This window comes from Tursiops truncatus, chromosome 13 (genome assembly GCF_011762595.2).
Source record: "Tursiops truncatus isolate mTurTru1 chromosome 13, mTurTru1.mat.Y, whole genome shotgun sequence".
NCBI lineage: Eukaryota > Metazoa > Chordata > Mammalia > Artiodactyla > Delphinidae > Tursiops > Tursiops truncatus.
In genome coordinates, this window is record NC_047046.1 from 8,951,100 (window position 1) to 9,022,727 (window position 71,628).

At 47.3% G+C, this 71,628-nt stretch overlaps 1 long non-coding RNA gene across 2 annotated transcripts; it reads left to right on the forward strand.

Moving 5' to 3' along the window:
• Window positions 1-10,955: 10,955 nt before the first annotated feature.
• Window positions 10,956-44,836, forward strand: LOC141276138 (uncharacterized). Of its 2 annotated transcripts, none has more exons than XR_012325116.1 (3): window positions 10,956-11,301; window positions 17,481-17,549; window positions 44,604-44,836. It is a non-coding gene; the product is annotated as an uncharacterized lncRNA (long non-coding RNA). The 2 variants fall into 2 exon arrangements; XR_012325115.1 differs by lacking the exon at window positions 44,604-44,836 and adding an exon at window positions 40,285-40,425 and having other exon boundaries at window positions 10,960-11,301.
• The last annotated feature ends 26,792 nt before the right edge of the window (window positions 44,837-71,628 follow it).

The window sequence follows — 71,628 nt, forward strand, 5'->3', positions numbered from 1 at the left end:
GCTGGCAGAGAGAGAGCAGCTGTGGCCATCAGTAGAGAAACAGCCTTCCTCAGCAATCCAACAGAGAAGGAGCTAGGGGGATAAATACTCGACCTCTCTCTCTTCCCTCTTGATCTCCTGTTGACACTTGCCATTGGCCAAACCAACCAAAAGCCAGAGGAAAAGGGAGACCATTGTTGCGGTCCTGAGGCAGCACAAAATAAGCTGGAGAAAGGTTAAGAAGGGTGAACCTGACAGGGAAATGGAAGATACTAGAACACCTCCTGAATGCTTACTATACACCAAGTATTTTCTCATTTAATTCTCACAACACCCTATGAGGAAGGTGCTACCATTATCCCCATTTCCAGGATGGGAAAATTGAGGCTCAGAGAGATAAAGTGGGAGAGCTAAGGTTTGGAGAGAGGTCCATCCAACTTTGTGGAGGAAGGGGACTGTTTCTGGGAAAGATCTTTTTCTTTAATTAAAGAATACAAGATTCTTTTTAGCATAATCATACCCCCTTCCTTACTGCTTGAGACTGTGACATGAGGACCTGATATCTGGAGCTGTGGAAGCTATCTTGTGACCATCAGGGGAGACATCACCAGCACATTGAGTAGAGCAAGCCAGAAAGAACAGAGGAGTCTGAGTTCTTGTTGACATTGAGTCCCTAAACAAAGCCCAGAACCTCCTACCTTCCAGCTTCCTGGTAATTAACAATAAATACTCATCTTTTAAACCATTGTTGGTTGAGTTTACTTGTAGCTAGAAGCATTCCTTATACACCATTACACATACATTGCTTGAATTTTTAATAATGAGTATTATCTTACAGAAAAACACAAAATCAAATAATAAATAATTGTTTAACCACTCCCCTCATCCAACTCCACCAAACTGGTCATGGGATTTTTTTTTCCTTCACGACAAAACCCAGATGCACATGATTTTTTAAGGCTGAATTCACAGACCTATTTTATTACATTTTTATACAAGTTTTTTTTTTCATTATGCACATTTAGGTGGCAGAACAGCTCAAGCGTACGCATACTCATATTCCCTGTTGCTGAGGATGCTGTTTGCAGCTCTCACAGGGCGCAACAGTGTGATTGCTGCATTTCCTGTGAGAGTCCCTTATAAGCCTGCTCTCTCTCCGCGCCATCAGCTCTGAGTCTGTTCAGGGAAACTTTCAGAGTTCCCAGATGCAACCACAGAACCCAAGACCTGGGTGGATCTCACGGCATTTCCCTAGAACTTTCAGCATCTTCCTTCTATGACAAGAGAGTTTTGTTCTAAATTTCCATCTTGCTCCTTTCTCTTTGAATACAGACTCAGGAGATTCTAGAACCTTAAGGGTTTGGGCACATTTACTCCTCCTGCAAAGATTTACAGTGGTGAGATTCCCTGATTACACTCACTCACCCATTGCTTTGGCTCGAGTGAGCCTCCGCTTTCTCATCTGGAAAATGGGAGTGATGCTAGGACTTATCTCAAAGGATTGTGAGGGGAAGAGTTAAAACATGTGGAGGACTGGCATAGAGTAGAGACTCTCTTATGAGTAACAAAAGTAGTATCATTGTTTTCTTTTTGAGAGTCAATAAAAGTTCTTGATGCATCCATCCACATACAGCCACCTTCCCCAGTGGTGGCTGTCCTTATCATGGAGGAATCTAGGTCATCAAAATGTCTCAACTTTGGATGAGTGTCTATTTTATGAATTCATCCATAGCACTGATTAGCCAAGGAAGCTGATGGGAGTTAAGAGCTTGGACATTAAGATCAGAGAGAACTGATTCAAAGGGTTCAAATCTCACCTTCACTTCACAGCTGTGTGATCTTGGGCAAGTCACTTTGCCTCTATGGGCCTCTCAGCTTCCTCATTTGGAAAATGGGACTAATAATGTCTGCCTCACAGACTGGTCTGAAAATTAAATGAGGTTAGACATGAAAAGCTCTGAGCACAGGGCACTTGAGAGCATCTGCCATATCTCTTTATAGCTGTCTTTTTTTTTTTTTTCTCTTGGCATGCATGGAAATAACCACGGAGAGATGGATGCAAAGTTCTGTGGTCTACGTGCTAGTCTGTTTCCAGAGACAGATGGATAGAGGAAGAAAGTGCAAAGAGGTTATTGATTGAGTTGGAATTTTATTTTCTTAAATAAAAGTGATCTCAAATTTATAGAAAAGGTAGAAGGGATTCATCATTAATATTTTAATACTGCTTCTAGATTCCAAACTCTCTGTAGGCTGAGACCCAGCTAATGAACTTTAGTATCCTGCACAGGGCCTGGCACTCAGCAGGTGCCCAGTCAATGCTAATTGCTCTAAATTCATCCCTGTACTAGTCAGCTCAGGCTACCATAACAAAACACCATAGCCTGGGGGGCTTAAACAACAATTTATTTTCTCACAGTTCTGGGGGCTGGAAGTCCAAGATTAGGGTGCCATCATGGTTGGGATCTGGTGAGGTCTCTCTTCCAGGTTTACAGATGGCCACCTCTTGTGATGTCCTAACATGGAAAGGAGAGGGAGAGGGGGAGAGGGAGAGGGAGAGGGGGAGAGGGAGGGGGACGGGGAGAGGGAGGGGGACAGGGAGAGGGACACGGAGGGAGGGAGAGAGGGAGACTGTTGGGGTGTGCGGGGTGTGCATACTCTCAGTGTCTCTTCTTATAAAGGCATTAATACCATCATGGGGGCCCCACCCTCATGACCTTGTCTAAACCTAGTTACCTCCCAAAGGCACCATTCCAAATACCATTACCTTAGGAATTAGGGCTTCAACATATGAATTGGGGGGTGGGGAAGGGCACAATTCAGTCCATAGCACTCCTCCAAGATTTTGTGTTTCAACTGCAAGGTAGACAAAACCTCAAGGTGAGAAAAGTGCACAAGAATCCTTGGATAAAGAGGACAAGGAATGAAAGAGTGAGCATTATAGGAACCACAGGCTTACCCACCTTCTTGGCTCTCACTGGTGGTTGGTGTAATGGCTAAGTGTTCAGGAGCTAGAGTTCATGGCTTGGATCCACTGCTGTGACACCTTGGGCAAGTGTCTTACCCTCTCTGGGTGTAGGTTTCTCTATCAGTAGGAAACAATGCTGTATTTGCCTGCATACCATTTCCCTTTCTTATTACAGCAGCATCTTGGTTTTCCTTTGGCCAGCTTATGGCTTGTGGCTTTACCCCGTCATCACTACCCTGCCCCAGCTGTAGAACTGGGCATGCAATCTGGGCCTGGTCTAACAGAGTCAGGGTGATTGGCTCAGGGGTCCAGATCTGATCTGGACCAGTGAGAGTTTTCCCCAGGATTTCCGGTGGAACCTTTGGAAAGAGGCTCTCTCTTTTCCCTAGGGATGTTAAACTGCGAGGACAGACACCTGGGCTGCTAGAAGCCATCTTGGCCACCCTGGGGAGAAGCCTGTCTGAAATTGAAGGCAACAGAAGAAATCAGAGTCCAGAAAAGGAAAATGATAATGTCTAAAATTCAACCTCAGAGGCTCTTGATCCAGCTGTATTCGAAGCCCATCACACCATTAAACTTTCCAGTTAAATAAGCTAATAAATTATTTTTGGCTTAAGCCAATTTGAGAGATGTTTCCCTCCCTTGCAACCAGAAGCATGTGACTAATTCAAATGCATTAGCTGGAACTATCTCAATGTTTGCAACCTGTGCTGATGTCATCTGATTCTCTTGGGTTTGGGAAGATATGCATCACACTCTCTTGCAAAGTTGAAGAGAATTACAACTTGTCTCAATTTTCACAGAAGATTAACCAAGAACGGATACCTCTTTTGATCCTCACAGCATCCTTGTGAGGTAGCTGGCAGCTATCGTTATATTCTGTGGTAGACACTGTCGGCTGCTGTTCCAGCATCCTTTTCCACCTTCCTTCTCCCGTTTTGTTCAGGTTCCCCAGCCCCCTCCCCACGAAGCCACTTGTTTCTGGGAAAGCTGAGCCCACTCCCCAGTCAGGGTAAGCCCTCCCCCTTCTCAGCTGATTCAAGAATGAGCATGTGACTCAATTCTGGCCAGTGGGATGTGAGGAGAAATCCGCTGGGCGGGGCTTCTGGGGGAAGTCTCCCGAGACCTCTGAGAGAACTTCCTGTGAACTTCGTCCTGTGGAATCTCTGGCGCCATCTTGCTTTGCCCTGAGGAGAAAGCCTCGAGGACTGCAGAGCAGAGGATTGGAAAATGCCTGCATCCGGACTTGAACCGCAAATTACCAGAATTACCCGTTTTGAGATCTGCTCCACCTCAGGACTCCCCGGTATGTGAGATAATAATTATCTATTTCTTTCAAACAATTTTGAGTCAAGATTTCTGTTACCCTCAAAAGCACTTGAGTAATCCACTCATTTTATAGATGAAAGAAATAATTTCAGAGAGAGGAAGTGGCTTTCTCTGATATATTGTCAAGATTATTTTGGTTGCAGGTGACCGAGATTTAACTCGAACAGCCTAAGAAAAGAAAAAGGAATTTACAGACTCAAGTAAATTCAGAGTACAGGGGTGGATAAATGTCCCTCAACTGGTGAATGGATAAACTGAGGTACATTCGTACAATGTATTTATTCCTCAGCAATAAAAAGGAACAAATCACTGATAGACTAACAACACAGGTGAATCTCAAATGCATTATGCTAGGTGAGAAAAGGCAGACTCAAAAGGCCACATACTGTGTGATTTCATTTATATGACATTCTGGAAAGGACAGAACTTTACAGACAGAAAACAGATCATTGGTTGCTGTGCGTGGAGTTGGGGGCGGAGTGAGGGAGCAGATTATGAAGGAGAATGAGGGATTTGGGGCTGGGGATAGAACTGGTCTGGATCTTGATTGTGGTGCTGTTTAAATAACTGTTTGTCAGAACTCACAGAAACACACAGAAAAAAGGGTGAATTTTACTGTATGTATATTATATAAATAAATATATATATATATATTTAAATTAGGATTCATAATAGGATGCAGAGTTAACCGCGTAATGGGTACAGAGTTTCTGTTTGGGGTGATGAAAATTTTGGAAAAAGATGGTGATGATGGTTGCACAACATTGTGACTGTAATTAATGCCACTGAATTGTACATTTAGAAATGGCTGAAATGACATTTTAGGTTAAATATATTTTACCACAATTGTTTTTAAAGTGAAAAAAAAAGAGTCTGGGGGTAGATTTCAGGCATGACTGGATCCTGGTTTCTGTTCATCTCCAGGCTCTCTTTTCACCCATCTTGGCTTTACTTCCATCAGGCTCTCCCCAGGTGGTACAGAGACGGCCTTGGGCAATTCCAGGTGCACCTCGTCTCAGCTCAGCAACATGAGCAGGAGGGAAGTGAGTCTTTCCCGATAGTTCCCGAAAAGCTCACAGTTGAGTCTCACTGGCTTGCTTTTAGGACAGGAGCTTGCCCTTGAACCAATCACTGGGGCCAAGGGGTTAGAGTGATCTAATTGGCCAGTCTGGGTCACATGCCCACTCCCAGAGCTGGGGGAGTAACCCCACCCCAACCCTTTGGAGGGAGAGTTGGGAGGGATGGATTCAAAGAAAACGGAGGAGCTTGCCAGCAGCGCCCACACCCAAGTTAAATGTTGAATGGCCCAGCCCCAATTCTCTGCCCGACACTTAGGCAGGCTGTGCCATTCTGTCCTTACTTCTCTCCAGCAAAGCCCACGTAGGTACAACATACACTCATCATTCCATCCCTGGGTTTGCATAAAAACCCACGTCCACGAAGTAGCAACTGCAATGTTTTTCAATCACACAGCAAAGATATTTAAAAATATCACCCATATGTGTTTTAAATACAGGCAAATAGCTGGCAAGGCAGCCAGCTTCACACCCGCGTGCCATTCTGAGTTATAATCTTCTCGCTTCCAACTCTCAAAATCACACGTTGAAGGCCAGACAAGCCCAGAACACTGCTAAGGCTTTGCGTCTACCCAGAATCTTCCCAACCGCTCAGCCTAGATTTCTTTTCTGGTAGAGGAAACATCTATGATCCTGGGAAGGAATTTAAGGGCCCTTGGGCTTGATCTTAATTGTTTGCCCTCCTCTGAGAACACAGAAATGGAATCAAGAAGTTTTTAGTGAAGTTTAGGAAGTTTCCCGAACTCTTTCATGAAACCATCCTCATAGTTGAGCTCACACTAGCTCTCTCACTTCCCCCTCCTGCCTGCCCATAGTGTCATCTATCCAATATTAAAGTCTTTAAAATCCAGCCTTGCATATATGCCATCTTATAACTTGAGACTCCCCACGTTTTCTCACCTTCCAGATTTATACTTTCCTTTAATATCCAAACTAATACCCTTCTGCTATACATATCAGATAATTCCAAATTAAAGTGGCTAAAATTATAATAGGTTTTCTTTATCTTATACAGGAAGTGCAGAGGTAGGCAAGTCCAAGTTTGGTGTGATCAGTGGCTATGTGACATCACTTCTCTACCCTGCCATTCTTTGTGTGGCCTTTACCTGCAGCCTGCTTCCCATCATGACCCTAAAATGGCTGCCACTGCACCAGCTATCACACCTAGGCTCAGAGATATCTACAGAAGCACTTAAGCAGATCTCGCCTCACATCTCATTGGCTAGAACTTAGCCACATGCCCACTCCTAGGCTAATCACCAGCAAGGGCAATGGGAGGAGGAGCACCAAGAAGAATATGAAGAAGAGGGAGGAGGAGGAAGGGAAGGGGCAGGTCATGGGGGAGATTTCTGAGAAATCTTCAGGAGCTCTTATAATCTCCTCTTTATAATCTCTCTTGGGATTGGTGCACATTTCACTCTTGTTCTCTCTAAACCCTCCCGCCCCTGCCCTGGTGGTTCCCTGCTTTGCCACAGCGCTACATGGGCTTGACTAAGGTGCTTTAAGTCTCATTAATCTTGTTCCAAAACCTCTGGAATGTGAAAGTTTTTATTTTCAAGTTTGTAGCAAACTCATTTGGCTGCAAAATCTGCCCAGGACTGGTGCAATGTATAGACTTAAAAAAAAAAACCCCAAAACCCAACACTTGATGTGAACAGTCATATATTTTCTGTAGAAGTATTAGCGTGCTGGGCCACACGGTGCTGCCCAGGCTCTGCATGTAATATAAGGTATGTGGTAGTCTAAACATCTGAGAGATTTTGAATTCCCAAATACATCTGGTCCCAAGGAATTTGGATAAAGTAGGTTATGCAGTTTGTTGATTATTATTACCAGCTCCATTTTATAGATGAGGAAAATGAAACTCAGTTTCAGTAGCTTGCCCAAATTTACATAGTGAGTGTGGCCTGGATTTAAATTCAGGATGTCTAATGTCAAAGCCAAGGCCATCACACAACACAACCCTTTGTTCCTTCCCATGCACAGACACAATTTTTTCTGTATCCATGTACCATATATTATTATTTACTTAATATTCTTCTCTGGGCTGGCTCACTTTTTACTTAAATAAATGTTTTTGTAAAAGGAAACTTTCTATCACTGCTCTAAATGGAAAACTGGCATCTTTTGCCATAAACAGAAAATAGCTACATATAAATAAATACATTTAGAGTAAAGTAATGAATTAAATTCTTGCCTGCCAGAGGATCTGAGCCTGAGAGCTGAGATTTTTCCAGGGACAGAAGCATTATAGACATGATAGCGACTAAGTGGAGCTTGTTTTTTGGAGCAATCAGAAAGATTGAGGGACAGTTAAAAGAGGGTGGGCTTCCTCCCCATGGGATTTGAAGTTGTAGAATGTTCCGTGTATGCTCTAGAAACATCTGGAAGCTCATAGATCACACTTTGGGAAGTACAGAGTTGTGCACAGCTGGGCAGCTGCCCAGCTCACAACCTCCCCATGGTGTCCTTGCATGTGCTATCTGCCTGATGCCCATGAATAACAGACCTCACCCTCTGTGACCCAGGCTTGGCGAATCAGCCTCTTGCCTTTCATCTTTGGCCTTGACCCCATAAGGATATGCTTCCAGAGCTACTAGGGCCATGGTTTTAGACTTGTGGACAGAGTAAAAGGAGCAAAATCAAGCTGACATCTAGACAGAAGCAGATGGAAAGCAGCAAAAGAAAGTCTAGGCTGTGCTGAGGGCCTGGCCTGGGGTGTATCCAGCCAAACTCTTGACCTTTTTTTTTTTTTTAGAAGATGTTGGGGGTAGGAGTTTATTAATTAATTAATTAATTAATTTTGCTGTGTTGGATCTTAGTTTCTGTGCGAGGGCTTTCTCTAGTTGTGGCAAGCAGGGGCCACTCTTCATCGCGGTGCGTGGGCCTCTCACTATCGCGGCCTCTCTTGTTGCAGAGTACAGGCTCCAGACACGCAGGCTCAGTAGTTGTGGCTCACGGGCCTAGTTGCTCCACGGCATGTGGGATCTTCCCAGACCAGGGCTCGAACCTGTGTCCCCTGCATTAGCAGGCAGACTCTCAACCACTGCGCCACCAGGGAAGCCCCAACTCCTGACCTTTTGAGATATGGGAGCCAACAAATTCATTCTTTTGCTTAAGTTCATCCAACTGAAATAGCCATGACTGGTTCACAGTGACAATATGGTCTGGTCAACAAGCACCAAACTTGAGGACGCCACAAGGATTTACAAAGGAAGTGTGTGATGGTCAGTTTGATGTGTCTGCTTGGCTAGATGGTAGTGCACAATTATTCAGACACTAATCTGGGTGATGCTGTGAAGATATTTTGTTGATGTGATTGAAGTCTATAATCGGTTGACTTTAAGTCAGAGAGACTATTCTATGTAATCTTTGTGGGCCTGATTCAGTCAGTTTGAAAGGCCTTAAGAGCAGAGCTGAGACTTCCTTGAAGACCCGGAAATTCCTCCTGTACAGAGCAGCTTTACCCTAGAGTCCTGGCCTGCCCTTCCTGATGGCCTGCTCTACAGATATCAGACTTGGCTAGTCAGCCCCACAATTACAAAGACCAATTCCTTGCAATAAATCTCTTAGTGTACATCTCTTGGTTCTGTTTCTGTGGCAGATACCTGAATGATACAGTAGGAAAGGAAAGAACTTGTGTGGAAGGATATGCATCTTTAAACCATGTTGATAAGTACATGTAACTGTCTTATGTTCCTTTAATTCTTTGCTACACTAGTAGGGTTTAATAGTCAAGCCCTTTCTGCTCGTCATGGAAAAATAGAACTAGTTTTTGGTGGATTTGACCATCCCAGTCCCTTGTGGAAGAAGAAGGGAGAAGGGGAGATTGTAGAGGAGATCAAGCGTGAGATATCTGGGTGGAGGAAAAGACAAAATGTCTTGGATGAAAGGGGGAAAGTGGGTTTCCTTTCCCTCCATACCACCCCACCTTGGAGTAGGAAGAGATGTTCTTGGGCAGTGGGACAAAGGAAGAAGAAGGGTCTGTGGGTGTTGAGAACAGAGGGGAATCTGAACCCCATTTCCTTACACCGCTGCAAGACCCCAGAGGTGGAGCAGTTCATGGTGTGTCTAGGCCATGGGTATCCCAGCCAAGGGTTCCTGCATTCAGAGCCCATTCCTTGTATTCACAGGGCCTTTGTCTAGGGTGTGCTGGTGGGCAGGGACTGCACCTCTTTTCAGCACAGATACCACCATATGCATGTATGTTGACTACAAAGACGAGCAATCACCAGGAGAGTAGCTGCTTCTCCCTTGCCCTCAACACTCATATTTTGGGGCACCTCACGGGGCACCTTGCTTTAAGAAACCTGACATATGCTCTTCCCAAATAAAATTTGTCTTCAAGAAAAAGCCAAACCTGACATATGGAGATTGGAACTTACCCAAATGATCAGTAGTCATCTTCAACAATCATTGCATGCCCACACTGCACCAGGTCCATTTGCTACGATTTCAGACCCTATTGGTGGCCCTGCAAGGAAAGGAGATTCAGGAAAACGAAGCATTCCCAGGGCCACATGCTGGGTGTCACACAGCAAATTTAGCCCTTGCTTTTTTCATGAAAGCAAACAACCTTCTGTTCCACTCAGTGTTTTAAAATTCATTTTGATCTATTTCAGATATGAGAAATAATATTAGAGCATCTGTATACCTACCACCTGGTTTTAAAAAAGAAAAGATTACCAGCTAAAGCCCCTACCTCCCCCTCTCCAATCTCAGTCCTTCCCTCTCCCCCCTTAAAGGTACTCTGTATCTTGAACTTGGTGTTGATCATCCCAGGGAGTTTACACTTTATTGAAACATATTAATGTAGAATAGTGTTACCTGCCCTTAAAATTCACATAAATAGTATCATACTGTTTGTGTTCTTTGGGAACTTGCTTTCTTTACTCAGCATTACTGTTTGTGAGAATCCTCCATGTTGAATAGTGTGATTCTGAATCATTTATTTCCCCCATTTACAGAGTTCCATTGTGTGAATCCACTACAATTTATTTATCCAGTCTACTGTTGATGGGCATTTGGGTTTTTACTTCTTGCCTATTTTTTTATCATTATGAACAATCATTTATAAAGATGCAGATCATTTATATCCTGCCCAATGCCTTTGGACAGGAGTTCCTGGTGAATATATCCCTAGGAGTAGATTGCTGGGGCATGCGGCCTGTGTATCTTCTACTTAACTAGACTTTGCCAGATTGTTTTCTAAGGTGCTTGTACCAATTACACCCCCACCAGCAGTGCATGAGAGATCCATTTGTTCCACATTCTCGTCAACACTTAGTATTATCAGGCTTTGACATTTTAGCCAATCTGATGAGGGTGAAATGGTACCCCATTTGGGGTTTAATTTGAATTTTGCTAGTTACTAGGGAGGCTGAGCAGCTTTTCAGGTATTTATTAGCCATTCGAGTGTCCTCTTCTGTGAAATACCTGTCTGGGGCTGTCACATGGAGTTTTAGAAAGGGATCTCTTTAGGCAGGGCCACTCTTGGGATATTTTATTTTTTATTTTTTAATTTTTGAAGCACCAACTTGCCAAACAAGTTGACGTTCAAGACTCTAACAAAGAAGAGAAACAGGGTGAGGGGTGGGGGCGGGGCTGAGGCAAAGGAAGTGGGACTCTTCTCTGTTTCTCTCAGTGATGCCCCTTAGGAGTCAGCATTGAATGATGAACCTTAGGACAGCTCATATTTCTGCAGGTCTCGTAATTGTCACCATTTGGACCTTCATGCCTCCACTCTTGAATTGAGCAGGGAGCAGCACTCCCCTTTACAGGTGTGAAAAACAAGGCCTCCAAGGTGCTAGGTGACTTGCCTAAGGCCACATGGCATCATGACTCAAGCTGACTGGAGTGCAAGACCTGCTGGCACCCCAGCACCCAGAACCAGTGGTGAAGGCCACTAGGAAGGCTGGCGAGAGCACCATGGAACCTCACCTGTGGGCTAAGGTGGGTCCTGTCAGGGCAGTTGGATGCTCTAAGCAGGGACTCAGTGGGAACCAAGGCCTGATTTCAGGGAGCTCATAGTCTTAGGTCAGGAGGTCACAGCAGGCTGAGAGCACAAAGCCCCAAGGCATCCAGGCTGGGAGACTGTGGGGGAAAATCCAGGTTGGTGAAACCAAGCACTGGCTCAGGAAGGGGTGCAGGGTCCAGCCTGCTGGTGAGGTAGCACTGGATGCACTTGCTGCAGCAACAAATAGGCCCCGGTGCACAGTGGCTCAGCATGAGAGCCATGTGTTTCATAGCTATGGGACAATCCTTGGCAGGTGTTCCTGGATGGTCGAGGCTGTCCTCCACATGTGATCCAGGAAGCCAGCCTCCTCCCTACCCTTGAGTCTTGCATCCTCCTCCTGGGACCAGTGAGTGGGCCGGGCATGTTCCTTTCCTGGCAAAGGCAACAGTGCAAGGGATGTATGTCTTGAGATGTGGTCTCAGAACTGGCACGCCAACACTTCCAGCTCATTCTTTTGGCCAAAGCAAGTCATGTGGCCAAACCCAAGCTCCAGTGGCAGGGACATATGCCCCACTCACAGTGGGATGGACACTGCTAAGCCACATGGCACTGTGTATGAATAGAGGGAAAGGTGAAGAATTGGGGTCAGTGACACCATCAACAATAGGTAGATATTATCCCTCCTATTTTCTAGAGGAGGATGCTAATATCCAGAGAGGTTAAGCACCTGGATTTGAGCCACACAGCCAGACAGCCACAGATTCAGGATTCAAGCCCAATGGCTCTTGAACCCCCAAGTCCTGGTTCCTGCCAACACCATGTCACATCAAAACATAACTCTGCTACTGCTGGCATCATCAGGCAGCCATTTCCTGGTGACTGACTTTTAAATAAAATGTGGAGCGCACAATTTCCTGTACCTAATCTCTTTTACATTTGTCTCTTGTCTGGGCCACCATCTGTCCCTCCACTCTGCAGTGATGCTTCAGCAGTGGGGCAAGGCCTTGCCAGCCAGCTTCCGTCCACCTTCATTGCCACTTAGCAACCTACCGCAGATGCAAGGTTCCTGACACAGGATCCCATGATTAACAGATGCTGTTTAGTTAGCTTTATTTCCGTCGTGTTTATGGCCTCCCTGAGATTATCTTAATCCCGTAGCCCTCCAGAATATACATAATGCATTTGTGGCCATTTGCCTCCCTGGGGATTGGGAGGAAGAATGGGACTGTCAGTGACTCTCTCTTAGTCCCTCTAAGGCCAGACTTCATCTTGTAGAGAAGTTTCCAGGCTTAAGAGAGGCTGGGAGGTCAGAGGTGATAGGACAGCTCAGCAGGAGTAGGGAATATGAGAAATCCAGGGGAGTCTGCCTGGATTTTAATCCACTCACTGACTCTGTGACCCTAGGCAAGTTACATCATCTCTGTGCCTCAGTGTCCTCACCTGTAAAATGGGAATAATAATAATGCCTACTTCATGGAGTTGTTATGATGTTAAATGAGTTAATTCTTAGTCCCTACAACAGTGCCTTGCACACAGGGATTAAGTTATAATTAATTATAATTATATAGCTATTATATTGGGCTTCTGAGGCTCATCTTTTGCCCACCCCTCTAAGCATCACTTATTTTTCCCAAACATCAACACTGCTAATAGCAGTCTACATTTATGGAGTGCTTAGTGATGTCAGGCTCTTTGCATGCACTATCTCATTTAATTCTCACAACACCAAGAGGTCCCCATTGTACAGATGGGGAAACTGAGGTTCAGAGAGGTGGAGTGCCTTGCCCCACATCTAAAAGGTGGCAGAGCCAGGATTTGAATCAGAATTTGGACTGGGGTCCCTCTGACTCCAGCCCTGCTTCTTGTTGCCCCTAAATTATACCTGTATTCGGTCTGAGAGGAATGGAGATGGAGAGTAACTGACTCTACTTCCACTATGTCATTGCTTCTTCCAACCACCTCACTGGGGGCTTTACCACACTTCACAGTTGATGAAGCAGGTTCGGGAGGTGGAAGTGACTTGCCCAAGGACACGTGTAGGAATGGGACAGCCAGGAGTTGCTGCTCCATTTGAACTCATGTCTGACTTCAGACTCGATTTAGGCATCTGACCCTGAGATAGCAATTGATTCTGTGTCTGCAAGTGGCAGCGTAGTGATTCAGATCCCTGCCTCTGGACCCAATGCTCTTTCCTCTGCCTTTGTCCAAAGAAATTGCTGCCCAGAGAAGGAGAGAGGAGGAGAGAAAGGAGCTTTAAGGGGCAGGGCGTACCCCAAAGTCTAGCTTTGGGCTCACTCACTTATTGCCATCCAGCTTGGGTGCTGCCCAGAGTCATACTCTGGTCCCAGGGGGGCTCAGGCTTGGAGCTGGGGTTGGCGGATACACCAAGTGTCCACCAGGTGGGGCTTTTGCTAAAGGCCGTGCTCCCGGAGGTCCCAGGAGAGGCCTCGCTGCCCCACCCTGGAAAGTACAACTGGGCACACACACCACTGTACAATATACTCACCCACATGCAGCCTGTGCAAACCTGTGTGTGAGCACACAGGTGTGTTCCAGAGAATCTGTTTCTGGCTTGTGTGCAAATGTGCATGAATAGATGTGTGCACTGGCATGCAGGTGTGTATGTGTGTGCATGTACATGTGCAAATATGTACGTGTGTGTGTGCAAAAGCGGGTGTGGCACATGTGTGGTAGGTTAGACCTGAGGTCCTCAGGCTCATTTTAAAGTCTCTTTCCTAGACTGGAGGTGGGAGGCTGGGACAGATGACCTCTCAGGGTCCCCAATGCCTGGCACATTTGCCAAAGATCCTGATGGACACCAAGGATTTGCAGCAAGAAGGGTCAGGAAGAAGGGTAGGAGGGCTAGATTTATTTCCTGGGTCAGGAAGTGTTTGAATTGGGGGGACTTTGCTGCCCCAGATGCTGAGTCTTTAGTCCACAGAGGTTTCTGGGGTTGGAGGAATGGGGACCCAACCTTCAAAGGAGAGCTTCTAGAGCCTACATTCTGGACTCCCAGACCTCTGGAGAGTGTGGCTGGAGGCTGTGGGTACAAGGGAGACTCAGTTCTGGGATCCAACCTTGACTCAGCCCCTCACCCGCTGGGAAATGAATTCAAAGCCCCTCAGAGGAGTTAGAGGCAGCTGAGAAAGGGAAGCGGGTGGCATTCAGGGTTAAGAACTTAAGCCCCAGCATCAAACAGAACTGGATTTGACCCCCAGCTTTGTTGCTTACATGCTAGGTGACCTTGGGCAAGTCACTTGCCCTCTCTGAGCCCCCATTTCCTCAGCTATTAAAGGGAGGAAATGGCCATACTTACCTCCAAGTGCTGTTATGAGGAGGAAATTAGATAATGGGCAGAGCGAGCCGGGCTTGTGGAAAGCAGGTCATAAACGGCAACATTATCATTTTTTTTCGGTGCTGTGGGGCCAAGTGGATCATCTTTTGGTTCGTGGGAGCCAAGAGCTAGGACATCAGAAGCTCCAAGGAGGCTGAGGGAGTGGTATCTCAGGGACTGGCTGCCAGGGTGGCAAACACAGCCCCTCTTGGCTCTGATTTGTCTGAATGGCATCTTCCAGAAGGACCTTCATTCACTTCCCTCCTGCCCTGAACTTAGGCAGCAGGAAAAGCTAGAGCTAGGGTCAAGGCTTTTGCAGCAAGGCTACGAAAAGGTGCAGGTTTTCCCACCCAGCCTCCAAACCATGCTCAGCCATTGTCCTGTTGAATGAACTTGGGTGAGCTGTTCTGTCTCTTTGAGCCTCAGTTTGCTCATCTGTAAAATGGCACAGCCATGATAGATTGTGAGATTTGACTAGAATGTTAGTGAGGCCCCCAGTGCATAGTAGGCACCATTATGACAATGACGATGACAATGTCATGATTGGACAGGGGCAAAAAGGAAAGTGTAAGCATTCACATCTCCCCATCTTACCTAAGGAGAAAAAGAATTCTTTCTTTCTTTTTGGCTACTGGATGGTACTTTGCTGACTAGAGGAAATGTGAGAACCTCAGATTTGAAGAAGGAGGAGAAACTAGAGCAGGAGGGGGGACGGATATGGAGGAAGAGGGAGAAAGAGCTGGGGAAGATAGAAGCTGAGAGTGAGCGATGTGTGAGAGAAGACGGATGAGCTGTTTGAGAGGAGAGAGATTAAAAACAGAAATTGGAGCGGTTGCTTTAATGAAGGGAACTTTGGGGAAAGAAAGAAGCAAAAAAGGATTTTAAGGCATTAAGCTCTCCATGCCCCACCCCTTAAGAAAGCCAGCAGTAATAGTCTATACTCTTCATTGAAGCTTTAAGGGTCCAGTTTTGTGGAGTTTTATTTGGGTGGGGGTGGGGGTGGGCATGCTGAAGGGCTTTGTTGCTCTCCTCTGGACACGGGGAAGACCCTTGAGAGTTCATAGACCTGGGAGCCAAGAGAGGAATGGGTGCCCTAGTGGGCATGAAGCCAAGTGGGGACACTTGAGCCAGATGTATGGGATTTGGGAAAGGTGGAGAGCCAAACGGGTGCCCTCAATTCTGTGGTGGTTGTTTTGGGGGACTTAGATCACTGTCCAATTTGCACACTCTGCTGCTAAAGTAGGGGTGCAGAATTGGAAGGCAGATTTCTGCCCTGGAGCCAGCTTCTCAGGGGCTCAGGGAAGCTGTGTGCCTGAAGAAGAGCCTGTGCCAGTGGGGAGCAGTGTTCTAGAAATTCTAATTAGCTAATGTTTCTAAATCTCCTGGAAGCTGCCAGGTGCCAAGTGGTGTTTCATTCTGGGGATATTCAAAGAAAGTTCAGTCCTGGTTCTGGCCATAGATCCAGCTCTGAAAGGGACCCTGGGCTATTTCATGACCAGAGCTATTGGGATGCTTAAAAAAAACAAACAAAAAAAAACCCAGACATGGCATAGTAAAGTCAGCTTAATAAGGATATATTTTCCAGTTCAAATGTTCTGTGCTTTTAGAAAAAAAGGAACGTGTTGAGTTTCTTTCTTTAAATTCATAGAGTTGCAGCCACCTCCACCTGGAGTTGATCTTTTTGTATAGTGTGAGGTAGGGATCTAATTCTGTTTTTTCCCATCTGGATAGCCAGTTGGCCCAGCACCATATTGAAAATGAAGTCTCTCCTTTACCCACTAGTTTACAATGCCAGTTCTGCCATCTCTTTGTGTAAGTTCATTCAATATTGGTGTGAGTCTGTGTCTAAGCTTTTAATTTTGTCCCCTGAGTCTCTTTGTCAGTCATTCTGCTCACTGTCTTTATTATTGAAGTTTTATAATAAGTCTTGATATATGATAGGAAAAGTTCCCTCATCTTATTATTCTTCAGAATTGCCCCTGCTGTTCTTGGCCCTTGCACCTTCATAAGAATTTTAAGATGGGCTCGTCAAGTCCTATGAAAAACCTTATTGGGATTTTCATTGGAATGGTCTTAAATTTACAGATTAATTTGGAGAGAAATGACATCTTTACCATATTACAGCTTGCAGCCCATGAGCATGGACGTCTCTCTATTTAGTCAGATCTTCTTTCATAGGCATCTCAAATGGATGTGATACTGTGCTATGTGTATCAATCAGGGGCTCAGGAAAAAACAGATCCCCTCCACCCCAACTGAATTAAGATTCCTGATGATAAAAGTAATTTGTAGTCATAAAAGAAATTAAGATGATGGTGTGGAAATTATGAGACCTCTAAAACCATTTTCCTCAACTAATGTCTGTTAACCAATTGATGTCTAGTTTTCCTTAAATTTTTTCTAAGTAACATATTTTAAGCAAAGATGGGATTATTTATAATACTGTTGTAGAACCTGCTTATGTTCACTTTACCATATATCCTAGACATCTCTTCACCTCAACACATATACACACCCCTCATCTTTCTTAATAATTGAATAATATTCTCTGGTAGGTGTATTGGTCAGGGTCCCAGCAAAAAAAAAAAATCAGCTGGAATTTTTTTAATAAGACTATTTACAGCGGTGTGTGCTGGGGAATGTTAAGGCATCCAGATGCTAGCAAGAGAGGGAAGCCATTAACACCCCAGATCTGAAGAGATGTGAGGAGGGAGAAGTTACTGGGGCCCAGTGAGAGCAGAAGGACAGCTTGACAAGGGCTGTGGCTGTAGAAGGACCCAGCCACTGCCAGGACTAAATATCCCAACCTTTCTCTCCCCCTGCCTTCTTATCTCTTACCAGGGCCTCCCATTGTCCAAACCCAGCTGGAAGCCAGAGAGCAAGGAAACCTGGGAGATGTAGTCCATAAAGGTCAGATTCCTGGGACATTGGGCAGGGGATGGGGAGAGTGTGAGGAAAGGGAACAAAAGGAGAATAATCAGCACAGTGTGAATGTACTATCATTTGTTTAATTAGTCTATAACATGGGAGGGGAATCAGGCCAAGGGACCCTGTCCCTCTTGTGTTGTTCCTCTCCAGTTTAATTGGTAATTGAGAGTTGGCACATAGTTAAGGCTACAGCCCTTGCTTTCTGGGCATCTCCTTTTCCACTCATTCTTCCCATGAGAGGCATGGGAGGCTCAAATGCAAAGAGTCCTAGGCTTGATGTGAGTAAACCCAGGTATTAGTGCTTGTTCTGCCACCTTCACAACCATGTGACCCTGAGCCAGCCACTTCCTCTCTCAGGGCCTCATTCTTTCCATCTGCACTATGGGAATGCAAATCTCTGTCCTGTTTATTGTGAGACCAATAATAATGATAGCTACTAGATACAGCACATTTACATAATGCTTTAGATAGACTAACTCATTTAATCTTTATCACTTTGTACAGTTATTAGCACTGTTGTACATACAAGGAAAACGAGGCACAGAAAGGTAAACTAACTTTCTCAAGGTCACAGAGCTTGTAAGTGACTAGCTGGAATTCACATCTAGACAGTCTGCCTCCAAGAGTTGCAATCCTAAGCACTATGTTATGCTAACGATTTCTTTATAAAGCGTCCAACAGCCAGTAGGTGCTTAATAATGGTAGTGGTTGACAGCATTGTGTCAAGTGTTTTGCACGTAAGGAACTGCTGGCTTGGTTCTGTTGCCAGTCACTTCAGCCTCTGGATCTGAGACCTAACCATGGGCCAACTTCCAGGGACACACCCCTGCAGGTGTCAGCCAGACACTCCCATATCCCTTTCTCCTCTCCCAGGGCTAGAAAACTTCCAGATGAATTTGGAGTGTCTACTTGTCTTTCTTCCTGCCTGACAGCTGCGGTGGGCAGTGCAGAGCTACTGAAGGACATTTTCTTTTGTTACAGCTTTGATGCTGGAGATTTCGCATATCATTATGTTCGTGGCTAAGGACCTGCCATTATCTTCCCTGAGATTCTTGCACAGTTTTTGAATTTCCTAAAGGATCTGGCTCTTGGTCTGCTTGTGCTTTCAGGATGGGCTGCCCCAAGCCACCCTCTGCTTTCTCTGGGGTGGGAAGAGGGTGTCTTCTTTGCCATTGTAATTTTTAAAATACTTACCTTGATGTGTGGGTCTTTGACAATCAGGAATCAACCAGGAACCTGCTTAAGTTTTTGTATATCTGCGTACATGTGTGTTTGTGGCAGGGAGAATGTGCTAAGAACATGCAAAACAGCTTTTCTCAAAAATATTTAATATTCTAGTACTTTAGTTCCCAAATCCAAGGCTGATTGCTGAAAAAGTCTTGAGTTTCCTGGTTTCTTGGTCTTTCATTAAGGACCACCCATAATAATATCATTCCCTCAGCTAACTCCGTTCAGGGGGTAAACACTTAACTGCTTAATTCATTATCGCTGAGACTGAGATGGTAACAGATGCCGTTGGAACATAAGCCCCCACGTCTAATAAGGCACAGGCGCACGATGCGCTTGGAATATGGTGGGGAGAGATGGCTGAAATTTATTTTTTGAATAAAGCAATAAGCCTCTAAGCAAAGCTAATATGTTTCAGCCCAGACAGAAAGACATGATCATTCAGTATTTATGTAGCAACCCATTCCTCAGTGGGACTGCAAGTTTCTACCATTAAGATTGTCAGAATTCTTCAGAGACCTACTGTATTAAGTCATTTAAAAATATCACAGACTTAAAACAATCTGAATTATTGGATTTTCTCGCTGCTCCTCAGTAAGCATGTTTGCTGTGGCAATTTCCTGCTCGGTCAAAGGTGCAGCCTACGTCAGTCAGGAAAGTACAAAAGTTCCATGCAGAATTTTTATTTGGAAGTCCAGTAGTCCCTAACAGCTGAGACAAAGTCAGGCATAAATTTAATTTATTATTTTTCTTTTAACTTCTTCTTTTGACATAATTTCAGATTCCCAGAAATGTTGCAAGGAGAGTACAAAGAATTTCTGTGTACCCTTTCTCTAGAGTCCTCAAATGTTATTTTGCATTATTTGCTATATCATTCTTTCTGTGTAGATAGATTTAGATAAATAAATAGATGCATATTACTTCTGTCTGTACTGTTTGAGAGCTAGTTGCAGACATGGTGGCCTTCCCTTTACCCCTAAATACTTCAATGTTCTCTCTGAAAACGAGGATATGTTGTTATATACCCACAGTACAATGATTAAAACCAGGAAACTAACATGATACAATACCATTATCTAATCTGTTGATTTATTCTAAATTTGCCATTGGCTCCAATTAATGCACTTTCTAGTAAAAGAAAATGCTGGATCATATGTTTTAATCGCTTGTCAAGTCTCTTCTGCTTTCTTTTTCTTTAAAATTTTTAAATTTTTAGAAGTTTTTGTCTGCATTGGGTCTTCCTCTAGTTGTGGAGAGCATGGGCTACTCTTCATTGTGGTGCGCAGGCTTCTCCTTGTGGTGGCTTCTCTTGTTGTAGAGCCTGGCACATATGCTCAGTAGTTGTGGCACGTGGGCTTAGTTGCTCTGCGGCATGTGGGATCTTCCCGGACCAGGGATCGTACCCGTGTCCCCTGCATTGGCAGGCGGGTTCTTATCCACTGTGCCACCAGGGAAGTCCCCTCTTTTGCTTTAATCTGGAATAGTTCCTCAGTCTTTCTGTGTGTTTCATATGACACTGACATTTTTGAAGAGAACAGGCTGTTTACTTCTAGAATTACCCCTCCATTTGGGTTTGTCTGATATCGCTTCACAATTAGATTCAAATTATGCACTTTTGGCAGGAATACCACAGAAGTGGTGTTGTGTCCTTCTCCATACATCATATCAGGAGGTACATGATGTCAATTTGTTCCATGACTGCAAAGTCAGACATAAATTTAAAATAATCTTGCATCAAAACCTTGATTTGTTAAAAATTGCTTTGAAAGGTTTCACACTCGCTCCAGATTTTCTACTACAGGTCTTTAAAAAAACAGACTCAAAGACAAGAAGCTGCAAGCTTTACAGATGCTCAGGAGAAAATGTGGCCATTAAAAAAAATTGCCATGCAATAGTTATGAAATTTCCCTAAATTCATTTTGCAGAATGAGAACTGTAATTTAAACGTGAAGTTATCGAGAGCTTAGATACACCACATATCACGTGCAATTTAATCTGGCAAGGAAACAGGCCACTCGGAATTGCTAACTAGGCCTAATTCATTACATCTTGGTGAATGCTGTACTTTTGGCCTTATGAGTCTTTCAACTTGTGCATTAATATATTTACCCAGGCCTCATGGAAGATGTATGGGGATAGTAACAGAAATACTGTATCCTTGTTTAAATCACATTATGTTTTTTAAACAGCTCGAGTGATTGCTCAGAAAGATCACACCTTCTTCTGAAGCATTTATGAAACAATTATTTACATTACATTAAAAACTTTAATTGCCTTGAAGCACGTGTTCCAAGACACAGATATTGGAAAATCATCAAAAATATCCATCACGATTCTTTCTTCTTTACAACTCTTCTAAACTTTATCTTTTTTATAACCCTCTGTATTGATCTATTGTCCCAGACCAAGAGTGATGTCAGAAGTCCAAGCTGGGTCATAAAAAGAGAATATAATTTCCGATTGCTGTCTATAAAAGCATATCTTTTGCCCAGAGAAAAAGGGGGGAAATGCCCCCTTTTGGGGTGGGATTTGGCAGGGGGACATGCCAGAGAGGGAGAGTGACCCCAGGGTCAGGAGAAGTGTTAGTTATGGAGGGGGTTGGGAGGTCTGAGTTCCTCCTGGGGTGGGGGGTGGGTAGGACGTTGGGAAGAGACTGGGGACCTCTCACTTGCACAGAGGCAAAAAGAGGGATAATGTAAAAGAAATCTAGTCACTTCTATTGTCCAGCATCCGAGAAATTGCAAAAGACCAGAATTTCCCTCTAGCTGGGCTAAAGACACTCATAATAAAGGAGGCCCATACTGCAAAGGACCTGGGGTCCCCAGCTAGGCTAAGGACCCCTGAATAATGATGGTAATGATAGCAGAAACCTCTGTAGTTGTTAATGATCCAGAGCTGGGCTAGGGCCCCCTCAACATATCATAACAATAAAAGCCAACCCACTGCGTGGAAAAGGGCTCAAGAGGTTTGGTAACCCTCTTTAATAATCATAACAATAAAACGGCCTCCCATTCTAAAGTTGTGAGGAGCCCATGTAATTGGACTAAAGGCTCCCGAAAATAATAACAATAACAAGAATCCCTATTGCAGAGGACCCCAGGAAAAAACCCAGTGCTATGGCCAAGACACCGCTCTGTAGTAATAATCCTAACAGTATCATAGCGTGGAAACTGCGCGCGGCAGTGGTGACATTTCCCACAACTCAGTGGCGCCCCCGGGCAGCTACCACCAGTCCTCTGGCCGGCTCCCATAAGCCCGCCGGCCGGCGAGTCTACACAGCTCGAGCTGCGGGCTGCTACCCTCGGATGCGAAGCTTAGCTGGCGGAGGAGCGGCGGCAGCCCGAGGCACGTGTTGTGTGTGCTCCGATTGCAAAAGAAAAAAAATGCATTGCAAACTATTAACTTTTTTTTTAAGTATGCAATGCCGGGGATGGGGGACAGACAGGTGCTAGGCGGGGGTAGGCGCCCCACGCGCCGGCCTCCTGCTGTCCCCCCCCAAACTTCCCTTTGCATTGATCAGCACGTTACGTCTGTATTGATAAGTTTGCAAAAAGCCAAAGTCAAGTGCAATCGCGCGGCACACCGACCCCGGACTTGGGGGGGAGATGCAGCGAGCGCTCCGCGGGCCCGGGAGCCGGCTGCAGGCAGGGCAGCGGCGGCGCCAGCGCCTCTTGGAGAGGCTGCCTCCCCCCCCCGTCCCCTCCCATCCCATCCCCGGCCGCCTCCCCCCGGCGGGCACCGAGCTCCCCGCCCCGCGCGCTCCTCCCGCGCCCTCCGGGGGTCGGGGGGGCGCACGGCTCCCGGGCCCGGCGGCGGCGGCGGCGCGGCGGCGCCGAGGGGCTGCGGGTGGCAGGAGGCCGTGGGGCGCCCGAGGGGCCCCGAGCGGCGGCGCGCTGGGCCCGGGCGGCCGGCGGCGGCCCCGGGGCTGGGGGGAGTCCAGCCCGGATATTGAGTGCAGCCATTGAGAAAAGCCAAACTCTTGTGTGTGTGCGTCTCGAATAGCCCCCAAGATGGCCGCCAATGTGGGATCGATGTTTCAATATTGGAAGCGATTTGATCTACGGCGACTCCAGGTTAGTGCGGGCAGCACTGGCCGCGCGGCCGTGGGGAACCCTCGGGCGCGCCCTGGGCGCACTGGGGAGGTACCCGGGAGGGCGGTCGGGCGCCCCAGGGAGGCGGGCGGCGGCTGCTGGGGCTCGCCGGGGCTCGACTGCCCGCTGCCCATCGATAGGTATTAGGAATTGATCTCGCCGCTGCTCTTTGTTCGGTTCAATCATCGATTAGCCGCCGCGACCATGGAGAAGCGCTAGCGAGCCCACGGCCCGGGGAGCGAGGCGGCGGGCGAGCGGCGGAGTGAGGCACGGGGAAGGCAGGGTTTGCGGTCCCAGGCAGGGGGCTGCTGGCGGGACCACCGGCAACCCCCCTTGCGCCGCACTTTGCGCGCCTCCCAACTTCGCGGCGCCCGGGGAGGCCGCGGAGCGCGCCCAGTGCCTGTCCGCGCCCGGCTCGGGTTCGGGCGAGGGAGGGAGGGAGCTGGCGGGCTGGGAGGAGGAGGAGGAGGAGAGGGGGGAGGCATCCGGGGTTGGCGAGGAGGCGGCTCCGCGCCCCGTCGCCCGCCGGCACCTCCACCGCCCGCCTGGCTGCGCAGCCCGGACGCGCAGCCACCCGGGGGCCGCTGCTGCCGCCCCAGCCGCTACAGCCACCATCGCTGGACTGGCCGCCTACACCGGCAGACCTCTCCTTGGGCCGGGTTCTAGGGGTTCGTCTTTGCTTCTTGTCTTATTCCCGCTTCCGACCTCTTTCCAAGTCTAGATGGGGACGGGCGGTGGAGATGGGCCCGGGGCGCGCGCAAGTTTGCGCTCCTGCCTCGGGGGCCTTGGAGAACCGGGAGCGGAGCAGAGCAGGTGACTCCAGGCTCTCGGGCCCACAGGAACTTTTAAATGGGAAATTCCCTAGCTGTCTTCTACCTCCTGCTTTTCCTCCCCGACACTCCTCTCTTTTCTCCTTTCTCCAGCCTCTTCTTTCTTTCTCTCTCTTCTTTCCTTCTTCCTCCCTAGAGTGACTCCCTCCCAAACTCCGGCACTTTATCCCCATTCCACCTTTTTCTGGGAGTCTGTCTCCTCCAGATTTGGGGGTATTCTCTGCTGACCCAATAGGAGGCCGAGCTGGGGGGTGGAATCTCAGAGAGCTGCGCGCTGGAGGCACAGCGCTAGCCTCTGTCCTTTCCCAGGTGCCCCAGGATGCTCCAGACAAGCCCCCCAAACTCAGGAGTCTCACCAAGGTGCGGTGGGAACAAGGGGCGGGGAAGTGGTGCTGATAACGGGCGATTAAAGCATCCTGCCTTGGCCTTGACATTCTCAGAAGAAGGGAGAGCATCAGTCTGGAGATAAAAAGGGACCCACTTTTTTTTTTTTTTTAATCCGCCTGCAAATCTCGTCAAGTTTCTTCTGATAAGTAGTTACAGTACCCCCTTCCTCCTGGTGGCTTCCCAACCCCCCTCCTTCCTAACTCCTCACTCCCTGCAGGCCCCCTCCCTCAAAGCCATTGAGCTGGAGAGAAAATCGGGGCACTCAGGCATGCAGTTAATAACTGCGAGTGCCTTGCAATTCCAGGTCGTCGCTCGAGTTGGGGCTACAGTTTGGTGGCCAGCTGAGGCGGGCAGGGCTGTGAGCTGTGCTTGCTGGTTTAAATGATGCTAAAGTGGCCTTTCTGGAAGAGTGGGGGATGGGGGGAGAGAGAGAGAGGGAGAGAGGGAGCGAACGGGAGAGAGTTGGGCAGCCACATTGGGCTTGGCACGAAGGCCAATGGTAATTGTATTCCCTGCTAATGTTTGTAAATGAGACCCGGGCACGGCTGGGGGACAGCGTCTTTATTTATGATTGATGTTCTGTAACATAAGGAATGACAAGAACGTGGCAGATGAGAGAAGAGGAACCAGAAGGGCTGGTGAAAGCCCTTTGCAGGGTCCTATTGTTATTCTGGGCTGGAGAAAATTTCCGTGGCGAGATTTGCAGCGCTGGTATTTGCTCCCGGTTGGCCAGAATGTCAGTTAACACAATTTTCATTAGATAACTCGTTTTCAATCCGGGGAGCTTGGGCTGCAACCGGGAGGTAGAGTGAGACCTGGGGCTGGATGCTGAGGGGTGGGTGCGGCTCCCAGGGGGCTGATTTCTGAGCTGGAGTGGAGGGGGTGTTGAACCTCACTCTTTTCCTTCTCGGGCTCAGGGGTCTTTTGTGGAGCTGTTGGGGTCACCCAAATCTTGATTCCAGTTGGACTGTCATTGATCTGAGAACCCTTTGTTAGGGTTTTAGAAGATGCTGAGGTGGAAAAGCAAATTTGAACTGGAAAGGATGAAGGTGGGGTTGGTGGAGAGCCTCGTTCAGGTGATGGGGATACAGGGCCAAGACGTCTCCCTGCACAGGGTGTATACATAGGGTGTGGGAGGGGTGGGTGTGTTCATTAAGACAATGGCTGGTGTGTCTGGCACGAAAGGAGAAGGCTCTGGGGAAGGGGTTAAGCTCATTTACATGGATATTAAGTGTGTGTGTGGGTCCCTGTGGGAGTTTGAAAAGCTGCACACTTTTAGAGAGCAGAGAGGTAAATGTGGCAGCGGTGGCCGAGTGTAAACATTGAGGCCCTCACATCTGCTGTGGTCCCCACCCTTGTCCTGAAATGTTCAGTTGTTCCCCTGCCCGGTAGGCCGACACCTCCCCCCGCAACCCCGCGTATTCTCACTGATGGCATTTTGTCGGAAACAGATTATGAGCCTAAGCACTTTTGCCTGGGATCATCTCTTGTGCATAATGCTAATGACTCCGGTGCCATACTTTTGTTTTCATTTTTTTCCCTTCCCACTTTCCTCTCCTCTGGGAGATAGCCAGAAGGGAAAACTTCAGCCGGCTCGTTCCAAGATCTGGGTAGGAAAGGTGGGTCCCCACCCCAGGCCCTGTGCAGGCCAAGAGCTTTGGGCCCACTCTTCACGTGGCCCAGCTGCTTATGAGTGTGAGGTGTGTGGCTTCAATTCAGTGGTTTCATGCAGCCTAGTTGCTGAGTGTTAAAGTGGCCGAGGCAGCAAAGGAGGCCTGTGTCCCCAGGCCAGACCATGCTGCTGACGCCACCCTGATCCTGGCAAGAAAGGTGACCTTGTACCGGCCTGCGCACAGCCCTCCGGAAGTATACATTTTTCAAATATAGAAGCAGTCCGGTTATTATTTCTTCCAGTGCCATCTCTGGACACAGCGGGGCTGTTTTCCTAGGATGGAAGTCAGTCAGCAGTCTTAATGACTTGAGGGCTGATGATGGTAAAGATGCTGTGACATTTGGTACCCTACTCCAGGATCCCTGAAACTGCTTCTCCCTTTCTCTGCTTGTTCTTTTTTTTTTCCTCTGCAGCTAGCAGTCCAGGAAACGAGAAGAGAAAAAAATTCTATCTCAGAGTTGATGCTAGGCATGTTTCATTTGGTTATAAGATTGCTTTATGGTGAACATTACTAATGCAGTATTTTTTTATGGCTTTTCTGTGTATAATCGTCATAACTGGATTCATACCTTTGTGATTTTCTTTTTCTGCTTCACTTTGCCACTTTTTTTATGATGCTCTGGGTCCAGTCTCCTGTGATATTTTTTTTTTTGTCTTCGAAGAGGGTTAACAAGAGTTGGTGCCCAGTCCAAATGCACATCTACGTTTCTTGGGAGGAAAGAGGTTGGGTGGAGGGATCATACAGTACGAATTCCGCTTGGGGTGTGAACATTTAGGGAGGAAGACTGACGGGTCGAGTGAGAGAAGCTGGACTTTTTGTAAGGAGTTTGGAGAAACTTCTGGGAAGGCTCAGTTTCTTGGCGCCTGGGAGATGGGACTTGATGGAATGTTTTTCCCTGCTCAAAGTTTAGAAAAGAGCGTGGATGTGATTAAAATATTATAACCTTATGATATTCTGAAGTGCATAAGTTTTACATATCAGCCACAGAGAGTTTAGACATCCATTAGAGCCTCTGACAGCTTGACTTATCTAAATGTGCTATCATTTAACAATGTGTCAAAATTCCTCTTTCTTTAGATGACAGCAGTAAATAAGCTATCAGCCCTGTTGGCGGAATCCTAACTTTGGAAACTTTGCTGTAATAGAATTGCTGCCGGGGTGGGGAGCACGAGCAGACCAGGCTTGGCGTGGCCCAGGCCCATGCGATGGCTGGCATTGGGCAAGGGCTGTGGGAGGTTGGAGGGGGAGGAAAGGGAGAGCTGGGAGGCAGAGGGTGTGAGGGGAGATTTCTAGCAGCAGCTCTGTGAATATGACGACCAAACCATCGGTCAGCCCCCGGACCCTTCCAAGTCCAGCCAGTGGGTGACCCTATTCCATCTGCCTCTCCAATTCATTGGAAGCCACACCCTGTGGGCCTTTTTTGCAGAAGGAGCTAGAAACAGGTGTTGAGAATTTATTTAAAGAACTCAGCAGTCTTTTCTGGGCATCCCAAAATTCTGGATTCTCAACTCGACAGAAATTGCTTCCCGAAGATGGGCTCTCTCTTTGAGTGCTGGAAGAAAAACGAGCAACGTCTCATCCCTGACCGCTTTTGCTGTTGGAGGTCTCGAAGTTTCTTTTATTAATACCTGAATTCACTGTAGAAAATCGAGAAACCACGGACAAGCCTAAAGAAGCAAATAAGCGTCTCAGTGGGTTATTTCAGATGAGCACGGTGTTATTTTGACCAGAGGGAACAGGTTTTCTGATGGTGATGGTGCTTTTTCTTTTTTTTTCCTTCCTTTTTCTTTCTTTCTCCTTCTTCTTTTTTAAAAAAACTCTTTTGTTAAAAGGTGGATTCTGTCTTCGAACTTGACATTCTGTTGTGGTAACCTTTCTTCCATCAGATGGGATTTAAAACGTGAGCACCTTGGCTGGTGCTAAATTTGGTCCTGGATGATGGTGGACATGGCTGTCCAGGAACTGTGGTTTTCTCTGTTGCTTTCTGAAAGGGCTGAATTTCTGGTGGCTTCCAGATATGTAATTCAGAGACTGAGTCTGGCAGAGGTTGAGCATGGGAAGGGGACTGAGGTGGTGGCCTACCTTTGTTCCTGGCTTAGGAATTCAGGGTTCAGTCTTTGGTTTGATTTTTCTGTCTTGGGGGTGCTCTTTAGTAATGACAGTGGCTTATATTGAAGATGTCGGGGAACGTGGAGGTAGTAGATGGAGAGGAAGGGCCCCAAGAGGAGCTAAAAGGTGCAGCCTCTAGCACCCCTGGGTGAATCACCCAACATTCCAAGCGTCCCATTTCTTAATCCATCACACGGCCTAGCTGTGCGCATCTGGTCTGCTGTACTAGTTGCTGTAAAGGGGAAGGATGCTGACATACTTTGTGTGCCAGTTAAACATGTTGTCTTCTAATGACCTGGGGGCCCGTTCTGGCGGTGAGGGGGAGCTATTGACCGTTTAAACAAATTTTTGAGACAAGAAATTATGTCTAAGATGGAGTTCTTGGTTTCTAAGCCTTGCAGATCCATTCACAAAAATCATTTGTAACGTTTTGTAGGATATGAACAATCTATTCCTGTCATACTTAAAAGTTTAAAATCCAGACTCCTTTCCCCTGGTTATAAGGCTCCCGTAATCTGCGCCCCCTGTTATCTCTCTGGCTTCATCTCCAGTCTCTCTCCTTCTGCACACTCTGCTCCAGTCACAATGGTCTTTTTGTCCCTTAAACACAGCAAGCACATTCTTACCTCAGGGACTTTGCACTTGCAGTTCCCTCTGCCTGGGACTCTTTTTCTCCAGATCTTCTCGTGGCTGGCTCCTTCTTTTCGTTTGGTCTCACCCCAAATACCTGAAGAAGCTTCCACTACCCTTTTTACCTTTTAATGTGTAAATGTGCTTCCACGTCTCTAAGGATGGTGTTTCCCTGAGGGTTTTGACCTCATAACCTTCTCAGGGTGTGGCATCTCTCTAGACTCTTTAGGAAACCACCTAGGTCTGCCATCAGGGTTGCCAAACTTTTTCTGTAAAGAGGCAGATAATAATATGCTTTAGACTTTGTGGTCTCTGTTGCAAGCACTCAGTTCTGCTACTATGGCATGAAAATAGCCATAGACAATAAGAATGAATGGAAATGGTTATATTCCAATAAAACTTTACAAAAACAGGTGGTGGGCTGGATTTGGCCTTAGGGCAATAGTTGCTGAGCCTGGTCTACTGGTCTATGTGATGGCTGTGGCATGGCCAAAGTGTTTCACTTTTCAGTTGAGAGTATTGGGGTAGATCAAACTTAGTTCTAGAAACTTGTTCCATACTTTTTCCCTCAAGAGGGAAGTACGAGGAGCCAGGATGGTGAAGGGCCCCTGTCTGGCTTCCAATCCTGGCTCCATCATCTACTGGCCATGTGATTTTGGATGGGTCACTTAACCTCTCTGAGCCTTATTTCCTTGTCTCTAAATGGGACTAACAGTAGTCTTCACCTTTTAGGTTGTTCTTAAAGATTAAAGCACTTTAAATGTGAAAGTGCTTAGCACAGTGCTGGGCACACAACTACTGTTCCGTATGTGTCTTCTTATTGTTGTTGGTATTTTTAGAGAGTAAGAGAGGGGTGAGAAAACCAAATAAGCAGTGGATCCCGGAACTTGCTGGCCTTGAAAGCTTGTTTTAGAGATTACTGGGCACTTTTTCTCTTCTCTTTTACTCCATTGGGGGCTTACTATATTAATATATTACTAATATTGTATGGGATGTCTTATATTTTGGGAGCTCTGAGCACAGAGGTTGCAGACTGGGAGCTATGTCTGGCCAACGGATGTATCTGTCTCGATTAGTGCAATATTTTAAAAACACTTTTGTGTACGTTTGTTAGCATTTAAAACATAGGAGATGTTACCTAAGAAATTCAGATGTCCAGTATCCCATATAAATCAAACGCTCTGACCACACCTGGCAGGAGGTGGAGACCTGGCAAGGGCATGCCAAGCAGAGGGAACAGTGGTGCCAAGGCCCTGGGTTGAGGGTCTGCGCTGGGTCAGGTCAGCTGTAGGGGTCATGAGGAGGGTAGCTGTCAAGGCCACTGGCTGCCTTTCTCCAGGTGCCTAGTGTCAGAAGAGGCGGCATTTCCAGAAAAAACAAAAGGCCCTTGACAAGCTTCATGAATATACATGATTAGCCCTCTGTCTCTGCTTTTCCTCAGTAGCTCAGTCACCCTCAAAGTGGGCCAGTGGCTGCCCCCGCCTTCCCAGTCCTTTCCCTATATACCCCCTCTGCCATCCTTCAGTTCAGCCAGATGAAACAGCAGTTCCAGGACACGCATTTGTCATTAAAAAGAAAGAAAGAGAGAAAAAAAATCAATCCTTCAGCCTCTTTGGCCTGAGCTGGTTGTCTGCCCGAGACGCCCGGAGCCAAGCAGTGCTTAAGACTCTGGGCCGCTGTCGCTCGAACTGGACGGGGTAAATGGCTCCCCAGGAACCATTACGGTCGATAGACTTGTCCAGCCAGCTGTTTGGAGTGTGGGTGCTGCAGACAGGACCACAGGGGTCACCAGGGCAGCCAGGTCGAGGGCAGGTATCCCTGAGTAAGGTGGTCACTCAGAGGCCACTCTGCTGGGGGCACCTACTCGGGGTGCTTGTCCATTATGAGTGTCTGTGGGCTCTAGGTATCTGAGGGGTGTAGTGTGGGCTGCAAACTCAAGCCCTGCAGCCTCCCATTCCCAAAGACATTTAGTGAGGACTCTGGAGCCACGGGGCCTGGCTCTAGTCCCAGCTCTGCCACTTACCAGCTGTGTGACCTTGGGCAAGTCACTTAACCTTTCTGAGCCTCGGTTTTCTCTTGTGTAAAATGGGGATAATAGTAGTATCCACCTCCTTAAGGATTGTGGATTAAGTGAGTTAATGCACGTGAAGTGTGAAATCCGTGCCCAGGACATAGATGTGCTATATAATGTTAATAATAATAACTGCTATTGTCCTTCAGTCTGGAAATGTATATTCACCACTCACAGTATAAGTTATAACTATAACTAATAACTGTGTAAATAATAATAAGTAAATAGCATAAATACTATAAGTAATAATAATATACCGGAGATATCACAGTGAACCAGAAGACAGAGTGCCAGCTCTCACCCAGCCTGCAGACAATGGGGGTGTGGGTACACGTCTCATTGGACAGATGGGTGTGTAGTCACACAGGGGGATTTGATTCTGAGACAGTAGGAGGCAAAAGAACTGCCTGAGTCTGGGGGAGCCTTCCTGGAAGAAGTGATGCTTCAGCCGAGGTGTCAAGGACAAGGTCAGGGAAGAGCATCCCAGCAGAGGAAATGTGCTAAGACCTTGAGGTGGGTGGAAAAATAGTGCATGCAAGGAATTGAAGGAAGGCAGTGAGGCTGGTCACAGATTCTGAGTGGCTCTTGGACCCACCTTCATCCTCAGTCTTGCCATCTGTCAGTTGGGAGTAAGGATGAAGCATAAAATAAGATTATTTAGCACATGTGTGGCCCGGAATGAATCTGTCTCAGTGGGTACTTAGTAAACTGTCAAACACCATAAAAGCCTTGGGTATTGCTTTTATTTTTTAATAAGGTATTCAAGCCCAATTCTTGCTCTTTTGCAAAATGCCCCCCACCATCCTCTGTTTATCTCGTGATCACGCACGGGGCAGTCAAGATTCAAATCCCAGTTCTGCTCCTTCCTAGCTGCATGCCCTTGGGCAAGTTATTTCCCCTTTCTGAGACTTGGTTTTCTCAGCTATAAGATGGATACAATAATGGTACCTTCCAGTGGCGGCCATGAGAATGCACCTTGCATACCTTTGACTCTAGGGAGTGTGATAGGCAGGTGGCACCAGATAACTGCTCTTGGAGATCACCCCACAAGTGCCACAGCCAGGAGCTGAGTTTAGCAGGGACTAAAAGCAGACCTGTTCCTGGGACACACAGGACTCCTTTGCAGGCTCCAGACTCCTCGGCAGTCTAGGATGCTTCCACAAACCAGCCAACCTACCTACCAACTTCCCTTCCTTCTTCCCTCCCTCCCTTCCTTCATTCCTTCTCTCCTTCATTCTGGCTCCCTCCTGCAGTCGCAGGCATTGATCCTGATAAATCTCTCTGTCTTGTAATCCTCCCTTTGCGTCTGCTTCTCAGAGGATCACACTTCCCTACAGGAAAGATGAAATGAGGTTTGGACATCTACCTAAGGCACCTAATACATTGGAAGTGCTCAGTTGAGGTATCTTTTATGTCTTGTTGGGAGCCTGGGGGGTGTCACTCTCAACGTTGTCTCTTCCCGGTTGCCTGTTCTTAGCTGGCCCACTGTGATTAGGTCCCCCCTTCCCTTTTTCATCCCTCCATTATCTCTCACTCTCATTTCCTGCCACTCCTCCCCTTTTTATTCAAGCACTCTGGCCTCCTCACTGTCCCTTGAACACACCAAACATTCCAACCTCAGGGCCTTTGCACTTGCTGTTCCCACTGTGTGGGAAACGCTTTCCCAGACATCTCCTTGGTTCTGTCTCAGTCCCTTCAATCCTTTGCTTAAATATCACCTCTTCGGAGATGTCCTCCCTAAGCTCTCTTTCCAAAATAGCCTCCCCCCATTTCTTTACCACCATCTGCTTTACCTGGGGAGGGCAAGGACATAGTAAGTTCTTAATAAATATTTGGATGATGGAGTGGATAGTTACCACAGGAAGGGTGAGGTGAGGGCAGCTGCCTTGACTCCACCTTGGGGGGTGGTCCTGGGGGACCCAGCTCCTCCCAGGTCCCCAGCTTCTTTACCCTTTACCTTCTTGAAAGTCTCTCACTCTGTGATTGGGAATTGGGCACGGGCCTCAGACTCACAGTGAACAAAGATTTATCTTTAGCTCTGTGAGTCTCGCTTTAGAAACTGGTGACCCCAATTCCAGCCTGGGAGGTGGCTCCCATCCTAATTAATAAATCCATTAATTAATTTCTGGCAGGCTGTGGACCATCAGTGGTGGTTTGGTGGCCTCAGTCACAGACAGCTCAAAGCAGGTCCCTGCAGCCGGTGAGATGGCTGTTATGGGGGACACAGATAGCCAGTTAACACGCTTTTGGACCCAGATGACATTCTTCTCCCAAAGCCTGGTTCGTGGGCCCATCTGATCAACCCAGCAGGCGTCAAAGAGGGATCAAGTTCTCTGGACGCTAGAGTTGAGGGGATTTCCTGCTCAGCATCCCCTGGGACTCCTAGTTTACAGTCAGGCAAGAGGTCAGGATCGGAGTCTCCCCTTTCCTTTTGTGGTGGAAGGACTCTGTCCGGGCCTCGGTTTTCCTGCCTAAAATGGAGCTTCCCTGGGTTGTCGAGACAGATTATTCATTCATTCATTTAATGAAAATTATTCAGCACCTGTTATGTGTCAGGTGCAATGTGAGGTGTTGGGGGTGCAGGAGTGAACAAAAGAGACCAAGTCCCTGCCCTCATAAAGCTTCTCTATTATAACCGTTTGGAGATGGAAGTACTTTTCTTCAAGGCTGTGAGAAGTAAGGAGCGACAAACCAATACAGACACAGCCTAGGGCTGGGCATGCTGTAAGCCTTTCCAAGATAGTGACTGTTATTAATCATTGTCTTTATTAACAACAACACCAACAATAATAATAACTATGATGATGATGACGGTGATGCTGTGAGGTAGTTTGAGGTAATTCCTGTTGAATTTCGGGTGCCCTGGGGGCAGCACCTGAAATGATTTGAGCATGGGCTTGGAGTAGTCAGACCTCACTTTGGACCCTGGCCTTGCTTCTTCCTAACTGGGAGGCCTTGGGTGATTCACTAGACTTTTCTAAGTCTCAGTTTCCTCATCTGTAAAATGGGAATCATACACAGCCTCTACCTCATGGGGACATTGTGGGGGTTTGATGAGTGGAAGCATGGCAAGTCCTTAGCACCGGGCCTGGAATATGTTCATTCCCAGGAAACGAGCAGCTATTATTACTTTTATTATTATTGTCAGGATCATTGTTGTTTGTTATTCACCTCCTGGTCCTCACCAGCCAGCGGCAAGGTGGACTAGATCCTTGCAGAGAGGCACTGGGTGGGAGGCCAGGCCTCTCCAAATGCCCCTTGGCTGGCTTTAGCAAGGGCAGGCCTGGCATTTGCTTTGGAGCTTCAGAAGGAAGCTCTCTGCACAGAAAGGCCTGACAGTTCCTCTTGAACCTTTATTGCATGGTAGACAGTGTTTAGAGCCCTTGACAGATATTATCTCGTTTAATTCTCACAACACTAGGACAGGAAAACTACTATTATCCCGTCTTTACAGTTGAGCAGACTGAGGCACAGATGGTTAAGTCCAAGGCCATATTGTCAGCAAGCAGCAGAGCTTGAACTCTAACCCAGGATGCAGGTCTGTTGGCCACTCATGTCCCTGACCTTCACTCACTAGGGGCCGGAGGTGCCTCTTCCAGAGCCAGTCCCCCCACTCCCTGCTCCCCTCTCAGGGTTCCCCCACCTATATTCATTATGCTTGTGTTTTCCCCTTCGTTGTTTTTTTTTTTTTTTTTTTTTGCGGTACGCGGGCCTCTCACTGCTGTGGCCTCTCCCATTGCGGAGTACAGGCTACGGACGTGCAGGCTCAGCGGCCATGGCTCACGGGCCCAGATGCTCCATGGCATGTGGGATCTTCCCGGCCCGGGGCACGAACCTGTGTCCCCTGCATCGGCAGGCGGACTCTCAACCACTGCGCCACCAGGGAAGCCCTCCCCTTCGTTTTTTAAATATCTTAAAAGACCTCATCATTGTCAACTCATGGAAATGAATCCAGACCCACAAGCCTGAGAGGCATGGGGTAGGGTGGCAGGTGGGAGGTTATTAATAACACAAGAAAGATTCCTGTCTCCTGTCCTGGAAAATGAACACCACCCAGCCATCCGTCCCTGGCCTACCTGCCGGAGTCCAGAGCTGTGTGGCGCGCCCTGCGGTTCGGCCTGTGTTCGCAAAATGAAATTCTCGGCCCGGGCTGATAATAAGCAGGTATTGATTGCTGCCTTGGTCATTATCAAGATTTATTTAGTCGATATGGCCTCCTCGATCAATAAATCGTGTCGTTGATAAAGAAAGAAGGGGATAGACTTGTAGGCTTTATTAAAAAAGTTTTTTAGATATTTTTTCTTAACTGCTAAATCTTTTTTTTAACTGCTAAACCCTCTTTCCGTGGCTGTATCACCCACACTCTACATTTCATACTTGGCTCCATAAGCTCTTTCCTTTCATGGTAGAACTTAACTTATCGCTCTGGTTTCTAGAAGCAAAGACTTGGGGCCCAGCTGCTTCTGGAATGGCCCCTGGGACTCAGATGTCTCCTCACTTTTCTGTCCTCCCCCCAGTGCGGGGCTGGGAGTTACTTCCTGGCTTGTCAGTACCCCATTCTCTCATTTCATCCTCACAACAACCTGCTGCAGTAGGTACTAGTGTTACCCATTTTTCAGAAGAGGAAACTGAGGCCAGAGGGGGGCCATCCATTGTCACAAAGCACTTGAATCTAGTCTGGCCAGTCTTTGCTCTGAACCTGACATGTATTCATCAAATGGCAAATATTTATCTAGTATGTGCTGTGGGCCCAGCACAGTGTCAGGTGCTGGGTATAGAGGGGTAAGCTAAATAAATTAATGTGTAATTACTGAGATAGAAAGAATGGAGGAAAGAAACGACCAAATGCTACTAAAATCAAGATGAAGGAGGAACCTGTTTATTCAGGCTAGTTACTGAGTAGATGACATTTAGGCTGAGACCTGAACAATGAGGAGCCAGTCAGGCAAAGTTCAGGTGGAAGAGACTTCATAGCTACAGGAACAGTGTGTGCAAAGGCCCTGAGGTGGGAATCCACTTGGCACATCTAGGAACTGAAGGAAGGCCAGTATGGCTGAGACAGTGTGGTCAGGGAAGGGAGGGTAGAGGACAGGATGAAGTCCGAGAGGGAGGGAGGCCCTGTAGACCGCGGTAGGGGGTTGTATTCAGTTGGGTTATATTCTCAGGGAAGTGAGAGGACATTGAGTGTTTAAAGCAGTGGAGAAACAGGATCCAGAGTATGTCTGGTTCCCACTGGGTTCCACCTGATAGGGAACAGTGAAGGAAGGGAGGGAACGTTTGGAAAATAGGTAAAAGAGAGCTTCTATGACAATCTGATATGTTATCTCTGCCCAGAGAGGGTCTTAGTGCTGAGAGGCCTTTGGGTGTACAAGTGTTTTGAGGACTATATCATTCAAGGTTGGGGGTGTGTGTGGGAGAAGTTTTCTATGGGAACATACCTGATGCCCCCAGCAAGGTGGCAGCTGTGCTTCCTTAGGAAGGGGGTGGTTGCTTCCCTTGTGCAAATGGCTAGCTGGTGTTTTGGAGGCCTCTCGTGGCAGGTATGCAGTGGGCAAGGGGTGTTGTGTTCCTCTCCTCAGAAATAGAACTGGTGCAAGGTGCTGGGGCAGGACTTGAGTTATGCTCTGAGAAGGGCTCTTTGCACTCTGGTTGTGGGTTTGGTTTATAACATGTTACCAAATGTTGCTTAACAGTAAGTACCATGAAAAGATGAGGTGACTAAGATGGTGTGGATATCAGAGCACAGGACACAGGCCGGTGCTCTGTCGAGCCATGTCCTGGCCATCATATATGGGGACACTATTGGGTAGCAGAGGGGTTGGATGTCTACCTGGGGGATTATTGGGAATGTGGGCTGGAGTACACAATAAATAGGACACTTCTCACCCTTTAGTTTTGTCCAATCTCCAAGCACCCACACACGGGAAGTCTGGCAGGGGTTGGGTGTCCAACTGTCTACCATCCATCCAATATTATTTCATCTGTTCATTCATAAGTTTGCTCACTTATCCATTTTTATCCACCCACTCAGCAATTTATCCAGCTGTCTGCTTTCTATTCCTACTGACTTCATCCATCCACCTACCCATTCATCATCTATCTATCTATCCATCCAGTCATCCATCCATGTATCTAATTACACATCCTTCCATCTATCCATTCATCTACTTAGCTACCCAGCAACCCATCATGCCCCATCACTTCGCCCTGGACCTTGGTCTCCCAGTTTGCTTTCCTGTACAGACTCTGACCTCCTCCATTCTTTTTGACATATGGAAGTTAGTGAGATTATTAAAAACCTATTAAGAACCGTTTACAATGGCTCCCCATTGCCTTTGGGGCAAAGGCCCCAGCATGACCTTCTGGGCTTAGCACAGCTGGTCTCTACCCTGCATACTTGGTTTATAGTATTGCAAGTCTTCTGTTTTCTTCTTGATCATCTGTCTAGTTGTTCTATCCACTGTTGAAAGTAGGATACTGAAGTCTCTGTTATTGTTGAATTATCTATTTCTTCCTTCATTTCTGTCAGTTTTACTTCGTGTGTTATGGTGCTCTTTTATTGGTTGCATATATGTGTTTAATTGTTATACCTTCCTGGTGGATTGACCCTTTTACCATTATAAAATATCCCTCTTTATGTCTAATAACATTTTTGTTTGTTTTAAAGTCTATTTTATCTGATACCTGTATAGCCACTCCTACTTTCTTATAGTTGCTGTTTGTATGATATATGTTTTTCTATTCTTTTATTTTCAGTCTTTTTGTGTCTTTGAATTTAAAGCATGTCTCCTGTAGATAGCATGTAGTTGGATCTTGTTTTCTTATCTAGTCTGAAAATCTGCCTTTTGATGGGATGGTTTAATCCACTCACATCTAATATTATTATTGATATAGTTGGATTTAATCTACCAACTTGCTTTTTGTTTTCTATATGTCTCATGTCTTTTTTGTTCCTCTGTTTCTCCTTTTCTGCCTTCTTTAGCATTGCGTGAATATTTTCTAATGTAGCACTTTAATTTCCTTAATGGTTTTTAACTATATTCTTGAGGGTTTTTTTGGTGGTTGCTCTATGGTTTACCGTATACATCGTAGCTTAACAGAATCACCTTCAGAATTATACTAGCTTAATTCTAGTGTGTCTGCTGTTCTTGACCTTGATCTTGAGCCACATTCGCTGTGCCCTCCATGTTCCAGACTTACATGTCTTTCCTCTGCACCACAGCCCCCTGTGCATTACCTGCTCCCCCTGCTTGGGACACTGTTCCCTCACATCCCCCGTCAACTCCTCCCTCACCCTGGAAGCTTGTTCAATGTCACTTCCTCAGGGCAGCTTCCCCACTCCCCCTTGAGATGCTGGGTCCCATCTCTACTGCACTTACCACGGCAGGTATCACCCATAGCTCTGATTATTGATCAACTGTTGCCTCCTTCTGTGAACTCTAACCTCCATGAGGGCACAAAGCAGCTTGTCCCCAGGATCTAGCAGCTGGGGGCTGAGCACATAGTAGGCCCTCAAAAAGTATCGGTCAAGTGAATAAACGGGATGGATGTGAATGTCATGTGACTGTATTTATGTATTTGTGTGTGTACACTGCATCTTTTTTGGTGTATTTTTGAGTATGTTTGTGGGTCTTCGCACGTTTATGTGTGTCTGTCCTTGTGTGTGTATATTAGCATGTTTATGTGTATGTGTCTGAGTATGTCTTCGTGTCCTTCTGAGTGTCTTTGCACATGCGCCTCTGTGTCTGCATCCACGTGTGGGTGACTCTGTGTGTGCACTCATGTGTGTGTCATTGTCCGTGCATGCGCCTTAGTGTGTATGTGTATACATTTGTGTGCTCGTGCTCCAAGCAGCAGCTCCTTTCAGTCTCCTTGCATGCCCTTATTTTTTGACTAGTTTAGTGTAGCATTTAATGATTTCCCCAGAGCTAAGCACAGCCCCCCAAGTATTGATCTTGCTGCATTAGAGGTAACTCGGGGTAATGCACTACCAGCTGGCAGGTACTTCTCCTCAGAATTGGCTGCTGTACCTGCCCTGTCTCCTTAGCCCCAGCTTGATCCCTTAGAGGGGAAAACCCCAGGTTGGTAGCTTGGTGCAGGGGCAGAGGTATTCCTGACAGACAGATTGGCTTCCCTCTCACCACTGTGTGATGCAGCCAGGGACTGCCCCTTTTCATACCTCAGTTTCCTCATCTGTGAAATGGGGGTAGCAATAATAGTCACCTCATAGGGTTGTAGTGTGGAGGAAATGAGATAATCTTTGTGAAGGGCTCAGCTTGAAGCCTAGCATGTACCAGGCGCTCCATAAGTGTTATTCTGTCATCTGCTGTCATGCTTGCTCCCTGTTACCTCTAACCTCAATAGTGGGAGTGATGATTTCAGGCTGTGGCACAGAGGCAAACAACTAAGGAACTCTCTTCCTTCAAGGGGTGCTTTCCAAATGGCTTCTCTGTGGCCATCCAAGGACTGCACATCTGCTCCAGTGAGAGCAACATGCTAATCCACAAGTGCCCAGAGAAGTTCAGAGGCTTCCCGTACACATACAGCCTTTCCCCAGTAGAGATGGGATTTTGCCCCAGGAATTTCTGGCTTCTAAAACTCTACCAGCTGCTTGCATAGTCTCTAGCCTCAGCTTTCTCTCTTGCTCCCCAAACCCATATATCCTCCCTATCCCCAAACTGCCACACTCCTCATACTTTGCAGCCTTTGCATTTGCTTTTCCCTCTGCCTGGAATACTGTTCCCCTTGTTCTTTGGTGGCCCCAGCCCTCCTTCCCTGACTCTGTGCTGAGTTGGGCACCATCTTCTATCTCCTGCTCGGGCACCCCTGGCCTGGGCTGCTTTTCAGGCCACTCGGTGACTCCCTGGTTCCTTGCTGGTCCCCCTCATCAGATGGTGAGCTCATTAGTCTACATTGCAGCTGCAGTAACTGGTGTGACACTTGGTGAATGCTGAACGCCCGGTGCCCTGATCAGAGGTCACATTTTTAAAACTCGGGTTCCTGGCTTCTCTTCAGCAGAAGAGCTAGCATCCCTGGGCCTGCATTTCAAACAGGGCAGCAGTCAGCTGAGATGTGTAATGGGGGTGGGAATGGAGAGTGGGTTTCCCTTTTGCACAACCCCCAGTGGGCCCAGTTGTCCCATTGATGCTCCTTGTGCAGCCTCCATAGGCATGTGAGTTAGCAGCCTTACTCTAGGGACCAGCTGTGCTGACTTTGTGACTGGTGTGGAGATGATTCTGCCTTCTCTGGTCTCAGTATAGCCATTCCAGAAAATGGGCAGAATTTACATGGCTGTTCAGGGATGAGAGGAGTGCTGAAGTTTTGTTTTTTGTTTTTTTTGTTTGTTTTTTAATTTATCACTTATCAAGAGTGGCTCTGTGCCAGGCACAACTCTAAGTGCTCCCTAAATACCATCATTTAAATGATTTAATTCCCATAACAGCTCTATGATGTAGACACTATTAATACTACCATTTTGCAAAGGAGAAAGCTGAGGCACAAAGAGGTCAAGTGACTGGCCCAGGTTTACTCAGCAGAGTCAGGCAGTCTGATTCTAGAGATCCTCCTGTGTTTGTAGGCTCTCCTGCCTCTTGTTACTTCTGTGAATATCCAAAGCAGAGACTGTACAACTGGGAAGGGGCTACTGTATATGCAGGTTTGCCTTGTAAAGGTCTTAACGTGATGGTGTCTTGCTCGCAGTGAACAGTGCCAGCTGGCAGGAGTGCAGGCATGGGCCAGGATTCCCGGGAGTGGGCGCTGATAAGCAGCTGGGGTGTCAGGGTCCCAGGAGCCGAGGTCAGAGCTGGTGACCATGCAGGTACTCTGGGAGGAGCCAGGCCTATTTTCTGCCCTTCACCTCCTGGGGTTGCTGGACCCTGGGCCCCTTGGGCCAGCAGCCTTGAGCCTCTCTGAACTAGCACTGTCCCTTGAAGGGTATTCTCCTCAGCCTCTGCAAGCAAGCGGGTTGGTCCCTCGGCCCATGGCCTACTTTGTGAAATTCATCTCTGGGAAAAAATGACTCTCTGAGCAGAGCAGAACATCTTGGCATCTCGTGGTGGGTGAGGACTTCTGCCTCCCCAGAGCAGGGAGGAGAGAAACCCAGACCCACTCCTGCTTCCCACTTGGCTTCCACGGTGGGGTGCTCCAGGAAAGGCAACTCCCCCAGTTCCCAGTCCCCGAGCCCCTAGAGCTGGCCCAGCTGCCCCATCAGTGCACATTCCCTTGCGTCCTACCTAGGATGGCCCCTTTGGTGGGTTGGGGCTGGCCCAGCTGCTAACAGGTAAGCGGCTTTGGGCCAGAGCATAATTTGTTTCTCTGGGATATACTGATGAGCTGCCCTAATTAAGCGCCTTGCTAATGAGAATCAAACCACTTCCCTGGAGTCAGGTGGATCAGAGCCTGGCTCTGCCGTGAACCAGCCGTGGGTCCTGGAAGAGCCCTCAGTTGCGTTGGGGTCTCAGTTTGTCTTCCACACTACGGTGCTTCCTGTGTTCTCTCCCCTCCACACTAGACCCTGTGGTTTGCTTTAGTCCTTCCTGTCGCCGCACACAGCCAGCGCTTGTGGGCCTCGGGGGCTATTGAGAGCTGACTAAAGAGGCATTAGGTAGAGGCTAATTATTGCTTTCTTCGGGAGAAGTTCTTGTCACTGGTGGTCAGATCCACCAATCTGTTTCTCACGCTGGGCCTCTTCAGTGGGTCTGTGAGGAAAGAGAGATGTTGGGGATGAGGGCAGTTCTTAAAATGCGTGACTTTGTGTTAATGTATCAGTCATTTACTGCTGTGTAACAAACCACCCCAAAACTTACTAGGTGAAACAATTATCTATACTGTGAGTCAGAATCTGAGTCAGGAATTAGGACAGAGCACAGCTGAATCACTCCGTGATATCTGGGGCTTCAGTTGGAAAGATTCAAAGTTTGGGGGTAACTCGACAAGTCACACATCTAGTAGTTGATGCTGGCTGTCAGCTGGGACCTCAGCTACCAGTCGGAACACCAACATGTACCCTCTCCATGTGGTCTCTCTGTGTGGACTACTTTGGGCTTCCTCACAGCATGTTGGCTGGATTCCAAGGGTGAGTGTCCTGAAGAGAGCGAGGTGAAGTGAAGGGGTTTTCATGATCTAGCCTTGGAAGTCACTAATGTCATTTCCATCTTCTCTGTTGGTCAAGGCAGTTACAAAGGACCACCCAGTTTCAAAGAGCAGTTACAAAGGACCAGGTTCAAATCCTCCCTCGATAGGAGGAGTGTCAAGGTCAAGGTCATAGTGCAGGAAGAGCATGAGAGATATTGTGGTGGCTGTCTTTGGGAAAACAGTCTGCTATAGTAAGGATGGTGGTGGTGATTCAGCGCTGAGTGTGACAAACCATGAAGAGAGACAGGAGGCTGTATGAGGGAAGTGGGTATGACAGGAAGTGGCCAAGTGGGGAGTAGGTGTGACAGGAAGTTGTGTGAGAGGAGTGGGTGTGACAGAGATGGCTTAATGAGGGGAGTGGGCATGACAGGGAGTAGCTGAACAGGGAGATCTGCATTGGCCAGAGTCCGCCATGATGGAAGTGGACCTGATGGTGACAGTGCCCAAGATACTGGCAGTACCATCTTCCCTTGCTTTCCAAGCTGCCCTGTCGAAGGCCTTGGGGTGACCAGGCTGATTCCAACATGGGTACCCAGGCCTCCAGCAGCCCAGGCCAGCATCCTCCTTACCTGGCCCTGTCTTGGCCCCCCCAGCGCCTGCCATCTTTCTCTTTTTCTGTGGGCCCCCAGGCTCCCCATTCTCACCAGCAGCCTCCCCTTCTTCCAGAAAGAGTGACTCCCACCTCAACAGCCTGGAAGCGCTCCAACTACCATACTTTCCCTCAAATAAAAGCAGCTAATTAACATTATTCTTTAATTATTGCCTTTATCAACAAGGGGTCTGATTTGTACCAGCAGGATAGTTGCTTTCCCTTAAACTACCCAAGTGAATGCTTCAGTTCCTGGTGCTTTTGAAATGAATTTGATGTCATCTGCCCAGAGTCACTTAATGGGAACGCCTGGGTAATGACTGAACGCGCTAACTCCGTTAGCAGCCCTGGAAGCATGTAATTTGGCCCCTCAGGCAACAGCACTTTTGAAATCTCTGGATAGTTTTGAACTCTCTGTTCTTAATTAAATATGCAATTTTTCACGGTAACCAGGTTAATTCTTTTGTGTTGTGTTGTAATACTGTTAGGAATTTTCATAGTTCTTATTAAACATTATTCAGGCATTGTGAATTCCATAATTAAAAAAAAATGAAAAGAACAAAGCTTGATTCACTCCTTTCTTTTCCCTAGCTAATTTATCAAATGAATTTTGCAAATTTTTCTTTCTGTCCCCAGACAGTGTGGCAAGTGTTTTAAAGGGGAAGGATTTAATTGCCCTGTAGGGATTGGCTGGTTATGAAGGATTTGGCTGTTTGATTAGTAAACCCAGTTGGGAATGGTCTAATGCTCCGTGATCTTAAAAATTGTCTGATTGTACCCTCTCCAAGGAGGCCTCTCTTTTCGTTATGTAGAGCATCAACTTCACACAAGTGTGGTCATTAGGTAGTGAGGAAGGGGAGAGAAAAGGATCTGACTTTATTTTAAATTGGGGATCTTGGGAGATTTTTTACCCCCATTTCCCTGGCTGGGGAGGAAGGGGGAACACAGTAGAGGAGCAGAGAGAGAGACAGGGACAGAGCAATTCTCAAACTGCAGGTACAAGAGAAGGTAGAGGGAGGGCAGCTGAGAGAGTGGGGCCCAAGGGGACGTTTTGCTCCATCCTTGCAGATAATGGCACCTGCCACGCTGACCAGCTGGAGAGGCGGCTCATAAGCTGAGGAGGCCCCTCTGCAGGGTTTTTGGGGCAGGAGGGTTACTTTTCCATTTCTGGAACCTTGTTTCTGAAAAAATATGCAGACCTCCACTGAGCATGGTGGGTTGTGGGTGGGAGAGGACCATGCCCTGAAAGTGTCCTGATAAGGCCAGGGCCCCTCTGTTGAGGGGCTGCTAGGCAGAGATAGCCGAGCCCTGGTAGTGAAGGGAGTAGGACTACTGGCTGATTCCTGGACCTTTTGGATTCCAGCGAGGGCCCTATTTATGCCTCAGTTATCCCAATCTGCAAAATGGGGCAAGTTATTTCTAACCTCTTCTTACTTTGCTGGATCCCCCAGTCTTAGCTTTCTGCCTCCTAGAGGTGGGGAGGTGGCAGGTGAAGTTAAGAGATGGCAGGAGTCAGATCATACAGGGCCTTGAGGGCCACAGCATAGAGCTGGAATTTTTTTTTTTTTTAATTTTTGAGGGCAAAGCTCCTTAGATATTGGAGGAAGGGAGGGATAACTTGGAAGGGCTGTTACCAAAGAGTAGGTGGGTTGGGGACAGCAAGTGGGGGGGGGCCTTTTTGTCAGAGGGTGGTCTTTGCCAGGCAGCCCCTCCCTCCCCTGCCTGCGCCCTACCCAGATTTAGCATCTTTCGCCCTGAGCTCTGGGAAACTCCCCACCTTGAGGTCACCCCCCAGCTGGTCTGACAGTTGGAGCTCGGGTGGAAGATGTTGGTCATGCCTTCAGGGGTGCTTGAGGGGCCGTGCTGCAGTGGGTTTAAGCAGATGGTTCGGGTTTTCAAGAGAAGCCAGAAACCTGGGTTTTGTGAACATTCTTTTAAGATGTAAATGCAGGGAAGAAATTGAAAGTAATTAAATGCTGGGCACACAACAGGTTTGCCTATTCATAAATATCAAATTGGACCTGTGGGCCCTGGGTCTCCAAGTCTGTCCCAGTGCTTAAGGGGGCTCTAAACGGGTGAAAAGAAACATTTCAATAGCTTATTTATGAAGTGCTTTCCCAGCAGCAAGCGCTGTGATGAGCCCCTGACAGGTATGCACTCATTTAATCCTCCCAGTTGGAGGAGGAAGGTTGAGTCTTTTCTCTGTTTCTCAGATGGGAAGACTGAGGGTTGGAGAGATGATGTGTAGGGTATGAACCCCAGGCCTCAATCCCAACTCATGTGGTCTTTTTGGCAGGTCACAGGACTCTGTACAGAAGGCATGCATCCCCAGGAAATCATGGCAGAGAGGTGGCAGTGACTTAGGTCAAATGGAGATGCCCTTGCTTGATTCTGAGGTCAAAACCAAGAGTTGAAGACCCTGAACTCTGCCTTGAGTGAGCTTTGTAAAAAAGTGAAATCAGGTCACCACACCCTCTCCTCCACTTAAAAACTTTCAGTGGCTCCCTACTGCTTAGGGGATGAAGTCCTTTTACCTTGGCTTACCAGGCCTGTCGTGATCACCGCCTCCCATCCTCACCTACCTCCACCATTCCATCTCTTACTACACTTCCTTGCCACCAGTTCCCCCAGCCAGAATTAATTATTATGAGGTCCACAAATGCCTTATGCTTTCTTATCTCCAGACCTTTGCATATGCTGTTCCCGCTTTCAGGAACTCCCTTGCCATCGCTCTACCTGACAGATTTCTCTCATCCTTTACATCTCTAATCTGGGAGGCTTTCCTGAACCTCCTGGCCGGATCAGGGGGCTGCCCCCATCATTATTACATCACAGTTCATTGTGATTGCTTGCCTGTTTTTTTATTTTAAGACCCATGAGGGCAGCATTTGTGTCTGTCTTGTTGACTCTTGTCACAGGCACAGGGCGTGGCACATCTTAGATGCTCGATAAACATCTGTTGGTGGCACAACACTTTCGTTGCTCCTGGAAAGTTTGGGGGAGCAACTGCTAAACTTTCGGGACCCCATTGGGAAGCAGGGGTTGAATTTGGTTTGAAGGTACTGAGAGGAGCAAATTACACTTCCCTCAGGACCATTCTGGTCCAGCCCACTCTGGAAGGTTCTCTTGGAGCCCATGGCCTCTGTAAAGTGTGGACAAGACAAGGCTGCTGCTCTGAGAGCCAGGGAGAGAGTTAGGCTGCTGCGGCTGCCTTCAGAAGCAGAGAGAGAGGCTTAATGCCTGCTCCCTCTTCCCCCCTATTATCAAATTAATCCTCTAGATGGCCAGGTGTCAGTGATAAAGATGAAGGGAAATGACAGTTATGTTTCCTCCAAGAAGAGCTCGAGACCTTAGAAAGAGAGCAAGTGGTGACACCTGCTATTTCTCTGCCTTGGGATGCCCTCCCTGCTGCCCCTTTCTTGGGGTGGCTTCAGCAGTTGTCCCCACTGTGGCTATGTGGAGGCCAGGCTCTGATTGGTGAGACTGCTTGGAGAGCCACAGGCCCGTGGCATCCTCAGCCACAGGCACATGCACATGCAGTCACATGCACACACGTGCACATATACTCACTGGCGCGCCCACGCGCGCGCACGCACACATACACACACATCTTCCCAGTTCTGCATCCCGAGAATCCCTGCACATAGCAACACCGTGGCTTCCTTTGCTCTGCCTTCTTTTTCCTACCTATTTTCATTCCTGAGTTGTTCGGGGACCAGAGGAGCTGAGGAAAGCTTTTTGGGTTGTGGGGTAGGGAGGAAGGCGTTGGCCACAGAAGGATTATCAGGGAATCCCACGACTGAGAGGAAAAGAAGGGATTTTAAAAATTAATTTTGTCTTATGAAAGCCATGTTGCCACGTGGAGGGTTTTAAAAAGAGAAAAGAAGGGGAAGGAGATGCCAATAACCCAGCCCGCTTAGCACTTCAGTGTGCTTCCATATACTCTTCCTGGTTTGCCATCAGAACCATGGTTGATTCTGTTTCGTGGTCTTTTCACTTAATACTGACATTGGCCTTTTCCACATCATTTTGCTGTCTTCAGAACAAGTGTTTTACTGGCCTAATATTCCCTGAAGTGAATGGATCACTCTCCCCTCAGCCAGACCATGTCCCTGGGCATCTCTAGGTGTTTTTGCTTTTAAAACACTGGGGTGATGGAAAAAAGTTGTATTTCTGGTTCTATGTCTTTGGCCCTTTTCTCAAGGCCAAGAACCTTGCTCCAAAGTCAGGTAGACCTGGGTTCAAATTCTGCCCCTATCAATGAAACTTCAGGCCAGTGCTTTCTGCTCTGTGCCTCAGCTTCTTTGTCTGTGAAATGGGGACCCTCAATGCCTCTCTCACAGGAAGTATTGTTGGGATTAGTTGAGTGAATTTGCCTGAAGCATTTAACTTGGGACTAACAACACATAGCAGGCTCTTGTGTGGCCCCTAACGGGTCTGTTTTATTCACTGTTCTTCCCTCAACACTCGTGCCTGGCATGCAGTGGGTTCTCACTTAATTTGTGCTGAATGAATGTGATGGACACATTCACATGTATGTGTTTTTCTGCCTGTGCTGGGGTGTACATTTCTGTTGAAGACTCTTGTGTGGAAATATAGATGTGTACAAACACATACACACACACACACACTCAACCAAGCCAAGGGAAGGGCACAGGGCCATTCTGGTTGAGGGTCCATGAACATTTTATTGTGATTAAATATTTATCTGGTGCTTGAGTGTGAACGTGACACTTTGCAGTAGATAAGACAGGGCCATGTAGAAAAGGCCTGAAAAGCTATGGGGTCCAGCTCAGTGAAGAAACAGCCAGTTACGGAAGCAGAGGAGGGGAGGGGCTGGGGCTCAGGGATTTATTCGTTCAGCCAATCAGTCATCTGTATTTATCCAGCACCTACTATGTGCCAGGTCGCAGGCTATGCCCTAGTGATGCCCTAGTGATCAACACAGACATGCTCTATGCCCTGATGGTCTCCACGGTGTTTAGAAGTGAAATCCCTAAAGAGACTGACATTAATCAAATAATCACACATACTTGAAATTGCAAACCCTGTGAAGGGCTGTGGAGGAAATGAGCTAGGAATGATGATATGGTGTAACAGATTTAATCTGGAAGTTAAGGAAGGACTCCTGAGTTAGCCAAGTGAAGAGAGGCTGTGGTCATCCAGGCAGAGGAAGGGAGCAACACATGCAAAGGTCCTGGGGTGGGAAGATACACCTCTGGTTCTGGGAAGTGAAATATGGCCAGTGTTACTGGAGCATAGAGTGAGGGGCAGAGAGGTAGGGTGTGACTGGGGAGGGTAGACAGGGTTGGCTCAGATGGGGCTTGTAGGCCCTGCTGAGGTCTTTATCCTGAAACAGAGGGGAACCGTAACTGGGTGAAGGGGGCCTTGGAGGGGTGAAAGAGGAGAATTGGAGGGGTTTGAGGGCCTGGAGCCTAGGGTGGGAGAAGTGGCTAGACAAGGAGACTCAGATGTACCCACCACTGTCCCCTGGCTGGAAAGTGCATGCCTGGCCTTTCCAGGCATCCAGAAAATTCATCAGTCTGTAGGATGGAGCAGGTCAAGGTAGGGACAGGAATAGAGCCGTTTTTCCTGGGCAGATGGGGAGGGGGCGGGGGAGGGCCTTACCACATTCAAATATATGCTTCCTTTCTGCCAGTTATTACTTACCTAGGGGCTTGTGAAAAGAGAAAGATCAAAAAAAAAAACCCAACAACCCAAGAAACACCAAATCCAGCATTGCTTCAGGCATGCAGCCTGAGGGAGCAAGTATTTTTTCTCCAATATTTGTGTGTATTTGAGTCTGTGAAATGCTGTGCTGAAACTCTAGACCCCGCCAGAATAGGGGGCTCTGGGGCCTTCAGGGCCGTCAGGAGGGGGCCACCGTTGCTCTCCACATCCTGGACAAGGGCTGGCATAGCGGGGCCCGCCCTCTGCAAAACGGTAGGCTTCTGTTTCTCATCTGCTTTGTGTTCCGATAACTCAGGCACGGCCCACCTGGGGGTGTGGGGTGCGGGGTGCTGGAGGTTCTCAGGCAGGCTGGTTTCTGGAATGGTGGAATGCCCAAGAGAGAGGTTGGGAGGCAGGGGATTTGGCGGCTGCCCCTGCACAGTGATATTCTGTGCCTCACACATTCTTATTAGCATCGTAATCGCTCCAAAATACTGATTCATTATCGTGCTCCAAGCTGCAGACTGAGGCAGTGGGGTTTAATAGTTCCATATGAACCATTCTGGGCTGTTGAGTAAATATTGCTCATTCTGAAAAATAGGGTAAATGTGTGTTTTGGCGATGAGCAAGACAGCAGCCAAGTAGGTAGTTGGTGTCTAGGCCGGCGCCAGGCAAGGTGGTGGGGGACAGGGGAATGCTCACAGTCCAAGAAGTGTCCTGTTCATGTCTGACTGGCATTGAAATATTCTTCTGGACATGAAGATTGGGATTAGGAAGGAGATTTGCTCTGAAATGAGGGTAGAAGTACCCTCTTGTTTTTTGTGCATGTAGAAATGGCTCCAGGGTAGACAGGAAAGACCCCTCCAAATGTGTATAGACAAGTGATTGCTTTCAGAACTGGAGGGCTGCTTACTACAGGCAGCAGGAGGCAGTGTGGCAGGAGTTAAGTGTGCAGGTGAGTAGATTCCACTCTGAGGTCCCTGTTCTGCCACTTGTTAATTGTGGGACCCCAGGCAAGTTACTTGACCCCTTTGTGGCCTCAGTTTTCTCATCTTTAAAATGGGGATGATAAAAGTACTTCCTCATAGGATTGTGTGGGATTTAAACAAGGATATTTTTACAAAGTTCAAATGGTGCTTGGCATTGTGCACAAGAAATGTTAGTTATTAACAGGGTTCTGGTATGGTGTGGAAAGAAGGTTTGCATTTGGATCTATCTCTGGGCTTCTTCAACTCTGAGAATCTGATGAAAGCTATGGATCCTCTCTATGCTAGAGACACATAGCATTTTGCATATATTGTAGTTTCAGGGGGTTGTTGGGTCCTCCATATTTAGCTAGGTACTCCAAGTTAAGAGCTCCCAATCCCTACTGTAGATCACCCTGTTGTGGAGTGGAAGTGAGTCATAGGCTCTAGAACCTTCTAGAACTGGGTTTCATCCTGGCTCTCTTTCTTATTTGCTGTATAAAGTTAGGCAAGTGAAGAGATATCTTTCAGCCTCGATCTCATACTTGGTGTGGAGTTCTTCATGTGAAAAGGATTTGGACCATGTAAAACACTTGGCCCAAAGCTTGGCACACAGTAGACCCCACTTGATTGAAGACCTAAGAGTTGCTAAGGGTAGGCTCTGCCCCTCTGTTATGTTTATAGTCTGTGTGTAATAATTCCTTTATCTGAAGTTCTTAGATCTGATCTTGCTAGTTGTGTGTATTGATTCTCACACAGAGTAGACTTTCCCCAGGTGTTTTGTAATTTTGGATTGAAAGCTCATCTATAGTAGGATTGAATCTCTGGTAATTTTCTGTGGCCTGGGTTACCTCTAGCGTAGAAGTTGGCCAGCTATATTCTGTAAAAGGCTAGACACAAATATTCTTAGCTTTGCAGGCTGTGATCTCTGATACAACTCAGCTCCCACTGTTGTGCAACAAAAGCAGCCAGAAGTAAGTAACCTAATGGGTGTGGCTGGATTTGGCCTGTAGGTGGGTGGGATTTGGACCCACAGGTCATAGTTTGCTCGCTCCTGCTCTAGAGAGATTTTGTATTTGCTTTTGCTTAATGTCCAGGGGTATTACTAGAGAGAATGAATTTTTTAAATGCCAGTTGCTTGGCTGACAGTAGTAGTTCTTAAAGTGTGGTCCCTGGACCAAAAGCACCTGAGAACTTAGACATGAAAATTCTTGGGCCCCATTCCAGATCTTCTGAATTAGGAATTCTGGGGGTGGAGCCCAGCAATCTGTGTATCCAGGTGGTGCTGGTATACACAAGTCTGAGAACTTGAAGGGTAGTATAAAATTGACCTCCAAACCCATGTGAGGGCAGACCTGTGGTTATGAATTACCAGGGAAGACTACTTTTTGGTTTTCCAGTCTAGAGGCAGGGCCAAGATAGATCAAATTCTACTGTTCTTTTCTTTTTGTGTTAGTGGATAGACGTGTTCTGACCCACTCTCACTGAGGGTGAAGGGCTCTGGACTACTAAGATGGGCACCTGTTCCACCGTTTCATTGCCAAGGGCACTGAAGTATCAGTTCACATACTTAGCAGCTTGATTTTGTTTCCTCTTTAGTTATGACCCTTGAGAACTTCTCTTACTTTCTTACTGAACTGACCTGTGTATTCAAAGGATGTTGGTATATTTTATCCATTATTTCTGGGTGTTTTGTAGTGTGAGCATTTTCAGGTTATCTTGTCTCCCATAATGCTAGACAGAAACTCCTTTCAATGTAGTGGAAGGTTGAGTTTCTCCTTTAGGGATTCTTCTTTAGAATGTCTGGCAGCTCCTCTGCTTCTCATGTGATGTGACACTTGTCACTTGCCCTGGAGTCAGGGCCTACTTTGTCACTCCCTGGTCACAGGGAGTGTCACTCCCTGGTCACAGAGACCAGCATCCAAATACCCCCCTGGGGAGTCTCTCCATCCTAACTTTTCCCAGGGCTTGGATCCAGTTCAGCCAACATTTGTTGAGTACCCACTGGTGCCAGGCCCTGGGTGAGTGATGAATGGAGTTTAGCTCTGTACAGGTGACAAGTATCTCTGTGCTAGAGGTTGCCATTCTGTGGTCACTGTACCTGGGGACCTTCCTCTATCCCAGCATGTAAATCCCCTTGTGCCTCTCTAGGGGAGCTTGACTCCTTTAAGTGTTTTCCTCTGGGGGTCAGAATGAGGTCAATATTAAGAACATTAACTTTGAATTATTAGAGAAATTCAAATCAATACTATAATGAGGTACTACCTCACACCAGTCAGAATGGCCATCATTAAAAAGTCTAAAAATAACAAATGCTGGAGAGGGTGTGGAGAAAAGGGAACTCTCCTACACTGTTGGTGGGAATGTAAATTGGTACAGTCACTATGGAAAATAGTATGGAGGTTCCTCAAAAAACTAAAAATAGAGTAGCTGTATGATCCTGCAATCCCACTTAGGCATATATCTGGACAAAACTATAATTCGAAAAGATACATGCACCTCAATGTTCATTGTAGCACTATTTACAGTAGCTAAGACATGGAAGCAACCTAAATGTCCATCTACAGATGAATGGATAAAGAAGATGTTGTACATATATACAATGGAATACTACTCAGTGACGAACAAGAAGGAAATAATTCCATTTGCAGCAATATGAATGGACCTAGAGATTATCATTCTAAGTGAAGTAAGAAAAAGACAAATACCATACAATATCACTTATATGTGGAATCTAAAATATGACACAGATGAACTTATCTATGAAACAGAAACAGACTCAAAGACATAGAGAACAGACTTGTGGTGGCCAAGGGGGAGGAGGAGTGGGGGAGGGATGGATTGGGAGTTTGGGATTAGCACATGCAAACTATTATATAGAGAATGCATAAACAACAAGGTCCTGCTATATAGCACAGGGAACTATATTCAATATCCTGTGATAAATCATAATGGAAAAGAATATGAAAAAGAATGTATATATATATGTATAACAGAATCACTTTGCTGTACAGTATAAATTAACACAACGTTGTGAATCAACTATACTTCAGTAAAAAAAAAAACACTAGCTTTGAAGTCTACTAGAGTCAGTTTCAACAACCCGTTCTTCGTCTTACAAGCTGTGTGATCCTGGGTGAGCCCCTGTACCTCTCTGAGCATCAGCTTCTCCGACTGTAAGATGGGATGACAGAGGGTTGCTCTAAGGATCCAATGAGATTATTCATGGAAGGCACTTGGCAGAGCGCCTGGTACCTGATGAGTGCCCAATGGATTGTGATCCAAATGGCTGTTGTGAGTCTGTCTCTCATGATAATGGACTAGGAGAAGTCAGGCTGGGCGCTCAGGGGATGACAAAATCGGGCAGCAGCCAGATACCATTGCTCAGCATGTAGCAGATATACCCCTGCGCCTCACCATTCCTGTGGTGGCCTTATCTTGCTTCCTACCTCCTCCCCTCAGTCATGTGACTCAACCCAGAGAGGAAGGGGAGCTGCCAATCATAGTACTCCATCCCCCTGGCTAAGGTGATTGGTCACATGACTCAAGCGGACATCACATGACTCAAGCTGGGCCAATTAGAGTGTCCCCATGATTTTTCAGTTGAAGCGTAGAGGGGAGTGTGTCTTTTCTCTCTAGGTGAGATGCTTCAAGAACGAAGCTCAGCTGCCTGTAGCTGGGGTTGCAGACAGCCTCATGGGGACAGAGCAAAACCAGCCTGTAACGAGAGACTGAGTCAAGATATGGAAAGAGACAGACCCTGGTTGAATCATCCCGAGGCCACCTGCTCTGTCTCTTAATAGTTTATTTACGGGAGCCCACTTTGTTGTTTTTGTTTGTTTGTGTTTGTTTTTTGGATTTTTTTGGGTGGGGGGGGGTTAAGCTCTTTGATTAAATTTTTACCACCTACAATCAGAAATACCCCCAAAACACTTCTCCCTACACAGCGTTCTGGAAACTCTCGGCCAGTCCATTCTGCATGGCCAAATTTCTACAAGGTGAACCAGACACATGCCACATCTGCCACCTGGCCTGGTGCAGACATGCCAGGTGGTGCAGGATGTACCCTGTTGTTTGAAAAACATCATGCAGAGGAGGAGGGGACAGAGGGAGGCCACACGGTGTGCCAGGACACAGCTCTGGGCAGAATTGCACTGCCTTCGTTTTTGTTTTTGTTTTTTTTTAATTTTTTTGGCTGCATTGGGTCTTCATTCCTGTGTGCGGGCTTTATCTAGTTGCGGCAAGCGGGGGCTACTCTTCGTTGTGGTGCGTGGGCTTCTCATTGCGATGGCTTCTCTTGTTGCGGAGCACAGGCTCTAGGCACACAGGCTTCAGTAGTTGCAGCACGCGGGCTCAGTAGGTGTGGCGCACGGGCTTAGTTTCTCCACGGCATGTGGGATCTTCCCGGACTAGGGATCAAAGCTGTGTTCCCTGCATTGGCAGGCGGATTCTTAACCACTGTGCCACCAGGGAAGTCCTGCCTTCGGGGTTTTGAACGTACCCTTTCCACAGGAACTTTCAGAGAGGGGCTGGGCAGTGCCTCAGCCACAGTTGTGTCAGTAAACCACCCAGAGAAATAAGCTCCCACGTGGAGCATCAGGAGATGTGGGATGTTCTCTCCCTTTGGGTTTCAGATTCTCTCCAGAGAAGCCCGTGGGGACCCCTTAGCAGGGATCACCTACCCTCCTCCCCAGTCACATGTAAGCCCAGCAAGTCTGGCTCATTGAGAATGGATTTTGCCTACCATTTAAACATGGCCCGCAGACACCCACAAAGCCCCATACATCTTCCTGAGCCCACCACACCTGCTGACATTCAGCACAGTTCTCCCCCCTCATCCTTGATCTCAAAAAAGATCATCTTGGAAAAGATTGTTTTGTGTGCAGTTTACCCAAATGCCACTTTTTCTCATTTTTGCCAGAGTTGCTCTTTTTCCCTCCCTTTCTTTGATTTCTTTCTTGGATTTGCTCTGGGGTTGGCTTCCTTAAACCAAAATAACTCTCACAATGCACGGGGAGAGCGCTTCCTGTGGGTGAATGACATCTGTATGAAAAGACTGCAAAGCTGCCGATTTCTATCCTTTGAAGACGCTTGTCAGCCAGTGCTGCGGTGGAGTGTCAGACGTCACACGGGGTGACTGTGGAGATGCCAGCAACAGCTTTTTTCCAGAAAGCCTTCAGCCCAAACTTTGGGCTCTCCGGGGACCCAGGAGCAGCATCCATTTTCTGAAGAGATTAAAGGCGATGCTGGTTGGAGCAGCTGGTATTTTCAACTGCGTTCCCAGCAGGGCCCCGCAGCAGTGCTTTGTAGCTACCTGCTCTGCCTTTCCCAGTTCAACTCTGTTCCCTTCTTTCCTGACTTGTGTGCCTCCTCAGGGGTCTGGTAGCTCCAGGCAGACCCCTGAGAGGAGAGGAGAAGGGGTGCTGATGGTGCCACTGTGGCTCTCCTGTGGGAGGGGAGGGGGGGAATCTCATGATTAAGAACATAGCTCTGGAGTCAGGCTCGGTATGAGTTCAAATCCCAGCTCTGCCGTCCTGAGTGAGCCAACCCTGTCACTTCTCTGAGCCTCAGTTTTCCCATTTGTCCAATGGGGTCGTTGGGTTTAGTGAAGACAATACAGGTAAAGCACTTCCTTAGCATGCTGCCTGGCACATAGTAAGTGCTCAGTAAGGTTTAGCTGCTGCTCACTTCTCCAGATTCACCCTGGTTGACCTTCTCTAATGGCCCATCACCTCTCTTTAAGACTTCTTGGTTGATAACTCCTCAACCCCAAGGTTGGTCACAAATAAAACCTGCTTTATTTATGTAGCGGTATTTTGTCCATGTGTGTTTGTGTTCCTGTCAAAAGCAAGTCCCCCAAACCCCCAGCCTCTTCATCCCTATACATTTTTTGTTTCCTTTGTTCCTATAATCCTTTGTCCAATCTTTCTATCATAGTACAGTGCTGATTGCAGTATCTAATTCGGGGAATGGCAAACTTCCATGAGCACAGGGGCAGGCAGGTAACATCAATGATGGATTCAGCTCTGGGTAAGCAGGAGGAAGGTTGGTAGGCGAGCAGGGGTGCTGGACAGCTGAGGATATCTGGCCCTGCAGCAGGGAAATCAACTTGATTAAAATGCTGTGCTGGACAGATGAAATACCCGACTGCTGGCTGGCTGTGGCCCAGACCTGGGTTGTACAATAGTTACATCCTCTCCCTACCCCCACCAAGACTGTGAGCTCCTTGAGGGCAGGGATGCCCTCACCTCCCCGCACTGCCACCCCGAGGGCCCCATGCTAAGGATGACATCACAGGGGTCAGCAAATTTTTGATGAATAAACAAACATATTTGCTGTTGACCTCATTCATTAAGACATGTTCAATGTGGAAATTGTAGAAAGAACAAATAAGCAAAAATAAAAATCACCCGCTTCTGAGATAAATCTTTTATCACGATTTCTTTAGACTTTTTGTAACAAACATACAGAAAAGGACATGGATCATATGTGTTCAGCTCAACGACTTCTCACAAACATGGAACCATCACTCAGATTAAGAACATCCCTGTCCCCCACCCCAGAAGCCCCATCAAGCCCCTCCTATCACTGCCAGCCCATGCCCCAGGGGTGACCCCTCCTGACTCCTAACAGCACGCGTTAGTTTTGCCTGTTTGTGAGCTTTATGTAAAAGGAATCACCTAGCATGTGCTCTTTTGCGTCTGGCTTCTTTCACCAACGTTATGTTCTTGAGATTCACCCACGTTGTTGTGTGTAGCTGCAGTTCATTCATTCCCATTCCCATCTAGCATTCTGCTGTGTGAGGAGACCACAATTTATTCATCCTTTCTCCTGTTGATGGGCATTTGGGTGGCTTCCAATTTGGGGCTCCTACCAACGGCACTTCTAGGAACACTGGTTCCCGAGTGTCTCTTGGGTGAACGGGTGCATGTGTTTTTCTTGAGTATAAATCAGGGTTTCTTGATCTTGGCACAGTTGACATTTAGGACTGGATGGTTCCTTGTGGTGAGGGCTGTCCTGAGCATTGGAGGATGTTTAGTAGCATCCCTGGCCTCTGCCCACTAGGTGCCAGTAGCATCCCCCAAGTTGTGACAGTCCAAAGGGTCCCCAGGGATTGCCCAATGTCCCCTCAGGGGTAGACAAAATCGCCTCTGGTGGAGACCCACGGTATATATCAGGGAATGGATTACTGGGTTACAGGGAGTTATTTGCATAGCTTCAGTATAGTATATGCCAGGTATTTTTCCAAAGTGATTGTACCAGTTTGTACTTCTGCCAGCTGTGTGTGACCTTCTAACCATTTCTAATGCCTTTATTTATAATTTATATATAAATTTTATGGAATGAAATCAGGTGTAAGTATTATTCTACCTTATGCTAGATTACATGGTCTAGCGTGTCTTTTATCATTTATTCTTCCATTACAGAGCAGTAAAGTGATTAAATCTGTACTTAACACTGGAATCTGACTTCCTTTAATTTAACCCGTGGCTCTGCCTCTCTGTAGCTGTGTGGCTTTGGCTGAGTGACTTCACCTCTTTGTGCCTCAGTTTTCTCTTCTGTCAAACAGGAACAATAATGGTGCTGGCCTCTGTTATTTGGAGATTACATGAATTCATTAATGTGAGGCATGTGGAAGAGGGCCTGGCGTGTGGCAAGTGCTGTGTTGACTGCTACTATCCATTTTAGTGGCCATAAATATTCTCTTATGTGGATGAGTTGTGGTTTATGTCAGTAGTTCTTTGGTGTGGAATGGTAAATTGTTTTCAGTTTGGGCTGCCAGAGTTTGCAAAATCTAAAAAATGATAATAATGCCTAGTTAAATTTGAATTTCAGATAAACAACAATTAATTTTTAATATAAGTATATCCCATGCAGTATTTGAGATTTTTATACTGAAAAATATTTGTTGTTTATCTGAATTCAAATTGATCTGGGTGTCCTGTATTTTATCTAGCTATCCTCTTAATTCCAGTTCTTTTCTCTTCTGAGCGTCGCAGTGATGAGCATTCTGGAAGTTGCATCTTAGCACACAAACACGGTTTCCTGAAATTGGCTCCTTAGCTGAATCACCTAGGGGCTTGTTAAAGTGCCCAATCCTGGCCCCCACCTAGATCTCTTGAAACTGAGTTCCCAAGGCTGAGTTGAGACTCTGAATTTTTAACCAAGGCCCCAGGTGACTCAGAGCCAAGACTTCAGGGTGAACTCCTACTCTGCTGTGTTTGTGATGTGCTGTGTGGAAGGTGGGGCAGGGAAGACTCTTCCTTGCTGCTCCCTGCCTGGTCACTTCTCTCCTGTGGGTGAAGATAAGGGTTGGCCTTGACTGGCCTTTCCTGGGACACCTCTGCTCAAGGCCTCCAGCCTGGGCAGGGGACTGGGGTGGGGTCTTTACTTCCGGCTGCCCCTCAGCCCAGCTCAGAGCCACCCCCCCAGCTTTATAGGAGGCGGCGCTGAACTTTGGCAGCGGGAGAGAAAGGTGGGGGCAGTGGGCACCAGGACCAGCTGCATTGATTTATTTCTGCACTTCTTGGAAGCCCTATCATGAGGAAAACAGGCGGCGGGTAAACAGTAGACGGCAGCCTCAGCAGCAGGGAGAGCCTGGCTGGCCTGAGAGCTTGTCTCAGCTCAAAGTGTCTGCCAGGTTCTGACTGTCGCTGTTGGGGGCACAGTGCCCCTTGGGCCCAGGCCTGTGGCCTCCTGAGACTCCACCATCTGGCCAGGTAAGGTCCAACCTGGCCAAGGGGCAGGGCCTGGACTCAGAACTGCACCCCTCGCTATGTCCCTGCCTGACCAGAGCCTCAGGGACTCATGGTCCATTCATTCTGTTCCTGTGGGCCTTCAGAGGCTGCCAGGCCAGGCCTGAGGGCAGGAGGAGATGTCCGCCAGCAGCTCCTGTCCCCGCCCTTAGCCTGGCCTGCAGCAGCTGCTCTCCCCAACTTTGGAGGATAGATCTGATTTCTTTTTCATCCCAGCTGCTGTTGGGCACCCCGGAGCCACCAGGCCACAGCCAGCTGGGCAGGCCGACCCTGTCTGCTCAACTCAAAGCCACAAAATTACAGCCCAGACAAGATCAATATGATCATGTCCCGGGGCCTTCAGAGGATGCTTTTGCTTTGAGAAGAGGTCAGAAGGGGCCTTGGATTTATAAATATATTATTATTTAAGAGAGGATTCCTGGTGGTCTGTAAGAGTTTGTTGGCTGGGGAGACAGCCTCTCTCTGACCTCCTGCATGCTCTCTGGGGCAGAGCCAAAGTGTCCAGGCCGTTTAGGCTGGTGTGGGCCAGGTGCTTCCTCTAGCAACAAGGGGGTCTTCAGAGTTTGGGTCTGGGTTTGGGGAGGGAGGTGTTCACCTTCCTTGTACGTCCATTTGGTGCTGACAGCTTGTGCTGGGCACAGACGTTTTCTGGGAAAGAACTCATCAAGCAAATATGTTTAATTAGTGCTTTTTCTTTCTTGCTTTAAGTGCTTGTTGTAGCCTGGGCATTGTTCTAAAGACTGAGGGAATAGTATTGTTACCAAGCCAGATGGGAGCCTTGTCTTTTGGAGTTTATAGTTTTCATTATTTACCCTTTTTGGTTAGGAATCAGACAGGTGGAGTGAGTTGCCCAGGGTCACTCTGCAAGAGGCGCCTGCCAGGTTCAAGTTTCACTAGTAAATGAACAAAATAATCACTTGATCAAGTAGAAAACTGAGTCTGATTAATAATGATGATGATAATAACCAGCATTAATTGTTTACTATGTGCCAGGAACTGTGCTAATAAGTGAGTTTAGTTCCATGAGATCCATATTATAATCATCCCAGTTTTTAGAAGTTGTGAAAGCTGAGGTTCAGAGAGGTAAATTCACTTTCCCAAAGTCACATAGCCAGCAAGTGGCAGAGCTGGAATTTGAACCCAGGACCTGGGCCTTCAAGCTTAAACACATTGTATAGGTACTTTCTGGGGTTCCCACTAAAGCCTGGTGTGCTGGAGAGGAAAGTCACAATCATTATTTTTATGAAGGTTCAGCATTTGGGTTGGGATAGTGCAGGTGATGAGGGTGCTGATTTACCACCAACTTTATCATATACTCCTCCAAGGAGTGCAGAACACCTGGCATAATGATAGCAATAATATTAACAACAAAAACAACAGATGCCATTCGTTGAGCATTTGAGTGATTCCCATGTGCCTCCCATAGAAAGATTACCTTAAAATACATAGCTGAATTTAAAATACATAGCTGTTTTGTTATTCCCATATGATGGATGAGAAAACCAAGGCTGAGAGAGATTGAGTCACTTTCTCAAGCTCACATAGCCAGGAAGTGCAGAGCCGGGATTTGAACCCTGTTTGCCTGCACAGCCCACAAAGCCTTGCTGGTTCTCCCAGAAACTGCTCCGAGGAGCCCGTGATGGCATCTGCGCTCCTCTGGGGTCTCCTTGTTCAGAACAAGGAAGTGACTTGCCTCAGTCCCCTTTATCACTTGGCAGACGGTCCAGATTTCTTATCCCAGTTTCCCGTCTCCTTCCAACCCTGCCTGAGACTCTTAACATTTTCCCTCCTAAATCCTTCTTTCTAATCAGTTCAGCTGTGGAATACGGGCCCCCAAATAATGCCAAGTACAGCCTTTGCTGCCACTGGATTTCCTGCTTGCTTAGCAGGATGGAAACTTTGGCATGGGTATGTGTCCTTTTAAAAAATCCTTTATTTGCTCTGCTCTTGTTTTTATAAGATATGACTCTTAATGAGGCTTTAATTCAAGGTCAAAGAGTCCAGAAGTTGGCAGAAAGCCCATGGCCCCTCTGGGTCCCGCCAGACACATAAACAGCCAATGGCTGGCTTTTTTTCATCTCCTCTTTTAAACAGTCCCATTGCAACAGAGCTCTTCCTTGCATGAGGAGGTAAAATATTTGAACTGACTGTATTGCCTGTTCCTAACTGTTTGCAAAATGCACCCAGGCTCCCCCTTGTCTTTGTTTATTTTTTCCTTTTCTGTAGTTCAAAGAAAATAATTTATTAACTTGAGATTTAGGGATAATGTCGTTCCCCAGCCCTGCAGCTCCCTGAGGCATGGGCCAGCCTGCCTTCCCTACTTGGGAAGTTGAGACAGGCTTTTCTGTCAAAGGCATAGCCATGGCAGAGCCCAGGTGGACAGGGGTAATGTATTCACAGTCATGATACGAAAACCCTGAGTGTCTGGAACCCAGCCCCCAGGGACCGATGGGGCCACGCCATTGACCTGAACCCCCTGGACTGCGCCCTCGTCTAAATCCATCAGGCTCGCCAGCCCCGGTCTTGGACCGCTGAATAATTTACGGTCCCGCGGAGCAGCGAGCAGCGGGTCATCGGAGTTCATGGGTTAATAACAGGTTTGGTTTTCGATGTCAGCAGCTCTCTTGATAACGTATGAAAGAATCCTATTCTGTTGATTAGATTTTGAAATGGATCAATTTTTAATCAGCCAAACACCTGACTCACTCAATAAGAGTAGCATTGTGGAGACAGGATGGAGGCCGCCTTTATTTACAAGAGTGTTTGTTTTTGGGGGGCCATAAGCAAATTCCTACCCTGATCCCTCCTCCTGGAAGAAATTGACCAGATTATCTCCCACCTCAAATGGCAGTGTTTGATTCACTTCTGATTAGTTGGGAAATCCATGGATCTGTTTAAGAGATAAGAGCAGCAGCTAAAGGTTTGATTTAGTCATCCATGGTTATTGATGGAAAAAGCATTTATTTGCCAATGGAGAAATTTTGCTTAATGTAACAGCACGGAAGAAGGGAGGAGACAAAGGGAGTCCCGGCGATAGCCAGGGGGTGGCAAAGGCATTTTACCACCAGGGGGGGCTGGGATTTCCAGCCCTGTCCTCTGAGATTTTCAAAACTATGGTGTGGAAGTGGGCCAGTGAGCAGATTGAATGCATGGAAGGTTCATTATGGAGGGTGTTGCTTCTGGTCATTTTATTTATTCATTCAACAAACGGTTGAGCCCACACTGTGTCCCAGGCACTGCGTTGGGCATCAGGGACGAAGCTGTTATTGACAGAGACAAGATTCCTGCCCACATAGAGTATACATTCTGGTCCAGGGGAGGCAAGCAGTGAAGGAAAAACAAGGCGTATAATTATAAAGCATGCAAAGTTTTATGAGGAAGCTCTGAGGAAAAATAACAAGATCATTTCATTTCAGTGGTGGTCAAGGAAGATCTGAGTAAAGAGAAATGGGAAGAGAGCACCAGGAAGGAGGGGAGCAGCAAGGGTTAAGGCCTGGAGGCTGGCATGCTAGAGGAGCCAGGTAAGGCCAGGTGGCAGATGAGTGGGTGACAAGAGGGAGAGAGATGGAAGAGGAGTCTGGGCAGGTAAACAGGGGCTGGCTTAGGTGGGAGGAGGACTGGGTTTATCTGCAGTGCCATGGGGAGCCCTGGAACGGTCTGAGCAAAGGAGTGGCTTGTTCAAGTTTTGCGTTAGAAAAGGTCACTCTGAGGAGAGTGGGCTGTAGGAAATGGGAGACTTGTGCTGAGGGGTCTACTGTACCACCCAGTGAGTGGTGATGAGGGTGTGGACCAGGGACACAGGGTAGAGTGGGGAGAAGGGGACAGATTCAGCAATTCTGGTCTGTGGCCAGGTGGCTAAGGAAGAGGATGTGGTGCTTGGGCCAGCTGGGGCCCTGGCCTGGCCTCATGAGGGCTGTAGCCCCAAGCCAGCAGTGGCCTGGTCCCAGGGAAGTGGAGGGATTCTTTGTGGCAGAACCCTGCTTGTCTTTGGACTGGTCTTCCAGACTTTTCCTGAGACTGCAACAGCTAGAAGCAGGGTGGTACGGAGGTTGGGGACTTGGGCTGTGAAGTCAGATAGATATGGGGGCTTCCAGTCTCAGCACTGCCTTTTGCAAGCTGATGACCTCAGACAAATTGCTCTTTTCACATAAAAGCAAGTGAGAATAATTGTTGGTATAGAACTTTCTAGAAGAACTCATAAGAAACTGCCAACAGTGGTTGGTTTCCCCTGGCAGGAGGACATGGGCTGGGTGGGAGGTTGACTTTCTCCTCTGTACCCTTTTGTAGCCTCTGAACTTATGCCACAGGCATGTGTTACCTGGTCAGAATTGTCCATACCGCTTGTGATGTGCTGTGACATTCACCAGGATGGACTTGCAGTGGCATTTGGAGCAAGGACTGGTATTACCACCTCTGTTTTATAGATGAGGCTCAGAGAGGGCCTGTCACTTGCCTACGATCACATAGCTGTGCCTGGTGGCTCCAGCCCCTTCTCAGGCCCCAACCCCTCTCTTTCCAGCTCAGCTCATCTTACCTGTTGCTGTTAGTTGAGGTTGTGGACTTGCTGGGTCTTTGAGAAGCTGGATTTTCCCAGCACAAGTAGCAATCTCTCATTCCCCAGTGATCTGCTCCAGGAACCATCGATTGGGCAGCTTTAGTTATTAGCTTAACCGTTGCACATCCCTCAGCGACACTGTTCTTGTGCCTGCATTGTTGGGGAGGCAGAAGGGCCTGCATGCACACCTGTGTGTGTGCACAGGCCTGGGAGTGTCCACGTGGATTCAGGACTGTGTGGGAGGAAGCCCGCCTCACTTCCCAACTCTCCTTGGTGACAGGCACAGTCTCACAAGCATCTTAATTTAGGTGTGGCACAAGTAATTGCTCACTGAGGGATCTCAGTGGAAAAAGAACTATCTGATTTAGTGTCAGAAGTCCGTGATGCTAGTCCTGGTGCATGCACTTGCTTGCTGTGTGACCTTGAGTTAAGTCTGTTTTCTGGGCCTCTGTTCTGCATCTCTGAAATGGGAATAATGGTGATCTCTGGCCTTCTCCTTGTTGCTTTTCTCTCTTTTCTTACATGTCGGCATAGCTTGCTCCTTCACTTTTGTCTTTACTCAAAAGTTACCTTCTCAGGGAAGCCTTCTCTGGCCACCCTAACTAAAATTTCACAACACACACACCCTATTCTTCTTTTCCACGCTATATGTTTTTTTTCTTCCTTAGCACCTAACGTGATTGATCATATTATAGCTTTTAACCGTTTACTTGTTTACCGATTTTTCCCATTAAAATAGCTGCCCCAGCAGGGCAGAGATTCTTGTCTGTTCTGCTTGCTGCTGTCTTCCTAGCACCTAAAATGGAGCTTGACACATAGTAGGTGCTCATCAAATATCTGTTGAAGGAATGAATGAAATAAATCAGTGTAAGGCACTCAGAACAGTGCCTGGTACATAGTAAGCACTCAGCAAACTACTGGTAAGTTTTTCTGAGCTTTAGTTTCCTCACCTTTATTTATTTTCTAAAATTTATTTATTTTTGGCTGCATTGGGTCCTTCGTTGCTGCACGTGGGCCTTCTCTATTTGTGGCGAGCAGGGGCTACTCTTTGTTGCGGTGCACGGGCTTCTCATCGCGGTGGCTTTTCTTGTTGCAGAGCGCGGTCTCTAGGCACATGGGCTTCAGTAGTTGTGGCATGTGGGCTCAGTAGTTGTGGCATGTGGGCTCAGTAGTTGTTGCTCGCGGGCTCTAGAGCGCAGGCTCAGTAGTTGTGGCGCATGGGCTTAGTTGCTCTGTGGCATGTGGGATCTTCCCCGACCATGGCTCGAACCCATGTCACCTGCATTGGCAGGCGGATTCTTAATCACTGCCCCACCAGTGAAGCCCTTCCTGACCTTTAAAATGGAAATACTGTTGATAGTAGCTATCATAGAGTTGCTGTGAAGATTCAGTACTGTGGATGTTGAGTTCTTGGTACATCTCCCAACACAGAAATTCTTCAAAAAATAGGAGCTATTTTAGTTATAAGTACAAAATGAATAATAAAGGCCCCCTGGTTATGGCAGCATTTTTGAGAAATGGAGTTAGTGTCAGGGACCCAGGGACCAGCTGTAGCCACCCTGTCACCAGTCCTGATTAGCTACTACAGCTGTGGGGCACGATCCTCTGGTTTGCCTTTGACTACCATCTACCCAGAGTGTCTAGCCAAGGTTTGCAAATACCCGCTGGATTCCAGCTTTCTCAAGGGGTGTCTCAAATCGTTCCAAGAAAAGTTCATTTGATTTTGTTTTCATTTTTTTTTAAAGTATGGGAAGTGTTTTTAAGAAGAGAGACCAATTGATATTTTTTGTCCCAGGGAAGCATCCTCAGCACATTGTTATGTGGATAAAAACTGGAGCTGAGCAGCACATAGTGTGTAATTTTGGTAAATCAGACAAGCAGAGCCTCCCCGGACAGGTGAATGAGATTTGTTCATTGGCCTAGACCTGGGTCTCGACCTTCATCCCTAGAGTCTGGGAGGAACCCCATCCAAGATTCTTAATTGCAAGCAACAGAAAGCGACTCAGCCTCCCACCAAGACTCATGTAAGGAGGGGCTTCTCCACCCACAAGAAGGAGATTCTGACGCTAGCTTGCCAAAAAAGCAGATGTTCACGGCAGCTGGAAGGGAGTGGTATGGGATGGGATAGAGATCCCCAAATGAAAATGAGGGACGGTGGCTAGATGCAGCGGGAATTCATGTTGGGGTGGAGGTTGGTCGCTGTGTAGCCTGAGGCAGATGCAAAAACATCTGGGACTTTTCAGTGTCCTCTGACAAGCTTTCACCTGCTGGTGATGTATCTCTGTCCCCTGGGGGCTTATGTCCAAAACCTTAAGACCACTTTCCTGAGAGTGGGGCAGGCCAGAAGTTCTGGGTAACTTTTGGGAACAGCACTCAGTCTCAGGAGGTGGTGTATACATATTCCAGCTCCCTCACTTCTGAGTGGAAGAGTTCCTACATCTCTTTTGCATTTTCTTTGGGTGGTGGAGATTATAGGCGACTTTTGTGTTTGGCTTTCTTAAGGAGGTTTTTAGGTTTTCAGCTTTGAGAATGTTTTATCTTGTCATTTGAAATCAACTGCAAAAGAGCAGGACTGGGACTTCCCTGGTGGTCCAGTGGTAAAGAATCCGCCTTCCGATGCAGGGGACGCGGGTTCAATCCCTGTTCGGAGAACTAAGATCCCACATGCAACTAAGCCCGCGTGCCACAACTAGAGAGAAGCCCAGCACCGCAAAGAAAGATCCCGCCTGCCACAACTAAGACCGGATACAGCCAAAATAAATTAAAAAAAAAAAAAAGAGCAGGACTGCCCCCAGGCAGGTTGGGGGGTGTCTGTGCAGGGACAGCAGGTAGCTTGGTAGCATCTTTGTCTCTGCTCACATTGTGGACAGAGCATTTCAGGCTTCTGCATCGAGCTGAGATGAAGAGAAAAGAGAGAAAGTGGAAATCACAGTACATTATAGGGCGAAACTAAAGGGATTGGAATCAGTCCAAATAAAAGGCTGATGACCTGAACTGGTTGCATTTGGGACATTTCTGGATTTGAAACTTCAGTGGGCAGAGGTGTTTGAGCACCTCCTATATACCAGGTACTGTGTTGGGTACTTAGGCGGGGAGAAATGAGTGAGACCAGGTTTCCCAAAGAGTCTTAGAGAACCCACAAAAAGTAGTGACTGGAATGGACAGGGGGAGCAGATGGCCCAGGGGAAATTGAAGCCCAGGGCATGGGCACAGAGGAGAGACAGAGGTTTGATCATCCAAGGATCCTGGGAACATTTAATACATGCCTGAAAGCTGGAAGATTCGACAGGCTGACAGATGGAGGAGAGTACAACATGGGCAAGGGCCCCGGGGTTGGATGGCTAGGGTCAAGCCTGGGAAGCACTGTGCAGGCCAGCTTGGTTTGTGTGTGAAAGAGAGATGTGGGAATTAGGTTGGGAGAATGCAGGATCCTGAATGTCATGAAGGAACCTTGCTGGATAGCTTGGTAGGCCATAGGGAGCTATAGAAGGTGTTTGAGCACCTTGAGAGTGAGATATTTGGAGCTGTGCTTAAAAGATCCTTTTATCACAATGTTTCTCAACCTCCACACTATGGACATTTTGGGCCACTTGGTTGTGGGAGGATGTCCTATGCATTGTAGGATGTTAAGCAGCATCCCTGGCCTCTACCCACTGAATTGCCAGCTGCCTCCACCCTAAGTGTGACAATCAATAATGTCTCCAGATATTGCCAAATGTCCCCTGGGGGACACAGTCACCCCTAGCTGAGAACCATTGTGTCAGACTGGGTGGGAGCAGGGAGCAGCCAACATGCAGGTGAATAGTGATGCAGCCCGGAAGTAGGGCAGGAATGAGGAAGGAGGGTGCAGGTGCGAGAGGCCTTTGAGAACAAGGACCAGGAGGCCAGGGGTGAGAAGGTCAAGGAGCCCATGGAGAGAGATGTTGGAGCCTGGACTTTCAGGGGCCAGAGTCCAAGGCCCAGGGCCTGACAGGTCCATGGGACTGGGAACAGATGGGAAAGGAAGCAGAACCCTTTGGGGTGAAGGGCGCTGGGGGACCCCAGGGTCATTGCATCTTGTGGTATCTCCAGGGCTTGACACAAAGTGGGTCCTTGGTAACGGGGAGATGTTGTTGAATGAATGAATGAGTTAATGAATGAGCCAAGTAGGAGGCATTTTTTTAAAAAGAGACTGAGGTTCAAGTGGGAGCTAAGAGACCATTTTCTGTGCCATTTAATGAGCACCTACTGTGTGCACACTGGTGGACCCTGGGCACCTATAATACCTCTGATCTCATGGAAATTATAGCATAGAGGAGGAGGGGGTGCTGAACAAGAAAATAGGCAGATAATATATGATTACAGATGGTTCTCAGTGCCAAGAAAGGGAATTCGTGTGTTGGGAGCCAAGTTTGGGAGGAGAGGTCCAGCAACCAGTCAAGGGCTGCTCTCGACAGCGCGGTCCACGTTTGGTCCAGAGAACATGCTTATTCAAGGTGACTTTTGTAGGGGCAGGGTGACAGGCCACCCCTTGGCACAGAAGAACAGCAAGAGCAGACCAGACAACAGGGCAATTTCCTTGAATACTGGGGTAGGGATAATCAGGGAAGGCTTCTTTGAGGAGGTGACACTTGAGCCAAGAATGGAAGATTGAGTAGACCTTTGCAAGGGGAAGCGCAAGGGAACAGCAAAGGCATCGTGGCTGTGCTCGATAGAGATCAGGGTTTATGGAGCAGATGGAGCCTTGACTCATCTCCTTAAACCTTACAAGTATGTAAAATTTCCCTCCTGGCCTTCAATAGTGAGGACCTAATTGGTGGGGTGGGGTGGGGTGGTTGGAGGCTTCTGGGGTAGTGGGCATTCTCACAACCCTGAGACTTAAAGGTTTTCTGCTCTCTTTTCTCCTATTCCTGCCAATTCCCTGTTTCCAGGGGAGCAGGATGGGTGGACCCACAGATGCCCAGACCCCCCCCCCATACCTTAGCAGTTTGGCAACCTGTGGATATATTGAGTATGAGTTTTAGTTTCTTCAGTGCATCACTGGATAGAGCAAACTTAACTTTTTCTTCTTTTTTTTTTAAGGCCAATTAAAAAACTTTTTTTTTTTTTTCCAGATCAGGCCACCGGCTATTACGGAAATAGTAAACAGGAGTCAGTGCCAGGGCATAAGTGGTCAGTTTTAATTAGAACATTAAAGTATTTTAACGCTTACACTTTATATTTTTGCGAACTTGATTATATAGCATTTTAAATACCTGTGAACGTTTTAAGGACTCTCGGCAATGAATTATTTGCAGTTTCACAGGAAACTTCTATTTTAAAAGCAAAACGGTATAAGAGTGGCTCCGAAGGCTTGGCAGCAGTGACTGCACTGTATAATGAGGAACCACGTGGTGGGTGGGTTGGCAGATGGCCTGCTGGGCCCGCCGTCACCCAAGCTCCCCGGTGACCCCGTTTTGGAGAGGCTCCTGCTGTGTGCCAAGGATTTAGGGAGGCCTCAGGGTCCAGCTAGGGCCCTCACGCCCCACCCGCCCCCAAGTCCTGAGCATTCTTCTTCTGGAATGCGGCTGACAGATGTCTCTTGGTCTCTTCCACTCTCTGCCACTGAAGCATCTTCAGGGGGCTCCCAGCTGCAGCTTTCACCTGCTCTGTGCTTCTCCCCACCCAGCATCCAAAGGGGGCATCTTAAAACACAAATCAGTCTCATTGCCCAGTGGCTCAGAAGCTTCCCAGGGGAAAGTCAATGTCCACATCAGAGTCGCCAGACCATGGGCAGTCAGACCTAGCCCCATCTTTTCCTCATGCCACCACAGCGCAGACACACAGGCCTTATCATCTTTCTATCTCTTAATGTTTATTGAGCATCTGCTATGTGCCAAGCATTGTTCTAGACACTAGTGATTCCCAGCCTTCATGGAGCTGCCCTGCTAGTCAGGGGAGACAGGTGTTAGAGAAGCAGGTGAGAGGAGGGGAGGAAAAGTAAAACCGGGCAGAGGATGGGGATGGTGGGGGGTGCTGTTTTTGATGGGGGGAATTAAGACAGATTTCTCTCAAGAGGTGACATTTAAAGGCCTGAATGAAATGAGGGAGCAAGCCAGTGGTGTGCTGGAGTTGGTTTGCACAGGCTCACGAGAAGCCAGTTGCACCCATCTCTTCCCAGATCCTTGTTTAGTGATATCTGGTTGGTAGCTTGAAATCAGCCAGGGTGGGAGTGTTTTACACCACAGAAATTGGCAAATGCCACAAATTCGAGCTTTCTTCCCAGAGATCTGGTTGTTATGCATTTACCAGCACACATCTGGAGCGGGTCGTGCAGAAAGCCGTGGGAGGGGGTTCTGGGCATTCCCTGAAGGGGAAATGTGTTTAGGAAGGCTTGAGGAACATCACGGAAGACAGTATGGATGGGACTGAGCGAGTGAGAAGGGCAGCATGAAAGGAGATAAAACTAGAGACTTCCCTAAATGCTTCTAGTTTCCGAACTCCTCTAAGCTTGTTTGTGCCCCAGGACCTGTGCACATGCCATTCCTTCTGCCCAGGATGCTCTTCCCCTGGCTGGTTCCTTCAGCTCCTGTCTCCCCACAGAGAGGCCTTCTCTGACCATTTTTGCTAAAACACGTTTTCCTCCTTTATTCTTCTGTCAGCACCCTTGGGTTGTCTTCCCAGCATTTATCTCAATTTGTAATTGTGTATTGGGTTTTTTATTGTGTTGGGGTCTGTCTGCCCCATTGAACTGTAAGGTCTGAGAAGTCTTCTTGCTTCCTGCCATCTTCCCACCTTCCAGCAAGGACCTGCACAAAACAGATGCTCAGTGCCTTTTTGTCAAATGAGTGAATGTGGATAGAAAGCCTTTCTGTGCCAAGCATTGGTTTGGGAGATATCCTAACTGCATGAGATCAGAAATCAAGGAACAGAAGCAGCTGGCAGAGAAGCTGGAGGTTCCTACCTTGTGTCCAGCCTTATTCCAGCAGCATAATTCCTGGGTTCCTTCTACTTAATCCAGAAGCAACACAGCGCCATGTTGGGGCCTCTCTGAGAATGGGCACAGTTATCGTCCCCTAGCTGCCAATCCCCTGTTGGTGAGTAAGAACAAGCTCTCTGCAGCTGCTGAAGACACTGGTGACATTGGAGGTTAAATATTCCTATTATATCTTTGCTGGCATTTTTATTGTCACAAGAGCAGTGGATGTCAGGAGTTCAGGACTTGAGATGAAGTTTATTTCATGATGGAGAAAATGCTGAACGCACTGGTGTTTGGAATCGAGTGGCCAAAGGTGCACTGAGGACAGAAACATTTTGATCACAGGGGAGAGGTTCAGCTGACCCGATTATTTCTTTTTATAATGTTGAGAGCTTAGAACATATTGATTGAGCTGATCAGCATTTAGGTCTTTCATAGTTAATGAGGAACTGTCCAATTTGTATTGGAAACTGTCACTGCCCAGGGCCTTTAATGAGGTGTGTGGTTCCTGGGAGAGGAAAACAGTTAACATCACAGAAGTGGGTGCGGAACCAAGAGAGGAAGAGCACTCCTTTTTTAGGTCATCAAATCACCTTCCTCTGTCCTTGAGGGTCCATCTCCTGGCTCTGCCCTTCTCAGCTGTATTCCCTTTGGTAAGTTGCTTAGCCTCTTGTAACCTCAGTTTCCTCTTCTGTAAAATGGGCTAGTAGTGCTGTTATCTCCGGGAGTAGTTTATGGTTTATGAGGATTAAAAGTGATGATGCATGTGCAGTAAATTCTCAGAAAATGTTGCTTACTGTTATTCAGGCTGTCAGGTGATGGTGTTGGTGCTTCCTAAGGCCTATGAAATGGGAACATCATAGGTTCGTTCCAGTATGACAAGGAGCTTCCTAAAGAAAACACCCTGAATGAAGAGTTGCCACAGAGTGTTCTGGCCCCTTGATTTGTCGCTTCATCTTGAGGCAGTGCAGGTTTCACCAGAAGATAATGTTTTTTCCTTGAGAAAATGCACTCAAGTGCTTAGCACTTGACCTAGCTCATGGGAGCATCTGCTGATTTTATCATGAATCAGAGAACTGTATCCATTTCTGTGTGTATTGTTGTACAGTGGACTTTGCTGTAAGCTGTCTGCACAATTATTCAGTTTTGTATTACCTGAGAGGGCAGGGGCCTTTGTCAGCCTCGTTTGCTGCTCTGTCCTCAGCACCGAGAACAGCTCCTGCACATAGTAGGTGCTCAGTAAATCTTGGTTGAATGAATGAAATTATATGAATGTAGGGGTTTAAGAATGAAAGACCATATCCCAGAGAAATGTTAACTGAAGTTCACACAAAAACTTGCATGTGAATGTTCACAGAAGCGTTATTCATAAGACCCCCAAAGTAGAAGCAACCCAGATGTTCTTTAGCTGGTCAGTGGTTGAACAAACTATGGTGTATCCGTACCATGGAACACTACTCAGCAGTAAAAAGGAATGAACTATATCAATACACTAACAACTTGGATGAATCTTGGAGGAATTATGCTGAGTAAAAAAAGCCAGTCTCAAAAAAGATGACATACTAGATGATTCCATTTATATAGCATTCTTGAGAAGACAGAGATGGAGAACAGATTAGGAATGGGAACAGGAAGGGAAGTAGGTGTGGTTATAAAAGGACAGTGTGAGGACCCTTATGATGATGGGAATGTTCTGTATGTTGACTATGTCAGTGTCAGTATCTTGGTTGTGATATTTTACTACAACTTCGTAAGTTATTACCAAGGGGAAAAGTAGCTGAAAAGTATGGGAGATCTCTCTGTATTCTTTGTTATAATTGCATTGAATCTACAATTATCTCACAATAAGAAGTTCAGTGTAAAAAAATGAGGGACTGAAAGCACTTGATTAATTATGAGAGATACAGTGGGCTGAACCCCTACTCTGGTACAGTAACTCAAGTTTTCACAGCAGCTTCGTGAAGTAGATGGATGTGACGTCACCATTTTACAGGGAAGGAAACGGGCTCAGAGAGGTTAAGGGACTTGTTTGAAGACTCACAGCTGGCAGGTGGTAGAGGTGGGACACAAACCTGAGAGTGTCTGGCCCCAAACCCTGAGTTCTTTCCTCTAGACATGCATCTCTGAGTTTGTGCGGGTTGAATGCTGGGCAGAGCCAGGAAGCTCACTTCCCTCATGCACAGTCACATGATGTCTGACCACTTAGTTGGGCCCTGTGGATGACCTCTTAAGTGACTGACAGCTCTGTAGGGGAGAGGTGGCTGAGAGTAAACCTAGGCTTCCCACCTGGCTGCTCCTAAGTGACCTGCTGACCTCAGGAGTCATGACCCCCTCCCCACCCCACTCCTTTGCCTTATGCGAGGATGTTGCAGTATTGGTGTTATTATACCAGCTTTACAAGTGGGAAGACTGAGGCACAGGATGGAAAAGGAACTGGC